Source organism: Sus scrofa, chromosome 7 (assembly GCF_000003025.6).
Source record: "Sus scrofa isolate TJ Tabasco breed Duroc chromosome 7, Sscrofa11.1, whole genome shotgun sequence".
Lineage (NCBI taxonomy): Eukaryota > Metazoa > Chordata > Mammalia > Artiodactyla > Suidae > Sus > Sus scrofa.
The window spans coordinates 6,744,795-6,816,883 of NC_010449.5; positions in this window are offsets into that span (position 1 = coordinate 6,744,795).

A 72,089-nucleotide genomic window follows, 5' to 3' on the forward strand; every position below is an offset into this window, starting at 1 on the left:
TTGCCACTGAATGGCACCCTTACAAATGGTTATACTATTAAGTTTCATTTATCTATATTTTGCCACAATTAAAAACATTTTTTACAGCAGGACCTCATTGCTTGTCTGTTCTAAATGTAACGAAATATATCCAGCCTCCTGGGGTTGCACATGATGGTAGAGAGGATGAGAAAAAGAATGTGTATACGTGTATACACGACTAGATCACAACGCTGTGCAACAGAAATTGACACAACACTGCCAATCAACCAAACTCTAATCAAAAAAATTTAAAAATAAAAGAAGAAAAAAGCATTTTACTTCCGTATTCCTCAAGCCCTAAATGAAACTCTAAGAAACATTTTTTAGTTTTTTGTTGTTGTTATGATTTATTTTATTTTATTATTATTAAAGGATAGTTGATTTACAGTGTTTCAGCAAGTTCTAGCGTACCTAAGAAATTTTTAAAATGTTGTAGGACTCCCAAAACCAAAGGAAAAACTGAGGGACTTCCAGTTGGGACCAGATGGCACACACTTTTTCTCCTTTCTTCTCCTAAGTATAACTGTAAACGCTGGAAATAACGTAGGAAGGAGTTGAAGGAAATTCTGAAAGATATCAAGAGGAAGGAGAGGTAATTAGGGCCCCCAAGACTGAAGCAGCAATATAAGACAGGCTGGCTTATACTCTCTCCCACTTCACCCAACAGAAGAAAATGATCCAGACCAGGTACTTCCAACCCCATCCTATCAGCAGATAGTAGTCTAGGCAGGACCCTAGCCACCCTTAGAAAGAAAGCCCTGCCAACAACCCTCCAGCAGTGTGGGAGAGCAAGATAGACCAGACCTTGACTGCATTCAGCATCGGGGTGGATGGGGGGGGTGCCCTTGCCTTCCCTGCCGCTTGAAACAGCCCTCCTCCCACTAAGAGACAACAGGTGGCTAAGTGGCACCTGCAGGGGGATCCTGCCACAACTAATTCCCAGACCAGGAAGTGTCGTAACATCTCATGCTGGAGACTGCCTTCCCCATCCAAAAGCACAAGGCGACCAGGCCTGGGGAAGCTCCTTCTGTCCCCTCAGACGTCACCAGAAGAGCTCAGGGGGTGCTCGGAGCAGAATCATGCAGACCAAAACAGCACATTTTTCAACTGCTGAAAGAAAAATCTGTCAGCTACAAATTGTATATCCAGTGATTATCCCCCAGGAATGAAGGCAAAACACATTCTCAAATGCAAGAAAATGAAAAGAATCTGTTGCCAGACCTCCCCTTAAATAATGGCTCGAGAAAGTCCTTTAAACAAAAAGGAAATCATAAAAGAAGTCACGGGGTATACAGAAGGAAAAGAAAAAGAAAAAAACAGAAAGAGCATCAAAAATGAGTATATACAGTGCATTCTCTGTTCCCTCGGGGGTTTAAAAATTATACATGATCATTAGAATAAAATTATCACACTATATTTTAACCTAAGACAATGATTATTTAAAAGTAGGGAAGGTTAAGGGACTGAAATGGAAGTAAGATACTGACAGGTGACTCAAAATGTTTAAATACTGACAAGAACCTCAAATGAATCACACATGTATGTTGCTATACACAGAGCAGCTACTATGAAAATAGCACAAGAGATATGTTCAAAAATGCTAATTAACTCAAGGTGGAATCCTAAAAAGTGTTTCTGTAGGATACAGGAAGGAAAGTAAAGAGGAATAGAGGAATGAGAAACAGAAGAAATAATGAGAAAACAAATACTAAAATGGCAGACTTACTCCTAATATATCCATAATTACCCTAAATGAAATGGTCTAACGATGCCAATTAAAAGGCAGGTATTGGCAAAGCTAACTTTAAAACAGAACCTTGGAGTGCCCATCATGGCGCAGTGGTTAACGAATCCGACTAGGAACCGTGAGGTTGCAGGTTCAATCTCTAGCCTTGGTCAGTGGGTTAAGGATCTGGTGTTGCTGTGAGCTATGGTGTAGGTCGCAGATGAGGCTCAGATCCAGTGTTGCTGTGGCTGTGGTGTAGGCCAGTGGCTACAGCTCCAATTTGACCCCTAGCCTGGGAACCTCCATGTGCCGTGGGAAGTGGCCCTAGAAAAGGCAAAAAGACAAATAAATAAATACATAAAATAAAATAGACCCTAATTGGAGTTCCCGTCGTGGCACAGTGGAAACAAATCCAATTAGGAACCATGAGGTTTCGGGTTCAATCCCTGGCTTGCTTGGTGGGTTAAGGATCCAGTGCTGCCATGAGCTGTGGTGTAGGTCGCAGACACGGCTCGGATCCCGCATTGCTGTGGCTGTGGTGTAGGCTGGCAGCTGTAGCTCTGATTAGACCTCTAGCCTGGGAACCTCCATATGCTGCAGGTTTGGCCCTAAAAAGCAAAAAGCAAAAAAAAAAAAAAAAAAAAAAAGAAACCAAAAACCTATTTATATACTATTTACAAAAAAAGTACTTCAAATTCAAAGAAATAAATTATTTTTTGCCTTTTTTTAATTTTCAGGCTATACTTGCAGCATATGGAGGTTCCCAGGCTAGGAGTCAAATTGGAGCTGCAGCGGCTGGTCCGCACCACAGTCACGGCAACACCAGATCTGAGCCATGTCTGTGACATACACCTCAGCTCATGGCAATGCCAGATACTTAACCCACTGAACGAGGCCAGGGATTGAACCTGTGTCCTCATGGATGCTAGTCAGATTCGTTTCTGCTGAGCCTTGATGGGAACGCCAATGACAGATAAATTCAAAGTTTAAAAATAGGAAAAAGATATACCATGCAGCTATTAGTTTTTAAGAAGCAGCACTAGCTACATTAATATCATAAAATATAGTTTGGTGCATAGAAAATATCAGAGAGGAACATCATATAATGTTTCATGATCAAACTGCTTGTGAAACATAACAATGTTCAATATGCAGTACAGCTTCAAAATACACGAAGTAAAAACCAATGGAGCTGAAAGGAGAAATTTTTAAATTTCCAATTATAATTCAGGATTTCAACATTCCCCTTTCATTTCATGATAACACCACTAGATGGAAAAATCATCAAGGATATAGAAGATCTGAGCAACACAACAAATAAAATCAAGTTGAAACACACACATGCACATGTGCAAGCAAAACAGTCTATCAAACGACAGCTCAGTATACATTTTTTTTTTTCAAGTGCCCACGGATTATTCACAAATATCATATCCTGGGCCAATAAAAGAAACTCATTAAATTGAAATCATACAGAGTATGCTCTGTGGCCATGATAAAATCAAACCAGAAATAACTAACATAAAAACAGAAGGAAATGTTTAAACTCTTAACAATTCAACACCCTTTTAAATAATCTGTGGATCAAAAATCTGTGGATCTGAAGTCTCAAAAAATTTTGAAGAGCATGAAAATGGAAAGGCAGTATATCAACATTTGTAAGATGCAGCTAAAGCAAAGCTGAGAGGGAAATCTGTAGCATCAAGCACTTTCCTCAGATCTGAGCAACACAAAGAAGAAAATCAATAATCTAGGATCCCATCTCAAGATCCTAAAAAGAGAGAAAAACAAACTTACAGCAAGCAGATAGAAGAAAATAATAGGGTTAAGAACGGAAATGAATGAAAGGGAAAACAGGAAAGCAATAAAAAAATCAATGTAAAAAAAGCTGGTTCTTCAGAAAAATCAATAAAATTAATACACTAGTAGCAAGACTGATAAAAGGAAAAAAAGAGGATACAATTAACCATTATGAGGAATGAAGTGAAATGTCATTGCCTACACAGCAGCTATGAAAAAGGAAACTCAAGAAATGCCTTAAATTACCTAATGTTCACACATTCAACAACACAGAAGAAATGGGCCAATTCCTCAAATACAAATCAACAACACTCACCCAGGATGAAATAGATAAGCTGATAGTTCTATGGTCATTACATTAATTAAATACATAGTTTTATTTTATTTTATTTATTTATTTATTTTTTGTTTTGTTTTTTTGCTATTTCTTGGGCTGCTCCCGTGGCATATGGAGGTTCCCAGGCTAGGGGTCGAATCGGAGCTGTAGCCACCAGCCCACGCCAGAGCCACAGCAACGCGGGATCCGAGCCGCGTCTGCAACCTACACCACAGCTCACAGCAACATCGGATTGTTAACCCACTGAGCAAGGGCAGGGACCGAACCCGCAACCTCTTGGTTCCTAGTCGGATTCGTTAACCACTGCGCCACAACGGGAACTCCTAAATACATTGTTTTAAAAAAACCATGTCCACAAAGTTTCCTTAGATAATTCTACCAAAATTTAGCTGAGAATTAACAGCAGTGTTACACAATCTCTTGTAGAACACAGAAGAGAAACACTTCCTAACTCATTTCATGAGGCCATTATAATAACCCTGACACCAAAACCAGACAAAAACCTAGAAAATAAAACTACAGATTAAGATCTCTCAGAAACTTGGAAAATAAAATTCTCAGTAAGATATTAGCAAATTGAATCCAACAATGTTGGCTATGGGAAGAATTACACAGCTTGAATATACAGCTACAGTAATCAGAGCTGTGTGGTTTGAGGGCAGACACATAAGTCAATGGAAGAGAATAGAGAAGCCAAGAATAAGTTCAGAAAAATAGGCATAACGGCTGAGTTTTAAGAAAGGTGCAAAATCAGCCTCTTGGACAAGTGGTGTTGGAGTAACTGAACATCTATAGCTCCCCAAAATAAATAAAATAAATTAATAAAATAAAAATTGACTGAACTTCTTTCCTTACATTTTAAAAAACTCAAAATGCATTTGCTTTTAGAAAAAAAAAATTAAAAATTAGGAGAAAATATTCAGGATCTAAGGATGGGCAAGGAGTTCTTAGACTTGACATCAAAGCTCAAACCATAAAAGGAGGTTGATAAATCGGACGTCATAAAAATTCAGAATCTTTGTTAAGATTCTGTTAAGAAGATAAAAAGGCAAGCTGCAGACTGAGAGAAAATATTTACAAAGTACATATCCAACAACTACCTGTTTGACTCAAAATTTTATGTTTCTAACATATTTCCTATTTCTCATTCCATAAAGATCATCTAATTAGATGGAGTGGATCATTCTGGATTAAAAGACTGTCGCTTTCTGCCAATTTTAATTTCAATTACTTCCACATTGAAAAAAGTCAATCACATGCTCATAAGAAAAAGAACTAAATCAGACCACTAAAGCCTTCAAAGCCAACCTCATGTTTAGAAAGAGCTAATGAACCCATTTACTTATGTGAGGTCTTACAATGTCATTTATTTTTTAATTCCCACTGGGGTTTTGTTGGCTGGATAAGGACAATACTGAACCAAAGGAAACGCTGCCTGCTAAGGACGTGCAGGAAGTGTCTATAGTGTCCCTTCTTTGGAGAAATGCCCATTCACTTTCCACTTGCATGAAGCATCTAAAATTGTCCAACTCACAGAATCAGAGAGTGAGTAGCAGCATGGTGGATGCTAGGGGCTGGGGGAGGGGGGAACGGTAGTTGCTAATCAATGAGCCTAAAGTCTCAATTATTTGAGATGAGTAAGTTCTAGGGATCTGCTTATAAGATCAACCCCTCCAATTAACAATACGGGATTGTACACTAAAAATTTCTTAAGCAGGCAGATTGAAGGCTGTGTAATCACAATACAATAAAATGTAGGGAATGGGCGAGCCCATGGGAAAACCAATATCAATTTTGTAAACCCGAGCTATTGTCATCTGGGCTGCTGTGTTGTCACACGTAAGGAACAAATTCTCCCCAGTCACCCACGGTTTCTTTCATCATAATTCACATGTTCATTAAAACAACAGGATAAAAGTCCATTCTACCCCTACAGTTCCTTATTTCCAGCTTATCTGGATTGTACATTTAGCTCTGGGGACTTCTGAGAATGTCCTGATGGAAGAGCGGGGCCAGAGAGAAGCCTATCCCGTCACTGGTCCACAGGAAGTCTTCCTTCCTAAACCACTGCTCCCAAAGCTTTTTGGAAATGTTCAACTTTTTTTTTTTAACCTGCTAGGTCAATTACAGTGTCTCACATTCCATCAAAAACTATATTATTCATTGTCTATATCCACTTTGGCAATATCATGTTGCAAGGACATCTGTCTGATATTGAGACACAGAGTACCTGCAGATTAAAGGAGAGAAATTAGCCAGGGCAAAACTGAATTATTTCCATAAATAGCACATTTTTAGGAGCAATTGCTGGATACACAAGGCACACCAGCCTTTATTAATGTATTTGCCACCATAGGTTAAGGAACACCCCCCCCAAACAAGAGGTGTGCGTGGAGGAAAGAGTAAGTATTTATTACCCCTGCCTAAAGACCGCGATTGGAAAAGTGTGTGTCCTGAAAAAGATTTTTGATTGTTTCAAGAAGAAAATGAAGTTCCTTTTTAAAAAACATGTCTTTGTTAGTGGCTCGGAAAATATGGATAAGTTGAGGGGGTTTGAAATGGTTTATGTCCACCGACAGAAAGAAGGACACCCCGGTTTGAAGGCTAACACAATCCAATCGCCTTTTTATGTTTCCTCGCTGCCCTGTTTAATAGCGCAGGTACAGAGGGAAAATTGACTGTGATGAATATACGAGACCAAATAAAATGCGGAGGGTGTAAAACGTCCTGAAAACACAAGCTGTAATCTGACGGTGTCGATCTAATCCACACACACTCTGTAATTAGAAACATATTGGAAAAGAGCAGCAAGCACGTCTTTGTATTTTTCCCTTAGACCTTTAATTTCATCATTCACACGTGACACATTCATTTTTATTACCGTTTCCACTTAAAAAAAATTTTGTAAGGTAGGGGACCCCCCCCCCCCATCACATTTTGAACCCTTCGATTTTCGCGCAGGCAAAGCAAAGATTCCAACCTGCTGGAAACGTTTTAAGCCCAACTCATCTCCCCGTCCCCCAGATCTTTTTGACACACCCTCCTCCCTCCTTTCTTAGCGTTAAACGGCTTCTCCACTTCCTTTCCATCGGTGGGAACACTTCCCGTATGGGTGTCAGGATCTCTCAGAGGGGTCAGGGGCTGCCCTGCAGAGGAAATGACAAGCTGTGAAACGTAAAGGAACAATGTCTTCCACATGTGCCTTTGCTCCTGGAGCAGCGCGAGGTTGTCAGCTAGCATCACTGTGGAAGCGAGCAGGACGCTGCATCGTCGTCCTGTCAAAACGCATTTACAATTAAGGAGCGGCGCGACTGTTTAAAGCTTCTTTCGGTTCCAGCAGTTATTTGGGGATGACTCAGAGATTGAAGCAGATCAAACCAGAAAACATGGTTGTAATTAATCCATACCGGTATAAGACGTCCACGGAATGAGGCAAAGTTTAAAACAATTATATATATATATATATATATATATATATATATATTTTTATAAACTGTTCACAATATTATCCTTGCTATACTTCCAATTAACAGCTGTGCAGAGGTTTTCCAGCTGAGCCCCAGTTTGGGGAGTTAATGTTGCAGCTATTGGAAGTCTTATTCAGTTTGTAAATAAAGTTACAAGGTGACAACTTCATTCATCTGTAAGAAGGAAGGGAGGAAGAAAGGAGAGAAAGAAGGAAGGAAGGATTTACCTTGGCCATTTAATGCTTTTTGAAGAAAAGTTTTAGATAATATTTAAAATATTTAAATTTTAAAATATTTCTATGGGAGTTCCCGTCGTGGCGCAGTGGTTAACGAATCCGACTAGGAACATGAGGTTGCGGGTTCGGTCCTGCCTTGCTCAGTGGGTTAACGATCCGGCGTTGCTGTGAGCTGTGGTGTAGGTTGCAGACGCGGCTCGATCCCGCGTTGCTGTGGCTCTGGCGTAGGCCAGTGCTGCAGCTCCGATTCAACGCTAGCTGGAACTCATATGCGAGGAGCCCAAGAAATAGCAGCAACAACAACAACAACAACAACAAAATAAATAAATAAAATAAAATAAAATAAAATATTTCTATGCTTTTAAATATTTGGATGCATTTCCATGATATATTAAATAAAAGCATTTAAAATTGCAGGTAATTAGTTTTTTAGGCAGATTAATCTTTTTGAAACGTAGTGTGGTTTCCTGAGGTTCAATTTTTTTTTTTTTTTTTTTGGTCTTTTAGGGCAGCACCTTTGACATATGGAAGTTTCCAGGCTAGGGGTCAAATCGGAACTTTAGCTGAGGGCCTACACCACAGCCACAGCAACACAGGATCCAAGCCACATCTGAGGCCTACACCACAAATCATGGCAACGCCGGATCCTTAACCCACTGAGCGAGGCCAGGGATTGAACCCGCATCCTCTTGGGTACTAGTCAGATTCATTTCCACTAAGCCATAACAGCTACTGCCTGAGGTTCAATTTTGCACTTAGATAACCAACTTAAATCACTTCTGCTGTTTGAAAATCAAGACCTCCAAGAGAATAAACATCATGTCTAAAACTTGTCTCCACATTTCCTCAAATGGTGATTCTGAAGTAGTCATTCCAAATTCTTAAAACCTTGGCTATATTTTGTAGAAGCCCTCATTCCCGAAAAGTTATGTGATGTTATTAGAACCGCACACAATAAGAAATGATTTGGGACAGTTTCTCCACAAACTCAAAAGCAAAGCAAAGTCACGTATACTGATAGATTCATAATGTTGCCATAGAAACAGGCAAACTGACTTACAAATTACTAAAGTCTATGTCACTAGGGTCTAGGATAACTGCTAGTGTCTGAAACTTGCTTTCCTCACCTTACCCATAAGGGAACGGTGACCTCAGAACTTCAGGAAGCATGAGGTTCCTGAAACACTCACACAGTAGGTCTCTTAATAGATGAACACACTGTGCTCTAGTGACCAGTTTGTCCGTGACTCCCTGTTCTGAGTTCTAGTATTTTGAGGCATCAGCTGCTCCATCTGTGCTTCTTCTCCTGCTGTTAATTAATTTGCTCCACATTCTGCCTCTATTTCCTGGCTTAGACTGGGCATAAGAGTACATGCTGGGTAGAGCCCTCTTCCCCTCACCCAGTGATGAAAATAGAACCGCACATGGATAGCTAATTGATTTTTGACAAAGGCATAAAAGCAATTCAGTGGCGAATGAACAGTCTTTTCAACAAATAGTGTTGGAACAACTGAGCATTCATGTAGGAAAACCAAAAACCACAACCTTAACTTTGTACCTTATTCAAAAAGCAGTTTAAAGCCAAAGGGATCATAGATTATAAATTTTAAAAACTTTCAGGAGAAAACATGAGAAAAATCTTGTGACCAAGTGTTAGGAAAGGAGCTCACAGATAAGATCGAAAGTATAATCCATTTTAAAAATTGATGCCTTGGCCTTAAACAAAATTCAAAGCTCTATGAAAGGCCTTAAACAAAATTCAAAGGCTCTAAGAAAAGAAAAAGTCAAACTACAGACAAGGAGAAAGCATTTACAAACTACATATCCAACAAAGGGTTTGAATCCAGAATGTATAAAGAACTGTCAACACTTAACCATTAAACAAAAATCAATCCAATTTAAAAATAGGCAAAAGAGTATCAATGGATGGCAAGTATGTATGTATGATGATGTTCGATAAGATTAGCTGTTCAAGAAATGCGACTTGAAATCATGATTTTGGATTTAATTTGAATATAAATTAGAATGACTTTTTAAAAAACTGGCAATACTAAGTGTTGATGAGAATGCAGAGCAAGCAAAATACTCATGTATTCCCAGAGGAAAAGCAAAATGATGCAGCCGCTCTGTAAAAGAGGCAATTTCTTATAATGTTAATTATACAGAGCCACACAACCCAGCAATTCTACTCCTAAGGGTATGTTCTAGAGAAATAAATACTAAGTCACACAATCACTTGTATACGAATATTTACAGCCACTTTATTCATAAGCACAAAAATCCAAACAATCCATGTGACCTTTAATGAGCGATCAGAGAAAAAAGCTATGGTACATCCATGGAATGGAATATTATTCAGCCATGAGTGGGAATGAACTGTTAGTACATGCAACAACTTGGTGGAGTCTCAAAGGCATTTATGTTAACTAAAAAAAGGCAGTGTCAACAAAAGATGACACACTGTATGACAGCTTTGAAAAAGCAGAACTATAACAATAGTAAAGTGATCAGTGGGTACCAAGGCTTAGGGATGGGGTCTGGGAGGAGGAGGTGAGGGTGTACCTACAACAAGCAGCACAGAGGAGGTCGGTCTGGGTGATGGTATGATTCTTCTTCCTGGTCGTGGTGGTGTCACATAAATCTATGTAAGTGTTAATTACAAAGAACTGAATTCTCGAAAAATGTTAAGTTTACCGTATGTTAGTTTTAAAAATAAAACTAGGAGTTCCCGTCATGGCTCAGTGGTTAATGAACCTGACTAGTATCCATGAGGCTGCAGGTTTGATCCCTGGCCTCGCTCAGTGGGTTAAGGATCTGGCATTGTCATGAGCTGTGGTGCAGGGCACAGATGAGGCTCGGATCCTGCTTTGCTGTGGCTGTGGTGTAGGCTGGCAGCTGTAGCTTTGATTCAACCCCTAGCCTAGGAAACTCCATATGCCACAGGTGTGGCCCCCAAAAGACAAAAAAAATTAAACTGTTTGCTTGACTTATTTCCAAAGAAAGGAGCTGTAAGCTCAGATGGCACTTAGGGCCTTCCTCTTTTATTCAATCAGCAAATATTCACTGCGAATCCAGGATGTGCCAAATATTGCTGTAGACACTGAGCACATCAATAAGCAAGACAAAGACACCACCTTCATGGCGTTTGCATTCTAGACACACTTCTTCACGGTAAGTTTCTAGGACTTAGCCAAGGAAGTGGGGGCACTGAGGTGAGGGCAGAGCTGATGAAGCACCACCAGGCTCCATCTCTTGAGATAAAGAAAGAGCATAACTGTCTCAAGGTCCCTAATAAGAGGGTACCATCCACATCAAGGCTATAACGTATATGATAATTAGGCCACCTCTTGCCCTTTTTCTCCTCTTTAGACATTAAAATTAGGGAGAACTCCAGAATTTCTGCTTTGTAAAAGAGAGCTCTTTAAGGTAACACATTATAATCAGGCCTCATTAAATCATGAAATCACTTGAACACATTATCTTATTTGATTCTTCCCACAAACCTGAAAGTAGAAAATTCAACTATTACTCTTTTTATTTGATACACATGATGAAAGTATCCCAAACTATTACACAGAGAGTGGATAAACAAGGTCCTACTGTACAGCACAGGGAATGATACACAAATCCTATGACTAAACAATAGTGGAAAAAAATAAAAAAAACATATATATGAATGTGTGTGTGTGTGTAACTGAATCACTTTACTGTACAGCAGAAATGAACACAACACCGAAAATCCACTACACTTCAATTAAAATTAAATAAATTATTTTTTAAAAGAAAACATCTCACAGAGGTTTTTAGACGTTTCAAATTTTAAGTAGTAAACCTGTGATTCACACCAATGTTCTGACTTCAACACCGTATTGCTTTCTGCTCTACCACAGTGCAAAGGCCAAATGAAAATAATCCCTTTGTATTTCTCAGCTTTGCTAATCCATGGTTGCCTAAGGAGTACACTAACCCACACTTATTTAGGAAGCTCTAGTGAAAAAGAGGCCGTAGCTTCATCCAGCATCTGCACTCCCAAAGAAGAGCACTTTCAAGGATGGATGAGTGGCCCAGGGGCAAAGAAATATGGCGTGCTTGGAGCACCCACTCTGGATGCTGAAGCAGGAGATTGTTGGGTACCAGTTATGTTATTTCAAAGGTCCTTTGAGTTGGGCTTCCTGGGTCCATGGTGCCATCTTTCTAGGCACCCAGAGAACATCCATCTGCCCCCTGTATCACTGACCCATCTGCAAACAATAAAACTTGGTTCCAATTTTTAAAAATGATGTTAGATCAAGAATAAGTGCCAGAACCATCTCGTGCCTTCTCAGAGTACGTGCTTGTTTACACTTGGGTGGTGTAGCCTTTTCAGAAGTTCTCGGGGCCTTATTGCTGCATCCTGAATTTTCCTGGAGCCAAACCCTAAGCAACTATGAAAACACTAGTTTATCTTGAGAGGAGCCAGAAGGGAAAGTGTTTAATAAGATGAAGACACTTAAAAGGAACCTCCAAATATGGCGTCATTGTTCCTCAGTAACTATTCTTTGTCCTAAAGAGTCCAAGGATTTTTTTCTTGAAAGTTTGACAGTATTGCTTATTTTTAAGCATTTTCTTACATAAAAAAATTCAAACAGAGAAAGTAAAATACTGCATGATATCGCTTACATGTGGAATCTAAAAAAAAAAAAAAATTGGTAAATAAAACAAAGAAGCAGGCTCACAGATATAGAGAACAGACTAGAGGCCACTAGTGGGGAGAGGGCAGGGGGAAGGGACGTATAAAGATGGGGGGTTAAGAGGTACAAACTATTACGTATAACATAAGCTGCAAGGATATCTTGCACTACACAGGGAATAGAGCCAATATTTTATCATCACTCTAAATGGAGTATAACCTCTGAAAATTGGGAATCCCTGTACTGCACCCTTGTAACCCCCACAACCTTGTCCATCTACTACACTTCAATAAAATATAAATAAATAAAGTCAAAGTTTTGGCCAAAACAAAAAATAACGTCAGAGTAGTGTGGCAATAGAGTATTTTACTGAGTGACCACCCCCTTCTCTTGGTGAGACTTTAAAAGTGTGGTCGCGGTGATGGCACACTTGCTGGTCTTCTCCTGCCTTCTGCAGATCGCTCCTCTGTCACGCATCCTCTGCTCTCATCTGCCCCTTAAGGGAAGGTTATCCTACAGTTTTTTCACGCTTCTTTTCCTTGGTAAACTCATCCATTCCCATAGCTTTGGCCCCAGTCCCATGAGCAGGACACCCATATGTCCCTCCTGAGCTTTAAATGTATACTTTTCAATTCCCACTGGTCACCATCTTCTTAATTCCCCCAACATTTTAAATTCACCTGGACCAAACCCAACTGGTCAGCTTTTGCCTGAAAGCTGACTTCATCTCTGAACACGACAATGCTACTTTCTTGGATACCTAAGATAGAAATACTCTTGACTATAATTTTCTCAGTTTTCTGTATGACACAAATATTCACCTAGCAAATCCTGCTCACTCGAACTGAAGTTTAAGGCCATTGCCCTAAAGTACTCCTTGCCCCAAACCATCCTCACGTGTATGCTACAATCCAACAGTTCCATATATACTTTGTACCATTCCAACCTCTTAACTTTCCTCGTGGCTTTTCTTTTGTCCCAAAGAAATGCGAAACAAACACACATTTCCCCAGAACCTACCAAGACAAGACTCAAATGGAGTTGTACAAAAAAGAAGTTCAGGCAAATGTCAACTGCCCTGGAAAGCCTACTCATTTGTTTCCAGAAGCCCACCAGCATGTCTCGCCTGAGCTCATGATCTTCTCACCTATCTTTTCCCACTGGGGCCTCAATAGCACCTTGAACAATGGAATCGTAGGATGTAGAAGACAGTGTGTGTGTATACAGGACGCCTCCTTTTCTCAAGGGATGGTGTGTTCCATAATACCTGGTATACTTCCCTGTCTTGCAGAATTTCCATGGAAAAGGTTCTTGGAGCAGGTTGGTGAGTTTTCCCAAGCATTGCCTTCTTCCTGGGAATCCCACCAGGAAATGACAAGAATAGGGAACAAACCTGATTGACAGACAATCCCCTTTTCCCATCTTTTTCATCTCACCTAAGAACTAAATTTTTGTTACTTAGCCAATTGCACCTGCAGCATTTCTCCAGGTTTAAAATGTCTCAGGGGGCCTGATGGTCCTGCTTGAAAACAGAATGCTGGCAGGCCTCCCATCAGCTATCCAACATGTGTGCCTACTCTTATCTTAGTGGTGGCGGAGGCTTGGCCTCATCAAAGCCCTGGAGGTTGAGGATTGTATGTTATTGAGGTTCCTGACGGCACAGCATTTAGCCGCGTGTCTTATTGATGGTGATTACACAATAAAACACTCCTGAATTGAACTGTGCATCACAAAACACACATAGACCTTGCCAGAGACCATTGTTCATGCAGGGTAGGCACACACAAAACAAAGCTGTCAAGCAGAACAAAGATTTCCCTGGTCTGTCCTCTAAAAACTAAAATAGCCGAAAGATTGTAATAACCAAAAGTTCTATCACAGGTCTTTTTTCCCCAGCCTTTCATTTTTCCTAAATAATTTCTGGCCTCAGGCATCTACCTATTTGCAAGGCTGACCACCACTTAAAACAACAACCATAGGATTAAATTCAGAATCCTCTTTGTGTGTGTGTGTGTGTGAGAGTGAGAGAGAGAGAGAGAGAGCATACACATACACACACACATGCACACGTGTGACAGTAAGTGAACATTAAAGTCACTTTTTCGTGGTTCGGAGGTGATGGAGGATTCGGGCAGATTACATACGGAGCCTATCAACACAGGACAGCTTGTGGAAGATCATAAACATATTTTTCAGATAGAAACTTTGTAGCTATGAACACACCACGTGTTCGCCCCTTCCCAAAGCATCCCTCCTTTAATTGTAAATAGCCAGAAAGCCATCAAGCCAGAGTTTAATAAACTTTTAATTTGAAATGAATTACCACATGTCGTGTTTGTTTACCCATTATTAAATCTCTTAGCAACACATCAGTGGCAGGAACAGCATACTGTATCACAGCCCTGATATATTAGAAAATGAACCCATGGGAATAGTAACTGCTCACACAATGTCTAGGAAACCTCCACGAGAAATAAATAAATACATGCGATATAGCAGAGACATGCATTCCAAGAGATTTTTAGGTTTGGGTTTTGTATACATCTCTTTGGAATACAGGCAGAAGTTCCCTGCATAGACTTTAAATGTGGGGCTCGAGTTGGTCACTGAGCTCAGAGCAGAGCAAATGTTAATCAGCCTTTTCCAAAGCATTTTCCTAATGCATAAAAGATTCTTCCTCTCATGGCATAGAGTGTTCTCATATTGAATATGGCAGTATTCATATTTCTCGGAGTGTCACCAGCCCTGCTTTAAGAGAACTGGGGTAGCCTTCCAAAAGCCAAGTTCAGAGCACAGTGTAATAGGTGCGGTAAATATGGCCACAGTACCTGGAGGAAATACTAGAAAGCAAAAATGATCTGGTGAAAAATGGCCTAAGAGTAATTACTTCTAATCTTTTGCTCAGTATCTTAAAACTAGGTTAAAATGTCAGTATCACTGAAATATTATTACTGTTAAACTAGAACCTGCTTTCTTGAAAGTTAAAAATTCTAACATAAGATTTTTAGCTCCATACTTAATACAAGAGAAAGAAAGAAAGGAAGAAAGAAAGAAAGAAAGAAAGAAAGAAAGAAAGAAAGAAAGAAAGAAAGAAAGAAAGAAAGGAAGGAAGGAAGGAAGGAAGGAAGGAAGGAAGGAAGAAAGAGAGAAAGAAAAAGAAAGAAAGAAAGAAAAAGGAAGGAAGGAAGGAAAGAAGGAAAGAAAGATTAAGGAAAGAGGAGCTCCCATCATGGCACAGTGGTTAGAGAATCCGACTAGGAACCATGAGGTTGGGGGTTCGATTCCTGGCCTTGCTCAGTGGGTTAAGGATCCGGCTTTGCTGTGAGTTGTGGTGTAGGTTGCAGACTCAGCTCGGATCCCAAGTTGCTGTGGCTCTGGTATAGGCCGGTGGCTATAGCTCTGATTATACCCCTAGCCTGGGAACCTCCATGGGCCGTGGGAGCGGCCCAAGAAATGGCAAAAAGACAAAAAAAAAAGAAGAAAAAAAAGAAGGAGGGAGAGAGAGAAAGAAAGAGGGAGGGAGGAAGGAAGGACTGAGGGAATGAGGAAGAAACCTACATTACATATGCATATTTTTTAGGGTCCCACATAGTGGCTTTAGAGTTGACTGGGTATTTGAACTCTGTATTTGAACAAAAAATTAACTACAATGTCTTCCATCTTTTTTATCTAATGAAATCATAATCATTTAGTCTCTATTTCTTGAGTTATTCAATCCATCCTAGGAAGATCCTGACCATCAACCACCAGAAAAGCTGTGGACTTTTCCTTCCCGTTCCACATCTCAGCTTCCCAGGCGACACAGATTATATGTCAACTTGACTTTATTTTCGCAGAATGAGGGCACCCCAGACCCTCCTGTTGGAAGACCAGAGGATCCGATTCCACATTCAAACAAGAGGCGAGTAAAAGTCATTCTCTTGCCAACAGAACCGAGTAAGACTTAACCGCAGTGTCCACGAGTGTCCCCGCCAGAGTTGCCCCACGACGCATTTTGGAAAAGGCTAAATCTGTGCTTTGCTTGTCTGTTTACCATCTCTGCGCCTTTATGGCACCTTCCACTCTATCCTAGACTGTCAGTGCCTGAGACCCCCCCATCTCTCCAGCTTCCCCTTCTCCACACTAAGCAAACTGACAACAGCACATCCCTTGTTATCCATGTAGGAGTGCATTTAAAATAAAAAAAATCAAAGCCTTAAACCTAATTCCAACATCAAATGCTTACAGTCAGCTCAAAGTTGGGGACAGCAAGTTCTCCTCCTTATTCTCCAAAACCCAGGCCATGATGGCAGTCACTTTCTATCTTGTCAGGCCACAGGTCAAACAATTCAAGTTCTCGGGTGTGAGAAACAATACATTTTAATCAAGTAGCTTGACAGTGTTGGTATTTATTACCTAGCTTCCATAGACACCCCATTTCTAATTTAGGGTCACGGATATTTTTTTAGAGACGGTTGACATAATTCAACATGTGTGAATTCTGTGTATAAAATTTCAACATAACATAACACCAAGGACTCTATAAAACGACATTTAGTTCTCTGGAGGAAGCAGTGTCTCCGTAATCATTAGCTGGTGATAGGGTTTACTCGTGGGGAGATGGGAAGGACGTGAAAACAAACCCGGGCTTGTGCGGGAATTGCCTATCAGGGAAGGAAGTCGGGTTCTAGAAATTGACTCTAGCAATCAGTGGAGCTTTACTTGGCCCAGCGAGGCTTACCCCCAATGATCTGGAAATTTCCAAGGGATTTAGAATACAACACTGATCACTGGAAAATGAGTAGGAAACTCTGTGCTGTCCAGCTGATAAGACAAAGAAGACAGATGTCCCCTAAGAAGTCAAGAAGTGCGGGCCTTGTTTGGTTATAGTTGAGATCGAGCATCCTTCTGAAACACTGCTGTTTTCCTGAGCTGGGCACTCATCCCAGTCCTTAGTTTCAGCTGGATTCTACGTCTTTGTGCCTCTCTAGTGGACATACTCTCCTTTCCAGCTTCCATCTCTCTCCTGAGCTTCACATGCATTCATTTTTCCAAAGATCTCCTGACCCTTCCTACTTGGAAGTAACATGAGAATCTCAGACTCAGTAGGTCCAAAATCAAGCTCACAATCTATCTTCTAATCTTGTCCCTACCCCTGTATTTCCTATTAGCTGCTGGTTGCTATCCATATCTACTCATGCTAAAAAAAGTTAGGAATCATCTTTAATTCTCGCTCTGGAAATGGAAACTTTTGTACACTGAACATTTCAAAAAATATTTGCTCATTTAGTTCTGGGTTAAACCAGTCTTTGAAAACAAACTCTTACAAAATAAACTACCTTTTAGAATTTTTCCTGAAAACAGTTCCCTCTCCTTGTCACTTCTTAATGACCTCTCTTCTTGCATAAACGAAAGATTAAAATTTAGAACTAAGAATCCAAAAAGTTACAATTGTTCCCCCTAAACAAAAAAAATATTTTTCGAGCAATAAGTTGTGGAGAAAGACTTTTGTTTCGATGAATTAATTTTCTATTTTATTATGTAATTATAATTATAAAATTATTATGAAATCTAATATTCTTATCAATGATTATGCGTGCTTCAAATAGCATGGTATAGGAAAAAACACCTTACTCCTACTTCTTTCCCAGTTTTATGTCATACAACACAACTTGAGATATTGGTACTAGAACACAGATAAGAGAAGTGAACTAACCTTGAGAAGAGTGTGAAGAAGATTTAGTTTCATCACCCCTTCTTGTTGCACACATGCTTTTCTCTGTTTCTTTCTCTGAAAGGCCGGCTGTGTTTTCCACACTGGATTCTGCTTTCCCTGCCTCAGCCGTTAAACAAACTGGAAATTCAGGGGGAAGCTGACTATGCCTTGCATGGTTTTTTGGATCATCCCATGGTGGAGGCAGTTTAATTACCTATTAAGAGACAGATCTGTTACCTAAACTGTTGCAAATGTTCCATACACGGTTAGTTATTTCTCTAGAACAACAATAGCAGTTTGCAAAATCCAAAAGGTGGATGAGGAATTCAATTTTTCCAAAACTTCTATTTGTTTTTTGTTTGGTTGCATTACAAACAATACATTCTTTTTGGTAGTAACAGGTTTGCGTAAAATGCCGTCACCCTATATGTTTGTTAGCTTCTCTGTTTCCTCTTATAAGTAATGTTTTCTTCCAAATAACAGGGTGTGCCTAATATTCATGCTGGGATGAAATTAGCAAATATTCATTTACGAGCAAGTATTTACTATCTCCAAGAAACAGTATTTTAAGTTCAAAAATAAATGACAAGATTGTAGAATCTGGTGGTGCATATATAGGTGATCACTATGCAATTCTGCTGACTTTTTTCTGTGTTTAGAACATTAATAATTAAGCTTTTTCATTTTACTTTATTATTTGTTGTAAGGCTGCACCTATAGCACATGGAAGTTCCCAGGCTAGGGGGTGAATCAGAGCTGCAGCTGCTGGCCTACACCACAGCCACAGCAATGCAGGATCCTTAACCCACAGAGCAAGGCCAGGGATTCAAACCCGAGTTCTCATGGATACTAGTCAGTTTCGTTACCGCTAAGCTACCACGGGAACTCCTAAAATGCTAATGATAAAGGTCTCGGTGGAAATAACCAATGACAGAGGAAATGAAGTATTCTGAACAGTGAGGAATTGATAGAAAGGTTTTCTAGGAGGGAGTTTCCACTGTGGCTCAGCGGTAACAAACCCGACTCATGTCCAAGAGGAGGCGAATTCCATCCCTGGCCTCACTCAGTGGGTTAAGGATCCGGCGTGGCCGTGAGCAGTGGTGCAGGTTGAAGGTGTGGTTCGGATCTGGGGTTGCTGTGGCTGTGATGTAAGCCGGCAGGTGCAGCTCCAATTGGACCCCTAGCCTGGGAACTTCCATATGCCTCAGGTGAGGTCCTAAAAAGAACAACAAGAAAAATAGAAAGAAAAGGTTTTCTAGGAAAAAGTTAAAGCCCATCTTGCTTGCATAATTTTCTCCTACATTCTTTCACAGATGCTCTGGGGCAAATCAGAGCAGTTCTCCTTTCTCTTCCTCAAAGCTCATGGTTATCAGCCTGAGTCCCACCCCTAAATACACCAAGGTGGAACTCAGGAGGTCACAGCCGAGCCAGACTGCCTGGCTCCCTGACGGTGGCAATTTCCTTCCTCCAACAGACCCTAGACAGAAATGACCCGGTTCTATCAGACTTACTTTCTCTCTCGTTTCTCTTCCCAATCCCAAGTTATCCTTTTCCCAAGAAGCCCCAAAAGACAGATTCAAAGTGTCCTGGTTCAGAAGTGTTTGCATTTGGGAAACTCACATCAGAAAAATGCACAGAGTTTAGAATGTCACATAGAGGAAAAGAGAGTATCAGGGTAAGAATTTTTCATTTTTATCCTCATGAAACAGAAGCACCTGCATTCAGCTCACTCTATCTTATAATCAGAAAATCATGCATCTTGAATATCTATACTATTCTCGTAAGTGACTCACTCTCCCCCTGCCCCCCACCCACCAACCCCCATCAAATATACACAGGACGAATTTTTCTGTTATTGTCTTTCCAATAAGAAAGCGAATGGACAATTATGTCTATTCATAATTGATAATGGCCAGAAAGCTTTACAGATAAACTTTCACAAAGCTTTTTTTTTTAAATAGAGTCAGATAAAACAAGAGAAAAAAAAAGTTAACCTATTCAAATCCAGTAAATTTTAGTGCGATCAAGTTATTTTAATGCTGTTTGCCAAATAACTACTTTTCTTAACGCTGTACATTTTAAATATTACTCTTTTTTTTGTCTTTTGTCTTTTTAGGGCCACATCCGTGGCTTGTGGAGGTTCCCAGGCGAGGGGTTGAATGGGAGCTGTACCTCTTGGCCTACACCACAGCCACAGCAATGCGGGATCCAAGCCGCGTCTGTGACCTACACCCCAGCTCATGGCAATGCCAGATCCTTAACCCACTGAGTGAGGCCAGGGACTGAACCTGCGTCCTCATGGATACTAGTCAGGTTCATCAACTATTGAGCCACGATGGGAACTGCTAAACATCACTTCTTGATTTTTATCTCTAGTATAAACTATATATCTCTTTGTTATCAATGCCTATACTACCTAAATTATCTTTTACAAAACAAAGTTAATATTGATTTTCCATGCCGTAATTTATAGAACCCTGAATGTTAGGCAACAATGAAAATTTTAGTGAAAAGCTATAAATGCCTTTTATATTACCTAGTGAACTTATATCAAAATTTATTTTCTTTTATGGCTGTATTTTTACTTTCACTTCATTTTGATCTCTCTGTACAGTATTCAAGTTGCCAATTTGTTAAATATTTTGTTGAGAGTTTTCTACCGTTTTCTTCAAAATTTGGGTGATTTTCCAATAACTCCTTTGGATTTATTTATAATAGTCTTCCTTTTTACACTTATTTATGTCAATGTTCCTAATCCTTAAAAGATTTTAAAAACTTCTGATCTTGAGGTCCACCTCAAAATAGATGCATCAAAAATCAAAATATCTGAGAAGTGACTCAAGATGTAGCTTTTTTTTTTTTTTTCTGCTATATCTGTGGCATGTGGAAGTTTCCAGGCCTGGGATTGAACCTGAGCCACAGCTGTGACTTAAGTTGCTACAGTGACAATGCCAGATCCTTAACCCACTGAGCCACAAGGGAACTCCCCAAGCTGTAATATTTTTAAAGCTTCTCCACAACATTCTAATGTACAGCCAGATTTACTTTAGTATTTCCCACGATTTCCAAAATGAATAAAAAGGCACATATTCATCAGAGTGGTTTTCTTAATAGCATACTTGCCACAAGATATTTCAACAAAATATTATAAATGATATTTATAAAAGTCAGTCAATTAAACTTAAAATAAATAGAAAACAGAGATAATATCACATAAGAAAGATAAGTAGTTACTGATTTTTAGGTTAAAACTATCCGGGTTTCCTGGGGAGTTCCCCTTGTGGCTCAGCAAGTTATGAACCCAACTAGTGTCCAGGAGGACTCAGGTCAATCCCTGGCCTCACTTAGCGTTTTAAGGATCCAGCATTGCCATGAGCTGTGGTGTAGGTCACAGATGCGGCTTAGATCCTGCATGGTTGTGGCTGTGGGGTAGGCTGGCAGCTGCAGCTCCAATTCAACCCCTAGCCTGGAAACTTCCGTACACTGCAGGTGTAGCTGTAAAAAGCAAAAAGCAAAAAAAAAAAAAAAAAAAAAAAAAAAACTAGGGATTTCCTGAAAATGTCCATGTTTTGTGGTTCCCTCAGTTAGAGGGGTGGGTAGGTAGATTGAAAAAAAACAAACATGTAGGTAAGAAAGGAAATAAATCATAGTATTTTATGACACAAGCACCCTGGAAAAACATCATAAATAGGTAGAACAAATTTAAATAGGTAGGACAAAAATAAATAGATTAAAAATGTGTTGGAGCTCCCGTCATGGCTCAGTGGTTAACGAATCCGACTAGGAATCATGAGGTTGCAGGTTCGATCCCTGGCCTTGCTTAGTGGGTTAAGGATCCAGCGTTGCCATAAGCTGTGGTGTAGTTCGAAGACACGGCTGGGAGCCCTCGTGGCTGTGGCTGTGGTGTAGGCCGGCAGCTACAGCTCCAATTTGACCCCTAGCCTGGGAACCTCCATATGCTGAGAGAGTGGCCCTAGAAAAGGCAAAAAGACCAACAACAACAAAAAAGTGTTGAAATGCTTTATATGTAATATATGCTGTCATTTTCTTTTGGTGGATTCTCTATGGCATTGCCCTAAAATGAATTTATACAACAGCATTTCTGTCAAAAGACAGTTAGAAAACAGAATGCCAAACCAGTACAAATAAATGGTGTGTGCAAGTGTTTGTGTGTCTGTTTTGGTTTTTACAGAAACCAGGCAGCATATGTTGAAGTCATGCATATGGCAAAGAGAGCTTTACGATGGCCACTCCCATCCTATGGAAATGTGGGTCAGTGGTTATTTTTTGCTGGTCTCATCAAATAAATGTCAAGTGTCCAAAAGGCAGAGACCACATCTTATCTATTTTGTCTCCTGGAATAAGCAATGCCAAATACACAATAGAAGTTCAATAAGAACTTTCAATAAAGAAATGCATTCCATGTAGTTGAGACCTGGCTGCTCCAGCAGCAACAGATTATAAACTGAAAAATCAGGAGACGTGGGCGGCTGTCCTGACTCATAACATAGAAAGTCAGATTAAAGCATCCTTAAGATTTCTGCTCACTCTAGAATTTATTCCTTATGGGTAGATATAAATTTAACCTGCATTACGCAAAATCAGTGGGAAGGTCATTACTCTTGCGGGCTGATGATATTTACTAGGTTTTTCGAGAGCATGAAAGAAAGGTGAAGGGCAGAAAGAAGGAGCTTTAGAAAAAATTTCAAATCTTTTTCCACTCATAAAGTCCTAGCGCAAACCTGAAAATAGAGATTGCACAGCCAGTGGTCCAAGTCCGAGGAAATCCAATCTTCTATTTTCCTAAAGCTGTTGAGTTTCTGGTCATAACGTCCTTGGAGAAGTGGGCACTTGAATTTTCCCTCCACTACATCCAAATTGTTATCCAACAAAGGGAAGACTGCCCAGCCTACCACCTGGTGGAGGCCAGCATATTTCCCACGAAGGAGAAAGAGTTCAAACAAGAAAGCCATGCCTGGTTTCACATCTTTCTTAGGCGGGAGTACCTAGGAAAGACATTAAGCAAAGGGGAGGTTGGAATACATATATTTCGAAACACATCCTATTCAGTGACTCTTATAGTTAATTTAGAGTTAAGTAAAGAACTGGTTTGTACTTCCAGTCTTTGCCTTTAAAAACTCAGCATCGAATGCCCTTCCATAAATAACCTTTCCAGCCCAAGGTCATTAAGCAACCGTACCACCATGAAAATATGACCCTGGAAAACATGACAAACTTGACCCTGCCTGGCCAATATTCTGCCCTTTATGAGATTTAGGAGTCAAACTTGCATTATGTTAACTAACGTGGTATACTATATTTGCAGTCCTTTTTGCTTGAGTTGGTCCCTCTATTATATAACTATTTCCATCTTTTGTCCAAGTCATTGTTTTACGTGCACATCGTTCATCTTTGTATCATTCATGCATCCAGCCAAAGTGCTTGACACAGACAAAACTCTTTTCTTTAAAAAAAAAAAAAAAAAAAAATGGTGGAACAAACTCCCACCCTCCAGAGAAACTAATCCTGGCTATAATCATTTGAACCATGGTTACAGGTCTACCCCTTCCAAGAAAAATAGTGTCCCATCTAATTCTGTGACTATGCTGTTCATTTCAGTTGACAATATAATGCACATCTCTGTATGAGCAATGGGTCAGTGTTAAATAAATAGCGTGAGGTATAAAGACAGATGGAATAACCAGATTGACCAAGCCCTTGCTCATACACCCAGACTAGAGATGGAGCCTATTCTTCAGCCATAAATAAACAACGACCACAACAACAAACTTTAGGAAACTACAAGCCATGAATAATCTTTTTTTAAAAAAAAGAAAAATCGAGTCTAGTTTTTTTTAATTCTGTATGAATAACTATAAAAGAACTTGCCCAAGACTATTTTATAACAATATATATAACCTATAGTGTGTAGGCGCGTTTTCTATGATGTATGTAAATATTCCAAGACTTAGTTTACGTTGAAAATAAAGCAGAAGCATCTGTTGAAAAATGCCATAACCCTGTGGCAGCTGTTATTAAACCATTAACAGGATCAGGTTTCATTTAAACCAGATTTACCATTTTCTACAACAGCCCATGGGAAAGCTAAAAACATTAGGCACAAATTACTGACAAAAGAGATTCTTAATCAAGGCATACTTTTCATTTGGCTAGTTGGCTACGAGTAATCCTTCTGATAAGAGAATAAAAGCTAAGTGAGGATGAGAAGGAGAAGCGGAGTCAGAAACCTGTGTCAGACCATCGCTTAAAAATAAGACTGAACTGAAATGACTACGGTAATTTCATCTAGTTTTATCCCTGCATTGTGTCAGTGTTAAATAAATGGTATCAGACATAAAGACAAATGGAATAACCAGATTGACCAAAGCATTGTTCACATACCCAGACAAGAGACGGAGCCTATTCTTCAGCCGTAAACAACAAACACTCAAAATGTCTTTCTTCTACTAACCTGGTCTTCCTCAGTTCAAAATCAATCAAGTAAGGAGTTGACCAGTACTGCCCCAATTCTATCATTAATTTTCCTGTAGTCCTGAGGAATTCATTTCTCTTTTTGTATCTAAGTTTCCCTGCATTCAAATTTCCTTGTCGATAAGAAATAAGAATGTAAGATGCTTCCTCGTAGAGTTGAGGCAATTATCAGTTTGGATAACACATCGAAAAATGTTCATAAAATGTGAAATGTACCTAAACACTCTTATTATTATTAATCTTAAAACGTGATCCCAACTCTTTCTATGACTTTGATGATAGTTGATGTTAAGAACGGAGGAAAGAACCTTTTAAGATGGAAGCCTCATCCATAAACACACCAGCATCTCGTTGTGCCTGAGAAATAGTTCAAGCTTACCCAACATAACTTAGTAACACCAGCAGCACCCGGTCACGTGTAACAATGTAAATAAAAAGCCAATCTCCAGCACAAAAGGAACTCGGGACTTCAACCTATTTGACAAGACAGGTGTCACATGCAATTATTCTGACATTCCCCTTCCCCCCAAAATAAGTATTTAAACAGGACAAAACCTAGTCACTGGTATTGAATGAAAAAGAGGGTAAGAGCGATATGTCATCTAATAAAGGACTTCATCTGACAACTGTTGTTTCATTTGTTTACTGCCTTTTCCCTTGCTGTGTGTTATAAGAAGAGACCCTTTGCCCTGTAATGTGTAGCGTGGGACACACTCTTTTCCTCTCTGGCCTGAAAGGATCACTAAGTTTCATTGTACTTCATTGTACCAAGGGTCCTTTCCACAAGCCTGAGGATTTCCTCAGCCATCATGGGATGTGCTGTTTCTGTATTTTTCTGCAGTTTTGTAATCTCATGTTTATAATAAGGTAAATAGGTGGATCTGTCTCCCCAGGTCACGAAAGCCTTGGAAGTTGTGAAACTGACAGCACTAATGATTTGAACCTGGCCAGAGCCCAGAGTGCACCTTGAACCCACGTGCCGGAACTCGAACCTGGACTCAGCTCAGACTGGGACTTGACCCCATGGTTTTTAATTAAGTAGTTAATTCTTTTCCATTTTTATGATTTTTATTTGTTTCCATTATAGTTGATTTACAGCAGTCTGTCCATTTCTACTGTAGAGCAGAATGACCCAGTCACACATATATATGTACACTCTTTTTCTCACATTATTCTCCATCATGTTCCATCACAAGTGGCTGGATATAGTTCCCTGTGCTACACAGCAGGATCTCCTCACCCACTGTCTGGACTTATGAAGTTCAGGTTTTTTGGTGCCACAGCGCAGAAGGAATTCAGAGAGAAGCAAAATGATAGGCAAGAAATAGATGGATTAAGATAAGATGCTCGTGAGAGATGCAAGCAGGCAGGCGAGGAGGCTCTGCCCTGAGGATTAGGTGGCCTGCAGTTTTATCATCCAAGGGAAATGGGGGTGGGAAAAGACTGCCTCTTCCTCTTTCTTCAAGTAATAGCTCCTCTGTGGTATCTAGTAAGAGTATTTGAACCTATAAGGTCCAACTAGGACGGCCATGGTGCTTATTCAAATCAGCAGAAGGGTGGTCCTTAAACACCCTTGGTCTGACCCTGAATACAGGTGTCAGCCCATCCCCCATCCAATGACGTGAGGCATATCCCACGCCTCCACGAGTCAAGCAAGTCTGCCTCATTCTGACAGCCTTCCTGAGCGATTACCAACCCACACTGATCTCCCAAAGCTCCCCAGGGCCCCCCCCTCCATCCGTGGTCCCCACTGAGACCCCCCACAACCACCTGTGCAACTATCCTTCTCCATCCCTATCAGTTGGAGGTCAGAATTTCCTCAGAGAACTTTTATTTTCCGAGTACCATGAAGGGCATTCTTTTTGAAGGAAGTGACACAGGAGAGTTGAAGTTCATTGCCTATTTTAAGAGTCATGCATTTGATCTTCCAAATTATAGAAGATGCACGTGAAAGGAGGGTGAAGGATAAGCAGAAAAGAAACAAAAAACATTTTGAAAGCTGAGGGTTGCACGAAGGACTGGAAGAGAAAGCAAAATTCTTTCCACTTGGACACCAAATACTTTTAAATTGAAGCAACTCAGGAAGGATTAGGTTAATCTTACAAAATGATGAAAATGTGGATTGATGGAGAATTTTTCAATTTTTCTGGATTTTCTGAAATTCTTGGAATGAAGATTGTTTTCATACTCAGAAAAAAAATAAGTTGATAAAGTCATTTCAAAAGCAGTAGGCTTTCAAAGTTCTGCTTCTCCTGATGACAGAGATGGTCATAAATGATCATAATTCTTACTGGAACAAAGAAAATACTCCAGTTTCATTACAAAATTAAATTATGTATACTTCTAAACCTCTTGGGAAGCTGAGGACATAAAGAAATTTAGTGGAAACTAAATCTTAGAAAAGATATGAGTTAGGACTCGAGGCAGCTTTTTAATTTTTATTTATTTATTTTTCTGGCCATGCCCATCGCACGCAGAAGTTCCCAGGCCGGGGATCAAACCCACGCCAGAGCCCCAGCAGTGAGAGTGCCAGATCCTTAACCCACTGAGCCACAAGGGAACTCAGGACTCGTGGCAGCTTTAATCTCAAAGGACAAGTTAAGAAGCATATCTGTCATTGGGGGAGAGACTTTGCAGGTTAAAGAAGAAGTTAGCTGAATATGTGGACTCTTATGGCATATATTGACTACACAGGAGCCCTTACTCCTTGCAAATGCTCAACCTGAGGGCTCTTATCGAGCAGCAAATGAGCAGTTGGGTCTGGGCTGAAAGTCTGAAAGAGACTTTCCATGGCACAGAAACCTCAAGGCAGGGCTGGAGACTGGTGTAGAGCCTCAGGGTTGCATGGTACTTGGGTACCAAGCCCCACTGGAAGGACGGCTCTTTTAAACTTTGGAAACCAGGATGAGTTAATACTAACTAAAGCCACAAGGTAACCCTTACTTAACTCTAATCAGAGACCTCAATGCCTCACCCCAGATGCCTGACAGAGACTAACATGGGCGGGGGGAGATAAACATTTTCTACTTCAGTCTTTTTGATTCACTTATACACAGTGTCTGATGTATGATGCGCAATGATGAGTAGCCACGGAGGCAAGGAAATGTGATGCCCAGATGAAAGAGTCAATGGAAATTGACCCGCAGATGACACAAACATTAGACTTAACCAAGATTTTAGACATTTTTTTTTTTGTCTTTTCAGGGCTGCACCTGAGGCATATGGAGGTTCCCAGGCTAGGGGTCGAATCAGAGCTACACCTGTCAGCCTACGCCACAGCCACAGCCACGTGGGTAATGAACCTGACTAGTATCTGTGGGGACTCAGGTTCGATCCCTGGCCTCACGCAGCAGGTTAAAGCCTCTGGCATTGCTGTGAGCTGTGGTGTAGGTCACAGACCTTGCAAGGATCCCACGTTGCTGTGGCTGTGGTGCAGGCTGGTGGCTGCAGCTCCGATTCAGCTACAGTGAGAATTCCTCTAAGAGTTTTGAAGTCTGTAAAATGCTAACACTAACGATAATAACGAAAGAGTTCTAGATATACAGCGACCTCAGAAAAGGGCCTCGTTTACGATTTTATTGATGAGTACAGTGTCTCATTAAAATACTGATGTTTGTCAGACACAAAATTTAAGAAGCAGTGTTATATTCAGTCCCTTGCTCAGTTAGAAATCATTTCTATAACAGATGAGATAGTTCAGTCTCTATTTAACCCCTACACTGATAGGAGTAGTTATAACTCATGAGGTCCATCAACCCCATGTGAGCAGTTCTAATCATTAGAAAGCTTTGCTCCCCCCACTCAGTAGGGCTGGTGTCCGCAAGTCTGTCCATCAGATAGTTCCAGCCCTTCACCTTCTAAGCATATGGCAGGATTGCACTTTCACGTTTCACTGTGGTTGGGGGGCCCATCTGACTAACTCTGGCCAGTGATCTGGGAGTGGATATTACGTGTGTCATGTCAGGGCCAGGGCATTTATTATTCCAGAACTCTCTTTCTTCCTCCTTTGCAGCAATGACAAGGGACACTCCAGATGGTGATCTTTCTGCCAGTCTTTGACTTAGAATGAGAATGGGTGAAACAGAGCCCCTTGCTGTCCTGAAGTAGACGTGTATCTTGGGTGAGAAATTAGCTTCTCTTCTCTTAAGCCATGGAAATATTGGGGGGCGGGGTTACCATAAAATAAGCAAGATAATACTGACTGACTGGCCCTTGCTCTGTATCGACTCAAGTCCAGTCTTAAATAGTCTACAAACATGATTATTATGCCGAGATAGCTTCAGAGTTCGAAGTCACTAGATAGAAAGTCAAGGACCTGGTGGTTCTTTACAAGTCATAATAAAGCCAATTGTAGAGGAACCTGCAAACACTCACTTCATTGACACTTGGGTACATAAGCAACATACCCAAGAATGCTCGAGCTGTTCATGGTAAGTCGACAGTGGTGGTGTTTGGACATCTCTGGGGTTGGAATTCTTATAAATGCATCTTAGGGAGTTCCCATCATGGCTCAGTGGGTTAAGAATCCTACCAGTACCCATGAGGATGTGGGTTCAATCCCTGGCCTCGCTCCATGGGTTAAAGGATCCAGCATCGCCGCAAGCTGAGGCACAGATCACGGATGCAGCTGGGATCCCGAGTTGCTGTGGTTGTGACATATGCTGGCTGCTGCAGCTCCGACCCCTAGCCTGGGAACTTCCGGAAGCCGTGGGTGAGGCCCTAAACAGCAAAACACCAAACCAGACCAAACCGAAACAAAACAAAAGGCATCTTAAATGATTCTGACTTTGTATACAGGTTACCTCAGTCTTAATTATTCAATCCTGCCCTGCTTAATTGCTTCTCTAACTTAAAAGGGAAGCTGTATATCCTACTGATTGAAAGCACAGGTTTTCGCATCAGGCATATATAAGGTCAAATACCAGTTTCCTGCTTAAGTAAGTAACTGACCATCTCTGGATCCTGGGTTCACCATTTATACAGGGTCAGTGGTGGCAGTGGAGGGGACGGTTGATGGAGAGGGGAGGACGGGGGGGGGGGGGGAATGAAGGGAAGGTGGCAGCTAGGGAGAGTGAGAGATGCATAAAATGATGTCTCCCAGGACTAATGTTCTGTAGGGCAGACGCATAGTCAAGGAAATAAGTAAATATACTTAATTCGAATTAGAAAACAGCACAAGTGTTCTTTTTGGGGCAAACAACTCCGGACAGACGAAGGGGAATTGGTGCCACAGCAGAGTGTAATCGAAGCTATCCGGTGAGAATTTCATTGCACCATTATTTTCTTTTCCATTCCCTCAGCCAAGATAAATAAATAGACAAATTAGCTCTAATCCCCAGTCTTTCTGCTGTGGGATAGAAGAAAGTAATTATTCTTGGAAACTTATCTTGGCCTAGGGATCAAGGACAGAGGATGGTAAGAGCTCTAACTATCATAGCAGAAAAATCTCACACCTCCACCACTGGAAAATCATTGCTCTCCTATGCAGATGCAGTACTTCCAGGTTCCCTGTTTTAGAAATTATTTGCTTTGGTTCCTTAATCTTAACAGTATAATATCAACAGTTAACATCCATTGAAAGCTTACTAAATGAAAAGTACTTTTGAAATCACATTATCCTTACAAACTCAATTGTCACAATAATTCTACAAAGTAGATTCTACTATTAACTCAATTTGGCACATGAAACCATTGAGGCAAAGATAGCTCGCCCAAGGTCCCACAGAAAATAGGTGCAGAAGTTAGAACTGGGGGAGTTCCTGTGGTGGCTCAGTGGAAACGAACCTGGCTAGGATCCATGAGGATGTGGGTTTAAGCCCTGGCCTTGCTCAGACGGTTAAGGATCCGGTGTTGCTGTGAGCTGTGGTGTAGGTTGCAGATGCAGCTCAGATCTTCAGATCTGGTGTTGCTGTGGCTGTGGTATAAGCTGGCAACTGCAGCTCCGATTTCACCCATAGGCTGGGAATGTCCATATGCTGTGGGTGTGGCCCTAAAAAGGAAAAAAAAAAAAAAGAAAGAAAGAAAGAAAAAGAAAAGAAGTTAAAGTTGGGATTTGATTCCGACAATGTGCTCCAGAGCCATTCATGCTATGCTTCCTGAACCCAGGAGGTGAACGTCAGACTGCCTGCCTTGGATTCCTGGTGAAAAGACTCAGGCCCATCTCTCTGCACTCTATTTACTGTTCTCCGTGATTCCTACAGACTGAGGAGCTGAGGCTCTTCCTCCACAAGTTTCTCTGTATTCAGCCTGATCTCCCCTTAAGTGCTCATGCTGAGTTCAGGCATCAAAAGTAGACACAGAGCATGCCAAGAAAAAGCATGTTTCCTCCAACGAAACTCCATCATCCAACATCTTAAAAACTTCATCTTCAGGCTCCTTAGAGAATGAGTCTTTCTGAGGGCTAGATTTATCAGATAGCTTACAAATGAGTAATTCTGAACAAAAATCTTCCTGAAATGAGAGCACAAGTCTATAATCCCTCAAGCCTACCATCCCTGAACCCAGTTCTCTGATCTCCCCAAACCTGGTTTCTGCAAGAATTATCCAAAGGTGCTTCTCAAAAATTCGGATTTCTAAGCCATGTGCTCATCCTTGGATCCGTAAGCCTGGTGGGAGGCTTGGGAATTTGAGTTGTGACGATCGTGTCAAGGTAATGGTGTATCACATGGTACTTGAGACCACACTTGGAGAATCACAGTCCAATATGGACACAAAGACAAGACCGCTTTGTGTGTCCTTGATCATGTGTCTAATTGACTTCCACAGCTTAGGGCAACCACATTCCTGTCGAAAATCAAACTGATTCATACCTGAATAATTACTGGCTAAAATATATGACCTTTCCACCATTTTCCATCAAACATGACTGAAATCAAGAGGAAATATATGGCATGTCATCTCATTATATCCCAATTCCATTACCTGACCTCAACCTCAATATGTCATAACTCATCTCTTCACATGCTACTCAAATGTTCAACTAAGAATATTTCACTCTAGGGAGCTGGCAAAATCTAATTGAATATTTTAATTTAGAAAATTCAGTTCTGGGATTTCTCCCCTGCCCCCACCTTTTTTTTTCTTTTTTTTCCTTGACTGCGAAAAACAAAAAGTTGAATTTTCTTTTCAGTTTCTCCTTGTTAGGCAAAAGATAGATTTTTTTTCCCCTCCATTGTCCCTGAGAGTTGAAGACATTGGGGAAAAATTGGGCACAGCCCATTACTTTCACACACCCCAGTGACTGAGCCTCAATGCACATAAAGATGGCATTTCTGAACATCTGCAGCATGATTAGATCAAAGACCAACAAATTAACCGCAAATGGTTTTATAAGGAACAGGCAAATACATCATTTGGAAAGGATAAAACTTTTGGCAATAATTGCTAATCAACACTTTCCCTGTGGGAAACTGACATGGTACCAAAGACATCGGCTAAGAATATCAATGCCTGTGCAGCATTCTGTATTTTACAAAGCTCTTACATGCACGTGGTAACATTTGATCTGCGTGTCAATGTAGTCCATGTTAGCCCATTTTACAGGTGATTGAAAAAAAGATGCAGAAAATCAGTGATTGACTCATGTTTTCCTGGCTACAATTGGACTATGTCAAAAGCCATATTCAACTTTACGGCTTCCCTCCACTCATTCATTCATTCAATCATTCATTCACATACGTTTATGAAATGCCAATTTGCACGTAAGCATCATTTTTGGCACTGAGGATAAAAACAAGTGAATAAGATCCTACTGTAGAGCACAGGGAACTATATCCAACCTCCTGGGGTCGACCATGATGGGAAATAATATAAAAAAAGAGTGTAGATGTAAAAAACTAAAAGATCTATGAAAAAAAAAATAAGTGACTAAGATAAACAAGCTCCTTTTCTTTTCTTTTTTTGTCTTTTTAGAGCCACACCCACAGCATACAGAGGTTCACAGGCTAGGGGTCCAATGGGAGCTGTAGCTGCTGGCCTACACCACAGTCACAGCAAGGCCAGATCCAAGCCACATCTGCGACCTACACCACAGCTCACGGCAACACCGGATCCTTAACCCACTGAGCGAGGCCAGGGATCGAACCTCCAACCTCATGGTTCCTAGTCAGATGTGCTTCTGCTGCGCCATGACAGGAACTGCAACAAGCTCCTTTTCTTGAGCTGTAATCTGGTAGAGGAGGGGATAAGCAAAAACAAATAAGATAAAATCCAGAGTGAGAAATGCTCTAATGTGTCATTACCAGACATGGAAATAATAAAAATACGTTAGAAATGTACTAGCAAATGACCAGAAGAGGAGCTACTCTGTTAAGAAAATCTTGTCTAGAGAAAGATCGCCTCGCGTGGGACCAGCAGTGTCAAGGTTTAGGGAGGCAAACCCCCCACACGCCAGGCAGGAAACCACAACTAATTCTGAGGCCTTGGTACAAGATGGAGCTTGGTCTGTTCAGGGAATGGAGAGTGAGGCTGGAATGACATACACAGGCAGAAAAAGTCACAAGAAGTAAGTTTAGAAGGGGGGATAAGGAAGCCAGATCACCTAAGTGTGGAGGCTCAGATAAGGAGTTTGAATTTTATTCTGTATATGATGCGTAGCCTCTAGGAGAGCTTTAGCAGAGGCTTGACATGCTCTAATTTGCAGTTTACTAGATTGACTTTTATTGGTCCTTGAGTTGAGTGATTTTCTTTGTTTGTTGGTTTGATCATAAATCCTTTTCCTGCCACCCCTATAAGCTTTGAAAGTGCCATCGGTTCAAAGTCATTGACTATTGCTTGGTACATGTATGAGGCAGATGGCTAGGAAATGATAGCCAGCCCTGTTCTTTGCAATGAACAGGCCACATGACCTTGCAGAAATGCTCCGCCGTATTCGGGCCTTTGTGACTTCACTTGGTGTTCATAGGAGAATTAGTGCCTTAAAAGTCATTGTAAAGCATTTTGTATAGATGTTGAAATATTAAAACATATTCCCTCTGAATGTGAGTGAGTTCAAATATAGAAGCAAGTTCCTCCTCTTTAGAGAATTCAAAATGATTTGATTGTTGAATTGCATGCAAAGTGAACAAGAACTACTATTTTGTAACTAGGGCATTCTTAACCCTGAATAAATCAGATGTGAACAGATGTAGAGACAGACACAAAGGACAAAGACGGATTTACGCCACTTCCAAAGCATTTCCAAGAAGATAAGGAATGGGAATCTGCCTACACCACCAATATTTGGAAAAAGCTAAAAAATTTTTTTCAATGCTAAAGCAGTTAATAGTTGTCTGTTTGAAGTCTGCAATGGGACTCTTTCGAATAGTTAGATTTTTTTTTCATTTGAAAAATATTTATTAAGACCACCATCTTTCCAGGTGCCAGAGACTCATACAACAGTGAACAGAATCATCCCAAGTCCCTACTCCCAAGAAGTTTAGATTCTGGTGCTGCCAAATATACTTAAGATTAAGTGACCACCTGCCGATATTATGTAGTATAGCAGCCTCCTTCCCAAGTGAGGCTGGTAAAAAAGTGATTTGATTATTGACCTGCATGCAAAAGGAATAAGAATTACTCTTCAGTAACTAGGGCATTCAACGCTGAATAAATCAGATGTGAACAGATGTAGAAAATAGACACAAAGGAAGCAATGGAAAAGAGCAAGGGATTAGAAATAGCAACGTGTGGTAAAAATACAAAAAAAAAAAAGGTAGAAATTGATGATGAGTAATTTACAGATTTGAAAACCAGCATATCCATTCTTGCTGCTTCCTTTAAGGTAGGTTGGGAACCTTGGTGTTGGGACTGTAGGATCATTTACACCTGGTTTGAGTCTCAACTTCAAACGTCTGGTCAAATGCTCATCTTGAAAACCTCAGTTTCTCTCGTCTGCAAAATGGATTTAACAGTGCATTGCACTGTGCGAGGTCTGCACTGAGAGTATGTATTAAACACAAAACAATGAGGAGCTCCTGTTGTGGCTCAGTGGTAACAAACCCAACTAGTAGCCATGAGGATGTGGGTCTGATCCCTGGGCGTGCTCAGAGGGTTAAGAATCCAGCATTGCTGTGAGCTGTGGTGTGGGTCACAGACGTGGCTCGGATCCCGAGTTGCTGTGGCTGTGGTGGCTGTGGCATTGGCCTGCAGCTGCAGCTGCAGCTCCGATTTGACCCCAGGCCTGGGAACATCCATATGCTGCAAGGGTGGCCCTAAAAAGCAAAATAAATAAATCAGTAATAAACACAAAGTGATGAAACTGGCACACTTGCAAGTTCTCAAAACCCACTATACTTCCTCTCTGCCAGAGCATATGAGACAGTGAAACAAGACTTTTTACACTGATGGCACTGAAATCCCTCACATTCCCCTGTAACAAGGAGTAGAGGCCAAAGAGCATCAAATAAATTTAATGAAAAAGTGAGTTTTCTAAAAGGAGAGAAGTCAAGAATGCTTTAGCTAATATTCTTTGAAAGGATGTTTTGGAGAGCTGAAGAAATCTAACAGAGAGACAAAAGCAGAGAATATTCTGCATGGAGGGTTATTATTATAATGAAAAGAATCCTTACAACTACCAGAAAGCTCCTACATGCAACTCACGATGCTAGGCAATATATTCATCCCATTATTTCATGTTCACACAATCTCTATGAATTAGGTATTAGATTCCCATTTACCAATGAAGGAGTTGAGGCTGGGGAGATTAGGTAATTTTCCTAGGGTGCTGAATGGTAAGTAGAAGAACCAAACCATTGAAAGCAGCATGTCCAGTAACCACCAACACCACTCAGGAAAAGATCTTTGCAATTAAGAGTCTCAGGAGTCCGAGGGAGTCTTTGACCAGCACAAGTGGCTATTTCAAGAGCTGATTAAAAAGGATCTTCCTCCACTGATATAATGGAAAACGTTCTAAAGCCACGTGATACAATATACTCCAGGGCTATTCATTATTAATGGTAATAATTGGTCATACAAGCAGTCATGGAGTTCCCATCATGGCACAGCAAAAATGCATCCAAATAGGAACCATGAAGTTGTGGGTTGGATCCCTGGCCTCACTCAGTGGGCTAAGGATCTGGCATTGTCGTGAGCTGTGATGTAGGTCACAGATGCGGCTCGGAGCTGATGTTGCTGTGGCTGTGGTGTAGGCTGGCAGCTACGGCTACAATTTGACCCCTCATCTGGGAACCTCCATGCACCTCTGCGGGTACAGCCCTAAAAAGCAAAAAAACAAAAAATAAAATTAACTAAAATAATAAAAGCCGTCATGCTCAGGCTCTAGTCTTCCCAAGACCACTCCTTCCTATGAGTTATGACAATCATTTTGATGCTTTGATATTAAATGTCACACAGAAAAGAACCTCTTGCAAAATGTTGGGTTCATCATATTTTAAGAATTAATACTTCAGGTCATTTTAATCAGTTTGTGATATATGCAGTTTTCAGAAAGCACTTCAGGGAAGAACACTGTGGTCATGACTAATAATGACAAGAATATGAACTATATTCTTCATATACGTATTGGAATCAGAACATTACTGAAGTGCTTTACCGTCTTAAGTATTTAGGAAGCTTTAAATAAAAAATAAATTTGCCTATTTCACTGAAATTGAGCATCCTTTTGTCGAGCATAAAACTTCAAACTTATTAATTTCACAGCTATATTTTAAAATGAGTGCCACTACCAGCTAGATGACTGCATGATAAGTGTCTTAAAATTTCAGGAAGAGGCACTAAATTTTTCACAGTATTTGTGTTTCATTCTGAGGGTAATAAAAATATGCCACCCCTTTAATAATGAATAATAGATTCTCAGTTTGATTTACAAGCATGGATTAAATGTCATATTTGAAAAGTTGCTATTTTATTCATATTGGATTTCCCTCCAGTAAAACAAAAATGGTACCTATCTACCACTGTAATAATGATATCTTGCCCCACTGATGTATAAATATTAACTGGTTGATATACTCGTTAAAGTTCTACAGATCCATGAAACAGTCTGATAACACAGTGAGTGTAAGCCAGGTTTTCTCTGGAGTTTCTGAGGGTCTAGATGTGCCATCAATCAGCCCCAAACTTGCTACAGATAATGTGGCTACACCGCAGAAATAGGGGAGCCAGACCTTAATTCTGTGATGCCAGATTTACATACTGAATTCTAGAAGGTTCAAGTAAATTGTGGCTGCTTATTTCCCACTGGATAAAAGGACAATTCATTGCCACCTGTTCTTCATGAGCCCCTATGGTAGTTTTTTAGGACTGCCTTAGCAAAGTGCCTCAGACTAGGTGGCTTAAACAGGAGAAATTTATTTTCTCACTGTTCTGGAAGCTGGAAGTCCAAGATCAAGGTGTTGGTGGGGCTGGTTTTTCTGAGTCTTCTTTCCTTGGTTGGTCTCCCTATGTCCTCATGTGTCTCATGTCCTCATGGCCTTCCCTCTGTGTGTCTCTGTGTTTTAATCTTCTCTTCTTACAAGGAGAGAAAGCATCTTGGATTAGGGCTCATCCCAAAGACCTCATTTAACTTAATTACTCCGTTAAAGACCAATATCTCCAAAGACAGTCCCATTCTGAGATACTAGCATTTAGGACCTTAGCATATGAATTTTGGGGGAACACAGCTCAGTCCATAACAGCTGCCTATCTCTCCACTCCCCTCTCCCACATCTTCCTTTGTACACACACAATAGCACAGCTAAAGGGCAAGGCACTGCACACAGGGCTCAAATGCCTTTTGGGTGAACCCATTCTGCATTTAGAAATAGAATGATTCTTCTTCCTTAAGCACACAAGGTTAATTTTGCAGAAGCTACCCAAGCAATTTAAGGAGAGGGCTCTGACTTTATTTCTCTAACTCTGGATATAGTTCTTGATCACAGAAGGGACTCAATAAGTTCTTCAACTATCTATTGCTGCACAACAAGCGACGCCAAACTTGGTGGCCTGAAACAGCAACACTTTTCTCCATCTCCCAATGATGTAAATAAGAGAATCCAACGTGACTCAGCAAAGTTACTCATCTACTCCACTCGGCATCAGCTGGGGCCACTTGGTACCACTTTTCTATGACCTGTATTTTTTCCTAAGCTTGAAGTGATTATATATTTATTTATTAAATGCACTTCTTCTTTGTGTAGTTATGATAAATAAAAGGAAGGAAAGTGTGAATGTAGTTAATATGGTTCCAGAACAGGAAGACATGCTTGCTGAGAACTAGACTTTTACATAGAGTTTCTAATTCTCTGATTTTTTTTTTTTCCCCCATGGAAGGAGTTCCTGCGTCAGAGGTCAAACTGGGGCCAGGGCAGTGACCTGAGCCACAGCAGTGATAACACCAGATCTGTAAACTGCTGAACCAAAGGCAACTCCAATTCTATGATTTTCTTAAAAAAGAGCTTATGGTTATCTATAGTCAGAAAGGCCAATACAGCTATTTTCACTTTGAAATATCACAAATCATCTGGAGAAATTTTTGCTTAGTCTTTAAAATAATCAAATTGACAGCTAACATAACATCAACCAATGCATTTGGGGAGGTCTCCATGCATGTCTAAGTACTCTGGAAATTTCCAGAAGGCATACCAGGGGGGTTTTATCTCCCTTTCCACTGGAGAATGAGCTTGGTTGAGTTTGCTCATGCCTAAAGAAAGTGAGGTTATGAGCCCACTGCTTTCTTTCTTTTTTATTTTTTTAATTTTTTTTTGTCTTTATAGGGCCACACCTACAGCATATGGAGGTTCCCAGGCTAGGGGTCAAATCAGAGCTGCAGCTGCCGGGCTACACCACAGCCACAGCAACACCAAATCCTTATCCCACTGAGTGAGGTCGGGGATCAAACCTGTGTCCTCATGGATACTAAGTCAAGTTTTTTACCACTGAGCCAAAACGGGAACTCCTCACTTCTCTCTTTTTTTTAATGATTTTTATTTTTTCCATTTTAGTTGGTTTACAGTGTTCTGTCAATGTCTACCATTCCATCACAAATGACTAGACATAGTTCCCTATGCTATACAGCAGGGTCTTATTGCTTACCTGACTTCTCTCTTTAGAAAATATTTACCTAAAATATTGTTTCTGTAGGTTAAAGAGGGATGAGAAGACCAAATAAAATTGAAGTTGTAACATCATAAAATATCGATATTTATTTTCTTATTCATTATATATGGGGATAGGCTCCCCATTTATAATTAACATTAAAATAATATTTTTCTCTGAAATGACTTTTCTTCTCAGTCAGATTTATTTCTATTTTAGAAACTACCGATACTAAATTTGTTTTTTAAGATTATCTTAACATTTCCTTGTAGTAATCATTACTGGCAAACGGCATTTACATGAAACCTGTTGCACCTCTATAACTAGAGTTTCACATTTTCTTTTCTTATAGAAGTAGCTATTGAACACCTATTACATACAAGCACCATATGGCCCAGAAGATACACCAAAAAATATGGTATGACCTCTGCCCTCAAACACCTAAAATCTCATTAGCGTGAATTAATGTATATAGACACTAGCAAAAGTGACCGAGTTTGGAAGTTGAAGGACAAGTAGGAGTTAACACTGGGGACAAATGCCCGACAGCACAGCAGAACTTGGGGGATTTAGGGAACTTGGGTACAGCTCAAGCTATAAGGGTGGCTGGGTGGTTGGGTCCATGGAGGGAGGCTGGCTCTGTTTGATGAGCATGAAGGAGACTGAGGCTACCATTTTGAATCCATCAAAGACTAATTTATCCCAAGTGCAATGAAGAATCAACAAATGGTTTTAAAAGGGACGTGATGAAAAGATGGAAAGATTGTTTTAGTTAATGATCGTGATGGGGACACTGTGATCCACTGGGGTTAGTGGAAAGCCTTTTATGGAGTTAGAAAGCAAGCAGTGATTATCCAAAGTCATAAGGCAAAGGTTTTATTCCCAACATTGTCCTAATAAGCTATACGACATTGGGTAACTGGCATTCCTTTTCGAAAATTCAGTTTCTCATCTGCAAAATAGAAATATCAATGTCTACCTCATTTATTTATTTTGAGGTTACATGTCAATATTGGTGAAGGCAGTAAACTCTACTTCCATCTAAACATACTTTACTGGTTTTAGAAAGAACAAGCTTAAGATATAAAGGTATAAATATTGTTCATAATTGCTCCTTTGCCCTTTCAAACAATAGAATCATGGACATGCTAAAAAGAGAAGAAATGACAGCCTACTTTAGTTAACCGAAACTTCATTTTAGGTATTTATTTCAGTTTTATTTATTACTTGTTCTTAGAACTGGCTTATTCTTAATTTTAAAATATTTATTCCTTGCCCTGCCAGTGGTAACGTAGTGAGATCAGTGAGATAATGGAGTTCCCGCTGTGGCATAGTGGGTTAAGGAGCTGGCATTGCCACAGCTGTGGTGAAGGTCACAACTGCCACTCAGATTTGATCCCCGGGCAGAGAACTTCCATATGCCGCAGGTGTGGCCAAAAAATAAAAGCAATTTTTAATTTTTTTTTTAAATTCAAAAGACCAATGAGAGATAAGGCTACTTGTGATGACCATTTTATGGTTGAGATAACCAGGGCACAGGGAGATGAGCTAACAACTCTAAACCACTTTGCTGAGTAGGTTTTGAAACTAGAATTCAAATCAAGATGAAGGGCACCCCCCTTAACCACCATCACACCATGTCTGGAAGAACATTTATTCTTCATATTTCAATATATAAGAAAACTTTCTACAATAGCATTGTAGAAAAAGCATTGTAAAATCTTTCCACAAAGATTTCATCAGTAATTAAAATCTGAGGAAAAAGCCTCAGCACAAGTGAGTAAAGAGTAGGTATCCTCCTGAATTAAAAGATGGATAAAGCCCTGCTCGCTGTTATTGCATCATCTGGAAGCCTGTGTCATCATATTCTGTCTTCTGACACTCCTTTTCCTGTAACTTCTTTGCTGTGGAGTGTGCTTGAAAGCACATCCTCTCCAATGAAATTGTCATATGTTTGATGACAATTTGTCTTCCTTAAGGAATCCTCAAGATTGCCACAATTTGGTGCTAAGACACATAATCTTTTACCTTTAAATGATATTCATAAAATGTCATTATTCACACTGACATGTGATTAAAACAAACACAAACAGGGAGTTCCCGTTGTGGTGCAGCGGAAACAAATCTGACTAGGAACCATGAGGTTGGAGGTTCGATCCCTGGCCTTGCTCAGTGGGTTAAGGACCTGGTGTTGCCATGAGCTGTGTTATAGGCCAGCAGCTGAAGCTTCGATTCAACCCCTAGCCTGGGAACCTCCATGTGCCGATGGTGCGGCCCTAGAAAGAAAAAAAAACAAAAATGAAAACAAAACACAGATGCACTTATTGAATAAAATGGGGTTAAGTACCATCAAAATCAAGTGATTTTTTTTCCCCCCTTTGGTGACACAAACACTCAATCTAAGACATGATTTTATTTTCTCTGTGGTGTAGGGTAATGTGAAAAATGAAATATGTAAGCCTCAATTGAAGGAAACCATGGCCTTAATGGAATCATGATAGAAATTGTTCCAGAATGTGACATTCTTCCAGAAATAATAACCCTGTGATGTCAGCAAATTCGGAGTCCGCCTGGGTTACCTGCTCCATACCGAGGGCCTGGTCATGTCTGTTAGCTGTGCCTGGGGCTTAGTCCAACAGGAGCACACGACCTTCAGAAATCTTTTAATTCATTAATCAATGTTCTTTGCCTGAATTCTGCTGTTTTTGCTTCTTTAACCTATTACTTATGTCTTCTTTGAAGTTGTCAGTTGTACCAGTGCAAATGAGAATTGTAAGCAAAGCACTACAATTCTATTTAACAATAAACAAAATGTTCTTTCAGCCAGATACCATTACCAAAGTTCAAGAACAATATTTTTAACTGTCACCAAGACAATCCTTTCGGGTGACAAGACAATATTTTTAACTGTCACCCATTTGGGTGACAATCATTGAAATTCTCACCATGTGACTTCACATTTTTAAAAAGTGCTGTAACACATTTTCTCTTTCAATTTTCTATGCACTGCTAAAAACTCCGTATTTGTTTATCTACATGTATGTTTTAGAAAGCAAGTATAATCAGAGAAAGCAAAATCTTTCATCAAATTTCCAAAGGACCTATCCAAAGTTCTTATAATAATATTTTCCTAATTTAATGTTCTCCTCCAGTACTGTTTTCTCTACCTTTTTATTTCTCTAAGTATAAACAAGACAGATTCCTACACATGTATGAACAACTGGTTTCCAAACTTGGTGTACATGTCTTGTGAAAGTAGAACTGCTCTAGCCCCAACTCTTGATTTAACTTTGAGTTTTTACTGAGTTAATTAGTTGGAGAAAAAATAATTTAATTATACAAATTACATGATCATTTATTCTTTCTTTTTCTATTCAAATGCTCTTAATTATCCAATATTTTATTAAAATGGAATAGAAAAGGGATACTTTTATTTATTTAATATTTAATACTTACTTCATATTCCTTGGCAAAATTATAAAACATTTCAAATATACAAGTTTCCAAAGAACAAGCGAATGCCTCTAAAAGCCTTTTGTCTGTATCTCATTAGAATTTCCCTGTATTCATAGAACATAACCTGAAAACAAAATATGCCTTTGATTTCTGATTCTGGCATGGTGGTAGACTATGACAATCTGAACATTTAATTAGTGTATCATCCTGCCAGAATCAAAAGTCAAGAGGTATATTTGGGGGCATATGATTTCCCGAAGACCCTAGCCTTATTGCTTTTAATGAATATAATCAACAAAGGAGGCAATGCTGTCATTTGAAAAATTTCCAAGATGAATGTCAAGAGATACCTAAGTTCTAAATGTCTCTACCAAGGAATTCTTCAGTATCTTCAAGTAAGAGGCAACTACATTAGAGCCCATGATAATTTAACATAATTCTTACAGTAACTCAAAGAAGATGGTTGTTCTTTGCTCACTTCAGATGAGGATACAGAGGCTGAAACGTGTCAGTTACTTCATTGTATTTGACCGTTTCCATTTTACAGTACAAGAAATGGATATTAAGGTGTGGAAATGCATGGGACCAATCCACGTGGCAGTACCAGAAGCAATGTGGTGGATGTTTGGGATGATAGAACCTTAGGCTTACCAATGCACTCCTGCTTCCCTTAAGAGGCTTTTCAAACCCTATAAGCAAAGTTTCCACCTTAACCTTCAGGTGTTTACCTCCTGGCCCTGCCGGACGCCAAAGGCAAGCCACCTTTGGTGCTGTTAACATTGTATCCTCACTGGACGTTCCATTAACAATGTAACATTACAGATTATAATGCGGACATTTCCTCCCCTGACTTGAGGGTTCTCCTGTCACCAGGATTTGCCTTTTCATGTGGGTAACACCTTCTCTGTCCCTTCTGTCTGCACAGGAATGGATGATCACCTCTCCCCCTTGGAAGATGTCCTACACTCTCAAATCTCCCCTATTCATGGAGGAAGCGTAGAAATGAAATGCTCCCATCTTAGGCTTGTACTTTAAAAGTAATGATGATAGCATCTTAGATGCCCCCTGTCAATTACATATACAAGCACATTTGGGTGTTTGCGTGTTTTCCTATTAATGAAAAATTGCATTTCTTTCAACCTTGTTCTTTTAACTGCCAGTCTTCCACGAACTGCCAGCAGAGTGACTGGCAGGCAGAATAGTGTGGTTAGTGAAAAATTTGCTAGAACCCCGTGGAATGAACAGACCTTTGAGCCACAGCATTTTTATTCTGAAATCAAACAGTCTCAGATGACTTCCCTTTCCTGTCAAGTTCTGGAGGTTTTGGTGCTTTTCTTGTTTTTGTTTTTGTCCTGAATTTTTGTGCTTTTCTTATCTGCACTGAATGTAAAATAGCCTAGTAGGTTTCTCTGGGGAGACAGGATTTTGCCAGGTGATACCAAGGGATGGATATAATTCTGTGACATTTTGTCAGACTGTTAAAGAGTAAATTTTCCTTGGCTGTGGCAGGAGGTAATTATTTTGGTTTGTTTGCTTCTGACACAGGGGAGGAAAATTTGGGGTTGTTATTTCAACTATTCCAAGATACGTTTTGTTCTGTTTGGCAGGAAAAATGCATTTCCCTGTCAGAGGAATGACCAGCCTCTGCTTTTTCCTATGGACTTGATGCACTTTTCAACACTGTGAACATTTTTTTTTTTTTTTTGCAACATCAGTCTCTTAGCGGTTTTGCTGCCTGTCTCTGAAGATATTCTTGATGCACTTCTTTGTCCTCTAATCCCGCCTGACATTTAATCTGTAGCACTCTCCGTTCGGATCATTCGACAGCACACAGGGAATATTCTCAAAGCAAACATAGCGATAGATGTGGCTTCTGCATTCAGAGTCCACACCTCTATGGCAGAAGCCAGAGGTGGGCATCTAAATCAATAATAACCATAAGAAGATCATCTTATATTGCCTTTTGAGGTAAAACAGTTATTTCTGCAGATGGCTTTAGATACAAAGCCCTCTGAATGATGTATTTTGTAACCTGGCTCTAAGCTTTAAAATTGTAGGTACTTCATTTAAATGCACCAAACAACCACTATGGAAAACAGTATGGTGGTTCCTCAGAAGACTAAATATATAACTACCATTGGATCCACCAGCCCCACTCCTGGGCATATACCCCGACAAAACCATAATTCAAAAAGATACGTGCACTCCTGTATTCATTGCAGCGCTATTCACAATAGCCAAGACATGGAAACAACCTAAATGTCCACTGACAGATGAATGGATTAAGAAGATGTGGTATAGATATGGATTAAGAAGAGTGTGTATACACACACACACACACACACACACACACACACACACACACACACAATGGAGTACTACTTAGCCATACAAAGAATAAATAATGCCATTTGGACAACATCGATGAAACTAGAGATTCTCATACTAAGTCAGAAAAAGGGGGACAAATACCATAAGATATTACTTTATATGTGGAATCTAAAATATGGCACAAATGAACATATATACAGAACAGAAACAGATTCACCAACTGCCAAAGGGGAGTAGGGAGGGAATGGGATAGACAAGGAGTTTGGGATTGGAAGAGGCAAAAACTATTGATTTATTTATTTATTTTAATTTTTTATTGTAGTTGATTTACAATATTCTGTCAATTTCTGCTGTACAGCAAGAGGACCCAGCCATAAATACATATATAAAAGAATGTGTTTCTCATTTTATCCTCCATTATGTTCTATCGCAAGTGATTGGACACAGTTCCCTGTGCTATATAGCAGGATCTCATTGCTTATCCATTTGGTAGATGCAAACGACTGCATTTAGAATGCATAGGAAAAAAAGTATGAAAGACTATATACCTAAATCTTAAAAGAAGTTATCTCTGATTAATGGGATTAATGGGCTGTGTGAGCTTTTTTTGTTTTGTTTTGTTTTGGCTTTTTAGGACCATCCTTGTGGCATAGAGAAGTTTCTAGGCTAAGGACCAAATTGGAGCTATAGCCTATAGCACAGCCACAGCAAGATCAGATCAGATTCGAGCTGAGTCTGCAACCTATACCACAGCTCATGGCAATGCTGGATTCTTAACCCACTGAGCGAGGCCAGGACTCGAACCCGCATCCTCGTGGATACTAGTCAGGTTCGTAACCCACTGAGCCACTATGGGAACTCTCTGCACCTTTTTTAAAATTATTAACAAAAACATTAGCTTACACTACATTCCTGAAATTGCTCTGAGATAAATAATGAGAACCCAGACCTCAGCTCAGGTGCCGAACTACTCCTGCTACCCTCTTGTCACTTGTCCTCAAGGTCTGGCTCCCCCAGGGGGAAAGTGCTCTCCACACCCAGTGCTGACTAACACCCCTCACCTGTACCCCATTCTTCCTAATGAGGCTTTGGGGCTCGCCCATTCGAGAAAAAATTGTTAACGCAGCCTTGTTCTCAGGCAAAGGTTAATTTGAAAGTTATTTGAAATATAAACCTTTGTCATGTGTGTTAAAATGAAAGTCCACTGGATAAGAATTTATGGGCTTCAACATCAAAGAGACAGAAAAATTATAACAATAATATTCATTATGTATTGGCAGTATGTATTTCCACGAGAATCATCTCTGTCACTTCTTGTCATGCCTCCGGGAGGCAGAGATTTTATTTCCAGTTCACAGATGAGCCAACTGAGGCCTGGTTCCTCAGCAAATCTTGTCAGCCCTGTGATATGTACACTGAGTCTTACAATCTTTGTTTTATTTGTTCAGATTAATTATGTACCAGGGGGTCTACATCTGCTAACAGTCCATTCCCACGTCTCATGCCCCAGCCCACGCCAAGGGTTGTGGGACTCACCCAGCCCCTCGCTCTCTTCTCTCCGGGATGGGGTTCCCTGTCTTGGTCTGTCTGGTGTTGATGCCCCAGAGAAAGCTAAGCTTTGCCTCTCTGGTTCCAAAGGTCACTTGGTCTCAAAAGCTTGTCTTCTCATCCCTGGATCCAGGTCACCCTCTATCTCACCTCCCCTTCCCTCCTGCCCTCCCTCCCAAGCACCGTCTCCTCTAGAATCTTCAGCTTGGTCAATACAGTCCATATTTCCAGAACAATCCCTCCAACTTTTCTTCTCACCTAAAACTTGATTCTCACCTAAAATCAAGGTCCCTGGCTGCTTACACACAAACACACATATGGAACACAAAATATACACGTTACCAATCTCTTTAAACATACATCTTTTTTTGTGTGTGTGTCTTTTGTCTTTTTCAAGGCCACACCCGTGGCACATGGAGGTTGCCAGGCTAGGGGTCTAATCAGAGCTGTAGCAGCCAGCCTATACCACAGCCACAGCAATGCCAGATCCAAGCTGCATCTGTGACCTACACCACAGCTCACGGCAATGCCAGATCCTTAACCCACTGAGCGAGGCCAGGGATCAACCCACAACCTCATGGCTCCTAGTTGGATTCGTTTCCACTGCACCACGACGGGAACTCCTTGGAACATACATCCTGAAAAGGAAGAATTATACCAAGTGTCCGCAGTAATGCTCTTGCTAAATAAAGATGTATATTCCATTTTACACAGGACTGAGGGTGGCCACGTACACTCCATGACACCACAATTGAGTCCTACTGGATGTTTATTGGGTATTGGCTGAATAAATGAATGAAATCCTTTCTGTTTACTCCAAAGAGTTAAATCCCCAAAGCTACATGTCCAGAGGTAAAAACTCAGATAGGTAGGGAGAGTGGGGGATCTAAACGTGTTAGGTGTGCACAAAGACCAGCTTACCACATAAAGGCTCTCGTGGAAATACAGCCCCACGTTATAAAAGTTTCCTTCGTGCCTCGCTGGCTGTGTTCTGGTTCCCGGCTGTTCCATCTGGCACCATGGCAAGACTCGGCCTCCTGGTCGACCAAGCAGGGACACTTGGAGGAAATAAGAGCCCTGGGGAACCTTCTTCTTGAGACCCCGAATGCATTTCACCTGTATTCGTAGAGGCTGGGGTGACCGAGACTGCTCAACCAAAAGAAAAGATGAGTTTCAGGAATTTCCTCAGTGACACAGGAACTGGGTAAAACCACACAATTAGCCACAATGTGCTTCTCAGGGAGAGAAAAAAGTGGACAATTATTTTACTCAGCCTGTAATTGTCAGGTATTAGCCAGGATAACAGAGGCGGACACACGGTATATAATTAGGGGGTCAAAAGGCAAGCCTACCGATTATGCGAGGGAAAGTTTGGCCAGTTTTTAAGCATGGTATGCTAATGATCTGTGACATCAGAAACCAGTCATCTGTTTTAAAAAGGTAGAATTAACAGGAAGCCAACACTTCTAAAAACCACTTAGCGCGTCTCTTAAGACACCTGGGGTGAGTGAACGTGGGCAGTAAGTTTGAAAGGTGACAGCCCTTTACCTCTAATACCAGGCACAGACCATGCGCTGCATGGATGAGTGATGTGCTGAAAAGGTCAGAACAACACCTCACCTTATCGAATACTTGTATTCGATGTAAACAAGACGTTCCCTTGCCCCACGGGTTTCAAATGAGAGTCAAAAAATTAAAGGCAGGAGGGCACGTCCCTGTGCTTTCACCTAAAACTTGGCATCAATTGCATGTGCCTGAAGCACTAGGATGCAAGAATATGTTACAGGACATTTGAATTTTCCTTGCTTACTTTCAGCTGAGAGACGTTGGCCATTCATTTTCAGAAAATGCTGAAAAGTTGGTACAAATTGATAAGGTTTTTAATGGACTATGGTTTCAGATTACACAAAACTTAAACTGCGATAATTAATAACTCAAACGTCATCAAGTCATGTTTTCCACATGCACAAGTGCCTAATAGTCTTCAAAATAATTTGACTCCAAAGAATTCCCTATTACCTTGTGCTTTAAGCAAAATTAATGTCACTTTTGGAAGCAGGTGACTCTCCTGGCTACCGGAGTTAGTGGCACCACCAGTTAATCTGTAGTTAACAGTAAGCACTTTTTAATCCTGCCTAGACTTTATTTTGTGAGAGATAATATATATTTCCATATAGACAGTATGCTTCTGGAATCAAATCATAGCCAAACCAACAGTGAAAGTTGCTACACTTCTTTTGTTTTTTCAAACCAGTCACACTTAAAAACTCAACAGAATAACAATTATTTTTTAGTTTAATTAGAAAATCTTAATTAACAATAAAGATTTAACCTTAGCATTTTGGTTTCCAAAAATATTTTAAAAATTAACACCATGTGAATAAATAAGACAATCTCTTTAAACCTCAAGGCAGGATTACTGATGCAGGCAGAGAGCGTTCTTAAACACATTCTAAATTAAATGCCTCTATGAATTTTATACTGAAATATATTGTGATAGGTTTGCATGCCAAATGTGACATTTTGTATTTTAGATTCATCTTCTGTAGTAATTTTGGAAATGTCACACAAACAAAGATTTTTGTCATTTACCAATGGAATTACTATGCATGGCCGCTTAGCCATCTCTTTGCTGGCTCTCGTGGTTGTTTCAAGTCAGCAAGCCATAAAAAATCTTTATCTCTCTGAAACACAGCAATTTGGAAGATAATCGAATGGTGACTAGGGGGCAGAAATGCCAGTCTGAGGAATTATACCACAATCTCTCTTGCATTTACAACCTTCCTCAGAGCACGTGTCAGATGAGTAGGGAAAGGAGACAGAAGATTCATCAAATCTCAAGCCTTGTCTCATTTGCATGGTGGCAAGTCTGCCTCATTGTCTGGTGAGAACCCAGCCTGGTGCCGTGAACACCATTTTGGGGGATTTCAGTGGCTTCTTGACGGAGCGTTTTCTCCATTCTGTGTTAGCATAAAATTCTCCTCAAAATTAGTTATCAAGATCTGCTAGAACTGTTTCTCTAAAGGGTTCTACAGAAGGAAAAGTACAGCAGGAAAGTGAGTTGATGAAATTGATCTTCTATTGAACTTAAGAGGAAAAAATCTTAAGAGCCTCACCTTCCAGCGAGGCCAAGGCCAGGCTGGTCCCTCTGATTCGTGGGTTACTCCTGGAAGGGTACCATGCTTGGCTGTGCTGCATTCTTTACAAAGATTTAGGTCTGCAATTAATGCTTGACTTGGAGCTCTGCAGCAGGTATAGGAAAAGGGGAGATAAAAGAAGAGAAATTGACAATGGGGGGTGATGAAAAGGTCTGCCTTTGGTGCCACTATCCAGTCGGATGGTTCCCTTAAACATTTTGTCAGAATAACTGGGAGTTAGATAAACACCATGGTACAGATGCCGTCGTTGATTCAAGTTGAGAGGTGAGTCGTTTTTGAAATGAGACCCTGTAAATAGGACTCACTGTTTGAGCCTCGGAGCTCAATGATTAAAAGATGGCTCGTGTCGGAAACTACCAGAAGATCGAATTTTTGATAAAATGTGTTGCCACTTTATTTCCTACACCTGCCCCTTCAAGCTTATAAATTGTTAGAGAAATTATGGGGGAAATATTGAAATGATGAATAGCTGATATAACATAAACTTTTTCTTAACGCAATGGCCAGAGCTCAAGATCAATTTCTACTCTCAAAATATTCCCCAGGATTTTCCCGCCTGTTAACATTTACTGGCTTGATTTGAGGTTCTTCCGTATTGACTTGTTCTTTCCTTCCTTCTTTCTTTCCTTCCTCCCTCCCTCTACCCCTTCTTCCCTCCAACCCTTCCTTCCTCCCCTTCGTTCCTTCCTTCCATCCTCCCCTTCCTTCCGCCTTTCTTTCCCACAAGTCCTAACAGCCAGCATTCCCCTGCTTTTCCAAGTTCATTTGAATTAAGAAGGATCTTATATTTCCCTTCTCCTGACTTAAGCTTAATTCCATCAGCAGGGCCATCTGTGACAATGACCGTGCCCCCACCAGAAGAGGGGCCTTTTTGGATCTCACAGCTGATTTAGTTTCCTGGGATAGAAATGATTCCCCTTAATTTGGTTAAAGCTACATTGACACAAGAGTTCATTAGGACACCCATTTGCTGGCAATCCAATTTCAAATTAAATACACTTTGTTGTAAATTTTATTACTTTTAAACTACTGTATCTATTGTCTGTAATGGCTCTATTATAGAATTATGAAGGTAAACTGATTTCATTAGGAAACATCAAACATACTATGTTAACCACAGTGAGATGTTTTCCTCAGTTTCTTTATTGTTCCCTTGGCAAGAAATGTAAAACACTCATGAAATATCCTAAAAACTTACTCTAAATAATTAGATGTAGATGCTGAATTCATGATAAGCATCCTAAGGAGGAAAAAAAAAAAAAAAAAAAACCTTGGTTCTTGGTTGTAATTCCAGTTCTTTGTAATTAAAGGTTTTCTAAAAATACCTCTCTCAGTTAAAAAGGAATGTGATCCACATCAAAAGGTTAAAACATAACACCAGGTACCTAGAGATAAGTCTAGTGATTTCTGTCCCCTTGGAGCAGTCATCCCCTGATTAGGAGCCAGACTAGACACCAGCTCACTTTTGAATAAGGACCTGGGGCACAGTGTTCTTTTTTTCTCCTTGTATACAGAACTTATTAATTTTGTAATTATGTAAATATATGTGTATATTTGGGCACCACGTAAAATTTAATTTTATAAAAATCTCCCCATCAAAGTCACCCAGTAGTCCTCAATCCAGAAATAAACACTGTAAAATACTGAGGTCTATGCTTCCCAGCTGGGGAGCTAGACACCTTCTTTTCCCTTTACAAAATGAGGCTGACGCTATAAATATTTTGTAACCTGTATTTTTCACTTTGTGTATTATAGGTATTTTCTTTCCTTGTTTTCCTCTTCAGCTGCACTCACAGCATATGGAAGTTCCCAGACCAGGGATCGAATCCAAGCTGCAGCTGCGACCTATACCATAGCTGCAGCAATGCTGGATCCTTAACCCGCCGCACCAGGCTGGGGATCGAACCCGCACTGCCTCAAAGACAACAGTGGATCTTTAACCCGCTGTGCCACCATGGAAGGGAACTCCTATTAGAGGTATTTTCCATGAGATTAATTTTCTTCTAAGCAAAATTTTTAGCATGACTTAGCATTTAATTTTAAGCTTCTACCATAGTTTATTTAAATAGCCCCACGTTGTTGTATATTTGGGTTACTTCTATGAGTTAGCCTATAATTAACTCTCTCACATATAATGTGGTGTGGCCCTCCCTTGGCCATTTTCTTGGGTTAAAGTCTTATCACTAGAAATGTTGGGTGGAGGTTGGGAGGCAAGCTAGTCTATATCTTATTGAAAATTGAATATTCAATTGAATACTGAATATTCAATAATATCTTATGGAATGTTGAAAGGATAATCCTGCCTGCATGGACTATTTTCTCAGACAAATAGGGTTCACAGAGAGATGGCTCTAACTCCAGATGATATTTTCACTGCCAGGAGGGTAAGAAGGTAAGTAAAATGGCAATGAATGAATGAACTTTCTCAACCTCTGTGCTGTTGACGTTTCCAATCACGTGATTCCTTGTTGTGAGGGCTGCCCTCTGCACTACAGAGGGTTTAGCAAGGTCCCTGGCCTCTGCCCCCTAGATGCTATTCATAGCCATTTCCCTAGGTCCAATCATGACAACCAAAAAATGTCTCCGGTCATTGATAAATATCCCCTGGGAGGCGGGGGGGGGGATTGATTCCTGCTGTCAACCACTGATGTGCAGTGTTAACTGGTATTTATTTAGTGCTTAGGGTGTTCAAGGCACTCTTGGAAACCCATTATATCTATGATCTCATTGAACTCTTAAAATAATCCACCAAGCTATTATGACTCCTGCTTAACTAATGAAAAGCTGATGCTGAGGAAAGTTGCACATCTTGTTCAAGGTCATATAGTCAAAAAGGGGGATGTCTAAGATCCAGAGGGAGACCATCAAGGCTGAGAATCTCCTCTGAATCAACACCCACCTCTCCTGCATCTCCTGTTCTGGGCTAGATGTGCATCAACTGGCACATCCAAATCTTAGAAGCTCCTACACTGGACCCAGGATTTAGATATTATCTGAGATAGAGAAGCATGTACTACCACTATCATAAAGCCCATCCCCAAACCGTCATATATGAATGAAAGGGCACAGATAAATCCCAGGAGAAAGTAGAGACATGGTTCTCACAAACCTGAACCTTGGGGTGACTCAACCTAAGAGGTGCCTGTCCCCTATAAGTGGCCTATATTTAATCCATAGCGAAACAAATAAACATACACTAAGGTGACATACTTCTCAAATGTTTTGTTAGTCTTTAAACATGACATAGGAATGTGTTCACGAAGTCCTTCCTCTTCAAACTTCACATCCTGCAGGAAAGAAAAGAGAAATTTAAAAAATGAATTCAAAATTCCCTTGAAACCTCTACGTAAAAGTTGACTTTTCTAAGACCAGAGTACGCTGACTCTTAAAGGTTCCGCTTCCAAATAAGAACGTGGAATTACACCGCTAGGAGGCACCTCATTATGGAATCTGAGTTTTCTCATTCTACTTCGTTACTTTTTGGCCAAAAAGGTAAAAAAGTATAGTCAACAAGATGGAAGACACTAAAAGGGGAGGAATGCCTTGTGGATACCAACACAGCTTTCTCTGTCTCTTGCTATTTCTCCATTCGCTCTCTCTCTCACACCCAGAAACACACACATACACACTCACGCACGCATACCTACATGCTCCATAAATACACAGTCTAACAAAATGGAAATGGATAGATAGCTGGATGCGTAGGACGCTAGCGATGTTAATAATAGTGATGAATGTAGTTTGTCATTCAATCTGGGACGTCTGGGGCGTTAAGGGGAAATTTTAATTATTCCAGGACAACAGGCATAGCCCAGAACTATTCCATGCAAACTGCACTATATAGTAACCCCATTAAAAGTATTCCTGCTGACGATCTGAAAGGTTACGATGAGGCAAATACCAACATTATTTAGTGAAAGCGAATGATGGGGGAATGAGAGAGGAAACCCAGGATGGACACCCCAGCCCATCACTTCCGCGGTCGCTGCTGGGCATACAGATGAGGTCTGGAGCAATGCGGGAGGGAGGTGCACGCAGGTATGGATGACAGGAGGCTGGAATCATGAGTCCTTCGTAAGTAGGAAATCCAGAGATCGGGAGCTTGGGCTTATCAGACACAACTTAGAATAGATTTACAAGGAGATCCTGCTGAATAGCATTGAGAACTATGTCTAGATACTCATGTTGCAACAGAAGAAAGGGTGGGGGGAAAAATGTAATTGTAATGTATACATGTAAGGATAACCTGACCCCCTTGCTGTACAGTGGGAAAATAAAATAAATAAATAAATAAATAAATAAATAAATAAATAAGGAAATCCAGAGAAATGCTGGAAGTTCTTTGATTAAGTCTCAAGATCTGGCAGGAATTCTCCGTGGCTCTCCGTTCAGTCCCCTGCACTCTTGGTTCCCTCTTCTGGATCTTCCTTCCGTTTTTCAGGAAAGGTAGCACATGTTTGCAGCCAAGCAGTCTTCTCAGCCTGCCTCCTGCCAGCAGAAGTTTGGAGTCCAAATGCCTCCTTTTTTTTTTTTTTTTTTTTTTTTTTGTCCTTTCTCTGTTCCTTTCCAACAAAGCAGGTGATTTTTTTTCTGCGTATATAATTCCACTTAAGACTTTGTAAGCCTTCTGTGAATCTGCAATGGGGTGAGTATGATTCCCCAGCCTGGCACAGTGGGTTAAGGATCTGGCATTGCTGCAGCAGTGGTGCAGGTTACAGCTGCTGCTCAGATTTGACTCCTGGCCCAGGAACTTCCATATGCCATGGGTGCAGCCAAAAAATAAAATAAATAAAATAAAATAAAATAATTACCTGAGCAGGTAACACCTACAAAAAACTATTTAAGATTTTTGACTGAGGACGTGAACTGCTCTGTTACACCTTAAACACTCACTCTGGAATGCACTGGAGCAAAAAGAGAAGAGAGACAAGGAGGCCTGTTAGATTCTGTTGGAGTAGCTCATGCTTTGCTACCTGTTCCCTGGCAGGCATTCAACTCCCTTAGTAAGAGATGATTTGTTAATATTTACAGAGTTAATATTTACATCGTTCAGCAATAAAATAGTTTTAGATGTAAAAGCACTGTGTTTAGGCTAAAATATATTTCCTTTTTATAACCTGGGGCGGGTGTGGGGGGACTGAAAAGACCAAATATTTACAGATCTCTATTTTCATTAAGATTTTTAGAAAAACAGTATCTTCTGAGGTTATTTCAGGAGGATTCTAAACTGCCTATGCACCTGCTTCCCATCAGAACCCACACCCTTCTCCCTCCCCCCAGCCCCACCTTTTCTCATTCTTAAAATTCTTGCTTCTGCCTTCCTAATTCCCATCAGCCATCACCCAGTCTTTCACCAACTGATGTATTCATGACAAAAAGGATGATACTCCCAATCACTCAAAACGTTTCGAGGTAGCTCTGATCCTTACACACGCTCAAAGAAGTTGAAGGGCATTTTCACGGAGAAGGGAGAACGTGAAGGCCAGGAATGGAGCATGACCCACAAGAAAGCTGAAAAGCTACTTTAAAGTGGCAATGCATGTCTTCAATCCGTAAAACAAATTACAAGATGAGTTTTATCGGTCCTGGAGGATGAACATACAAGAAGGGACCACCGGCCTTCCACCGGAGCCTTTGTGCTCAGGAAGCTGAGGCCATCTCCGCCCCCCAAGCTGGATCATCATGAATACGTGATCCACCATGGAGCCAATTAGCATGATGGGGGGGGGGCTGTAGCCCAGCGGGGAGTTCAGGGATTCAGCACACGTGACCTATGAAATCCAATCAGATAGAAGTACCAGCTGTTTGAAAGAAAAGGAAAGGCATGGCGTGTGGATTCTAGCAGGCTCAAATCATACACTTATGGATTCATTCATTTACAGTTTCAGTACCTACCCACTTTTTGACAATACCCTAAGTGCTAAATAACATTGGAATGTGACCTCGAGGCAAAGAGATTACTACGGATGTGGAGGATATTTTCAAAAGGTCCTGGATGGCTCCAACATTGTGCTTTCGCTTGACTTAACTGCAGTAGGGCAATTATTCAAGAGCGCATCCGCCTACAAGAAAATAAATCCATGCTCTGTGCAGCTTTATGCCTCGGCTCTACAGCTCTGGCCTGAATTTATTTTCCTTTTCTTTTTTAACTTCACCCTAGATTCCATCTGCCTAATTCTAAGCTTTCACCGTTTATTTAATTAAAAAAAAAAAAAAACTTTCAAAATTGGCTAGATATTTTGGAAACCAAAGAATATTTAACAAACTACCTTTAGTTTGTCTTTCATTAATATATAATACATAGTTACATATGAATGAATAATTAGCTACATATATTAGTGTATAATAATAGTATAAGCTCCTTAATTGATGTATTTCTCCAGGTTACTAAAAGAGGTTTTCGTCCAATGGGTGTGTGTGTGTGTGTGTATGTCTTTTTTTTTTTTTTTTTTTTGTATTTTTAGGGCCACACCCACAGCATATGGAGGTTCCCAGGCTAGGGGTGGAATCAAGCTGTAGCCACTGGCCTATGCCACAGCCACAGCAATGCCAGATCCAAGCCACATCTGCAACCTACACCACAGCTTATGGCAGCCCTGGATCCTAAACCCACTGAGCGAGGCCAGGGATCCAACCTGCGTCCTCATGGACACTAGTCAGATTCGTTTCCATTGAGCCTCTATAGGATCTCCCCAACGGGTGTATTTGTGAAGGACCACCCGTTAACTTTTAGTGGCGTGCTCTCCTGTTTTCCTATAAAGCTTCACATTTCTTTTAACTTTCATGTGCATTTGAATAATCTAAACTGAAGGTTAAAACAAAGTTAACATGGAAAATGCACTGCAATACATTCCTTTGGTTCTGATTCATTATGTAATAATCGCATTGGATCTAGGAGTATAGAATCGTAGAACATGAAACATCCACATTTGTATTTTTCCAGGAATAAATTAATTCAACCTCGTTGACCATCCTCTTGGGACTCTGAGTGCATTAACATTTCAAACAATAATTCAAATTCTCCTACCTCATTCATCTTTGCTGAAAAGTCAGAAGTTTCACTTGGCAGAAATTTTGAGTTTATCAGATGTTCTGCTATTTTGCTTTATCTCAGTATGACTTTGTCTCAGCACGTAATGTTCTCTAGCAACTAGCTGAGATGAGTTCTATTGCTTCCCACTGCAGGCCTGGCTAGGTCAATTTGGTTCAAATTCCAGTCTGCTCTTATTAATTGTGTGACCTTAGATAATTGCTTCATATCTCTGAGCCTTTTATTTCCTTGTCTGTAAAGCACAAGTGATCATATTTATCTATCATAGAATGTGAGCAATAAGTCAGTTAAGACAGACGAGGTACTTAGGTAGGTCGTGACACTTAATAAATAATAAATACCTATGTCTAATTATACATCATTGCCGTTACTATCTGTTATGCTATGGAAATGGGCTCTTTGTAAATATATATTTATGTATATAAATAAATATACATATATAAAAGACTTTTTTATATACATCAGCCTTTTTTTTTTTTTTTTGGTTACTCTATCACATATTTTCCTTGTTTCCATCTGGTAAGATGAACACAGAGTTATGAATGAATGAAGCCTTTGCTGCCCACTGCAGTGCTCTCGGAACACGTCATCATGCTGGACCACGCATCCCTTGGGCTACTCCTGGCTGAGGAACAAGTACGCCCAGAGTTTGGCAGCATCTTCTGTGTGAAAAATAACAAAGTGTTAAGGAAATAGATCTTAATGGGGACTTCCTAGGAATCTACCAGTTTTAGATAAAGAAAAAGTGCCTGACTCTACAAAATTCATATTGACCAAAGCAACAGCTCTTTTCAGAAATCACTGTCAAGGTCACATCCATTCACCCAGCACTGTTGGGGTGTTTGACTCCCCAGAGCCAACTGTGTCATGTGCTTAGCATTACCGGGGCGCTCAGTTGAGTTTCCTTGAATTACCCCTCTTATTTTCTGCTTTCATATAAACCTCACCTGCACCTCTGAGGTGGGGACTGTCATGGTTCCCATTTGAGAACAAAACACTGAGTCATAGAGACGTCCACTTGCTCAGGGTCACAGTAGGAAACAGTATCACTGCGATTCAAACTCCAGTGCTCTCACCCACATGTCACACCCTTGACTTACTCTTCTATGTCACACGGCTCAACATCGTGTCTAAGAACTCCGCCTAGCGGACAGGCAGGTGAATCCAGAACCCAACCTTTAAAAACGAAAATAGCGCAAGAATAATCACTAGCCTTTATGGAGCACTTTCTATTATTCACAAACACTTTCAGATACTTTTTCACGTTTCTCTTTCACAACATTATGAATACGGAGATGAGAGTGTCCTTCCCATGGTTTTACAGCTGAGAACATCATCAGACTAAGATCACACAGTGGAACATGCTGGAGCAGGATGCCCAGATAAGTCTGTTAGGTGTGACTTAGTAAATTTTTTTCCTTAGGTTTTTATCACACGGCACAGAGCCCACTTGTCTGGCTTATGGTTTCAAAAACAATAGGCTAAATGTCTTTAACTGTTTTACCTAAAGCTATTATGACTGATTCTCACATGCTTTTCAACTTTCCTGGTTAATCCACATCTTTCTTCCATCTAGAAATACAAGGGCAGCCTCACAGAGACCAGGCTCCAGGAACCAAGCCTGGGTTGCCTCCGTTATCACTGCCTCTGGTAGCTACACGGAGGATGAGTAAGACAGAATAACCTCATACAAGGAGACAGACCACCCAAGAGCTAACATTCACAATTCATCTGCCAAGGCATGTCATTTAAAAATTCACTCATTCCTAAAATCGCAAGGCCAGTAATTAATATGCCTGATCCCACTATTTGTTTCATAAACGCATCAGGACATCAAGTAAAGAGAAATTTAAAGAGCAAAGAAAGTACCTTATCTCCAGTCAGCTGCTGCTGTGCTCTTGTTGACATACCCTTGACTTCTCTCTCTGCTCTATAATTCCCTGTATTTTCTTTTACCTACCCTGCCCCCGGGTGCTGATCTGACCTGGACAGTCCAAACCCTCTGGCAAGCTTTAAAATTCCTCTGCCTAAACGACATGAAGGTGACAGTATGAGATCTCCTCCTGTTTCTGCTCAACCCTCAGTGTATAGCTAGTCAATAACATTTTCCTCGAATGCTTTGTTCAATGGAAAAGAAGAACAGAAAAATTATGTTCCAATATCATCTGTCCCCATCACTGCCTCCCTAAATATGTTTCCAATATGACATGCTTTTCTCTCAATCAAGGAAAAGTAACTGTAATAAATAATCCATAATCTAACCTCACAGGCTTTCCTATGTCACCACCAGTTCCTGGTTGATTATGTTATAACCTGGTTTGAACTCATGCTCTTTCCTTTCTACTTTTGTAAGCTTTTATTGGATAACCAGCCAATTTCCTAGATGCTGAGATTCTCAGCAGAAAAGGTAAATTTCCCTATGTGGGAATGTATCATTTATGAAATTCTTATGGGTAAGCAAAGAGATAATTAAGTGCCAGAGTAGAGATTTCTTCTGAAAAGAACCTTCCAGATGACCAAGTCCAGCCCCCTAATTATGCAACTCTGGAAACCCAGATCCGGACAATTGAATGTTCTTCCCAAGTAGTAGGGAGCTAGTCTGAACTTGGGGGCCCAGAACCTTCTACCTCCTAAGGGTGGCTCTTCCTAGAAGGTGTTTCCTTTTCCAACTATAAAAAGTTGATTCCCACCAACGACAATGAGAACATTTCAACTGGGATCTTATTCTGCCACAAAAAATAACATTGAAACCACATAAAACTGAATTAATCCGAAAGAATTGAAAAATAAAAATCTCTCCATGAAATTAGAAGACAGCCAAGCACCGTTGAAATCATGCAGTTCATCCGAAGGGCGCTGTCGGCAGCAGAAAGGAAAGACAGCAATTCTTTTCTCTCTTTGAATTTCGGAAAAGGTAACCACACGTATTAATATTCCAAACTGTTACTTCATAGGGGCCATGCAGGGCCTTAACCCATGGACTGCCACGTTTTCAGTCTTTCCACTAAAGGAATATGTGGGAGGTGGTTCTTAGAGTCGTTTGCTCTGCCTGGAGGCTAATTACTCTATTTAGTTCATCCAAAGCCAAAAAAAAAAAATAAAATAAAATAAAGGTGGGGGCTTGTTTCAGGTTTGTTTATGTAATTTGGGACAGATTAAATTAATCAGAAATTGTGCTGGCTAAAACAGATTTGTTGGTTTCTAAGTCTACAGTGGAAAATTGCTTTTTAAAAAATAACTTAAATGGCATGCGGTTTAAATATATTTTAGTCAATTCTTTCAAATGCGAGACTTGAGTTGTCATGACTCCAATAAAATTAAAAAAAAAAAAAAGGACCAGGAGGAATGGGAAAAAAAAGAAATATAAACGATTTCTTCATATAGAAGAAATACCAACCAGAGAAGTTTCAAGGAAATGACCTCAAGAGGAAGCTGAGAAGAGCGTTCCATTCCTGAACGGAAGAAAATCATTCGAAATGAAAACTAAAGAGAAAGTGTATCTTTTAAAGAAGTGTTGTTTCTAAGCATCATAAAAAGTTTCTCCTCGGTTTCTCAGAAGCTGCTGGTTTCCGCTGAGCACCACTTGCTTTTCTCTAATTAAATCTGGTTTATGGGTCATATCCTTGATTCTGTCTTTGATTCATTGAATGACCTTGGGATAGTTTCTTGCAAATGCCTCAGTTTCTCCATTTACAAGGAGGGTAGTAACTCTTGACACCTTTACACCGCACCGAGGTACTTCACAGATTAATGAGTCATGAAAGCTTTGAGCTGCTCTGATCAAAGGCACTATATAACTACAAAGAATTGTTATTATTTACCAGTAGCTCCTTTTTTACTGTGCCACTAATGAGCATTGTGGTCAGAAAACTTATTAGAGATAAAAAAAAAAAAATAGGAGGTGAAAGTTAAGAAGACTATTTCTCACCATATTCAGATATAATTCTTGGTGCTATTTATTGGTGTTGTGCAGACACATTGAAAATGAGAGTTCCTGTTGGAGACGCCTTGGTAAATGTACCTGACATCCTGGGTTTAGAGGCTTGAGCATCCTGGCATTTTTCCTTGGGTTTGGGCAAAGTCTACATAGAATTCACATTTGAACCAGCTTGGTAGAATGGACACAGCATCAAAAATTCTCCTTAGGATTTTTCTCCTTTTTTTTTTTCCATTTGAATGATCCTTAAGCTATCTCACTGATAAAAATCCATCTCTCTCTCTCTCTCTCTTTCTCTCTCACAAACACATGCACACACACACACACACACACACACACACACACACACACACGAACACAAATTTCACCTTACTTTTCTTTGGAAATGAGGTAATCTAAATGTTCACTTAGGCACAGGCGTGGAGAACAGACTTGCGGTTGCCAGAGGCAGTGGAAAGGGAGTGCAAGGAACAGGGTGTTTGGAGTTGGTAGATGCGAGCTATTACATTTAGAGTGGATAAGCAACAGGCCCTGCTGCACATATAGTACAGGGAACTATATCCAATCTCTTGTGATAGACTATGATGGAGGATTCTATGAGAAAAAGAATGTGTATATATGCATGACTGCATCACTTTGCTATACAGCAAAAATTGACTCAACATTGTAAATCAATTATACCTTAATTAAAAAATTTTTAAATAAATTTTCCCATAGGGAGTTCCCTAGTGGCTAAGGATCTGGTGTTGCCACAGCTGTGGCCAGGTCACTGCTATGGCTCAAGTTTGATGCCTGGCTTTGAAATTTCTGCATGCTGTGGGTGTTCAGCCCCCAATTTTTTTCTCTTAGAGAAACTAAAGTAAAATCATTGGTTTTGGTTTGGCTGGAATTTTCAGTTCCACAAGTATAAATGTATTTTCCGTTCCTTCTCAAACTATGTTCCATTGTACCTTTCTGTATTCTAACACATTATACACTCAAAATGTGACATCAAAATAGCAAGCATGGTACATATTCAGTATGTGTTGGAAAGATTTTATCCTTTCCAAATTGATAGATGGCACAGAATCATTGTGGTGCAAATCAGATTTCAAATGATTGGAGGAAAGTTTCTAAATATTAGCAATAAAATAAGCAATTTTGCTGTACTTTGTTCCCCCTAAGAGTGCATGTCAAAATCTTCTTCTGGGAATATATTTAGAAGCACTTTGGGTCTCCGATAGGCAAGAAGGAGTCGAGCTTCTCAAAGCCTTGGCAGTCCACCCATCTCTGAGCAGCGCGCTCTCTCTGCCCCAGGCTTCTTTCCCATCCAAAGCTCTATCCTAAAATAAACGAAGCACTCAGCCACGAGAAGCACTTCAGCTGAAACATTTGTGAAACACGTACATTCTTCAGTACTCAGGGTAAATGAATTTTTCATGAGCTAAGACCTATGTAGAAAAGTTTTCATGAAAATTTAGTATTTTTAAAAGAAGGGTCCTGTGGACCCAATTGGGTTCCCTCAAAGTGCATATGTTGAAGCCTTCATTCCCAGTGTGTGCATGAAGTGGGGAGGGGGTGTTTGAGAGATGATTAGATTTGGGGGGGGGCGATGAGGGTGGGGGTCCCATGATGGGATCAGTGCCCTCCTAAGAAGACACACAAGAGAGCTTGCTCCCTCTCTGTCCCCGATGTGTGAGGATACAGGCAGGAGGCAGTGGTCCACGAGCCAGGAAGAGGGCTCTCCCCGGAAACCAACTGTGCAGGTGCCTTGATCTCAAACATCCAAAAGATACAACAGGACAAAATTCCTAACTTCCCGAAAGGAAGAGCATCGTAAAGAGATATGTCCTTTATTCAGGGCATACAAGGAAGGACCGGAGAAGAAACCCATGAAAAGTTGGGCTTCCTCAAGGAAATGATAGATATGACCAATTAAGGATTGTGGAGAAGAATTTCTTTTAATGTGGTATATGTTTGGGGAATGATAGTCCTTTTTTTTTTAAGATGTGGGAAACTGTGGAAGGTATGAATTTCCTGGTAGGTGGGGTGAAGATGTTAGATTTTTTAAATGCTTTGTGTTTTCAGAAATAAAGGAAAGAGTATTTCGTAATTCATTCTTTTTTTTTTTTTTTTTAGGGCCACACACATAGCCTATGGACATTCCCAGGTCAGGGGTCAAATCAGAGCTGCAGCGGCCAGTCACAGCCACAGCCACAGCTACAGCCACAGCGACGCAGAATTCGAGGCCAGGGATGGAACCCGCATCCTCATGGACTCTAGTCAGGTTCATTACCGCTGAGCCACAGTGGGAACTCCCTATAATTCCTTCTTTCTTTGACGTTGTTTTGCCGGTTTACCTGCAAGGAATACCATTGAGTCTTTCAGCTGTTGTAAACAAGTCTCAACTTTGTTTTTCTTGGTTGTATCAAATACAAGATGAAATACTTTCATAAAATATGTTGGTCCATATTCTCTACAGAATAACTTTAAGAATTTCAAAAGCACCTAATTAGCCTGGAATCTCACTCCCCACAAAATGTACGGTGCCAGATGAATGACAGAAAGTCAGAACACCGTGGACGGCCAAGAACAATATAGTGTGATGTTTAAGACTATTGAAGTTCGAATCCTGGCTCAGCAGCCTCCCTGTGCCTCAGGTTGCTCTTCCAGTAAAGGGGATTTTAATCCTGTCTTCTTAAGGCAGTTGTGAGGTTAAATTATGCAACGTTCTTAGAATAGCATCATTGGTATGCAATGAATATTAGCTATTATGTTATTAAAGAGCCTATTTGTCTGATTTCGATGCCCCCTTTCTTTTTCTTAGCTAAGCGCTCTGGCTAGAACTTTCGGTACCACGTTGAATAAAAGTGGTGAGAGTGGGCATCCTTGTCTTGTTTTAATCTTAGAGGACTAATCAGCTTTTCACCATTGAGTATGACATTAGTATGACTGTGAGTTTGTCTCCGCCCTTTTTTTTTTTTTTTTCCGTCTTTTCGTCTTTTTAAGGCTACACCCCGAGGCATATGGAGGTTCTCGGGCTAGGGGTCTAATGGAGCTAGAGCTCTTAGCCTACACCACAACCACAGCAATGCAGGATCCAAGTTGCATCTGCGACCTACACCACAGCTCGCAGCAATGCCGGATCCTTAACCCACTGAGCAAGGCCAGGGATCGAACCTGCAACTTCATGGATACTCGTCGGATTCGTTTCCGCTGGGCCACGACAGGAACTCCCCCAGATAGCCTTTATTATGTGGACATACGTTTCTGCTATACTGAATTTGCTGAGAAATTTAGGATAAGTGGAATAAAACAGATAGAAAAAGACAAATACTATATGGCATCATTTACAGGTGGAATCTTAAAAAAAAAAGTAAAACTCATAGAAACAGTAGAATGGTGGTTGCCAGGAGTTGAAAGTACAGGAAATGGGGAGATTCTGGCAAAAGGTTCAAATTTTCAGTTATAAGTTAAATAACTTCTGAAGATCTAATGTACAGCATGACAACTATAATTAATAATAATATATTTTACACTTGAAATGTGCTAATAGAGTTGATTTCAAACATTCTTACCCCAAAAAACAAAAACAAAAAGGTGTACCATAATTATGTTGTACACTTTAAATATATTGCAATTTTGTCAATAAACCTCAATAAACCTAGAAAAAAATTCTTTTCTCTGCTCTACAACACAAATATCTTAAAAATTGAAATGATATGCGTGAAATACCAAATCCTAACGTTCCACATATTGAACTGTATTCATATCATGAATAATATGAAGAATATGATTATATTATTAGTATAATATATTAATATATTATTATAATCATGTTATTATATATTATAATTATATTATAATTAATAATATTATAACATTTTAATATAATATATTAATAATAATAAAAAATCATGAAATATCCATGATAATTTTGCCCTTCCAGTTATCTGCAGCATTCATTCATTCATTCAAAAAGAATTTGATGAGGGTAAAATTTGTTTTCTGCCAGGGCCTATCTTGGTGTTAAAAATAAAATGATATGGCCTTTTCCATAAAGGAGGTCATGGAATAAAGCATAAGTATATTAACTTATTTATTGAGGTATTATTATAATTGTTTAATATTAAATATGAGAGTTTCTCTTGAAAACCATGTGGTATTCTCATATCTGTCTTATTCAGCACAGATTTTTCATTTGCTGGTGTAAAACTGAAGGCTGGGAGTTCCCCTTGTGGCACAGCAGAAACGAATCCGACTAGGAACCATGAGGTTGCAGGTTCGATCCCTGGCCTCGCTCAGTGGGTTGAGTGCGTTGCCATGAGCTGTGGTGTAGGCCACAGATGTGGCTCGGATCCCACGTTGCTGTGGCTGTGGTGTAGGCCGGCAGCTGTAGCTCTGATAGGACCCCTAGCCTGGGAACCTCTATATGCTGCAGGTGCGGCCCTAAAAAAAAAGACAAAAGACAAATAAATAAATTAATTAATTTAAAAAAATAAAATTAAAAAAAATAAAATTCAAGGCTGAGTTCCTGAAGGAGGTTGGGTTATATAAGAAACATATCAAAAAAAAAAAAAAAAGGAGTTCCCGTCGTGGCGCAGTGGTTAACGAATCCGACTAGGAACCATGAGGTTGCGGGTTCGGTCCCTGCCCTTGCTCAGTGGGTTCACGATCCGGCGTTGCCGTGAGCTGTGGTGTAGGTTGCAGACGCGGCTCGGATCCCGCGTTGCTGTGGCTCTGGCGTAGGCCAGTGGCCACAGCTCCGATTCAACCCCTAGCCTGGGAACCTCCATATGCCGCGGGAGCGGCCCAAGAAATAGCAACAACAACAACAACAAAAAAAAAAAAAAAAAAAAGAAACATATCTATAAGGGAATGGAAATATTCGTCCAAAGAAGAGGGAAGAATTATTAAATCAGTTGTCAATCTGATGTTGCCGTTTGGTTTCAAAACTGCACCCAATAAAATCATGTTCAGTGCGGCATTCTCAGTACGGCAAAATTGAAAAAAGTTAATATATAAAGAGTAGCATGCTTTGCTTTAAAACGAAGAAGAAATCCTTTCACCAGTATCTTTGTTTCAGAAATGTTGATTTGTTTTCCTATAGATAAGAAGATCTCTGCCTAAAACGCCAGCTGACAGCCAGTTGAGCTTTTGCTTTGAACTTGCAAAACACTGATTGTTGCTGGTGGTGGACCTTATATAAATGAAAGATAGAAGGGAATGACTGGATGTCAGGAACTGCTTACCACCGTTTTAAATGCAGGCATTTAGAAGAGGTTTTTAAAGGGCAATGGAGTGTGACAATCCACTGATACTCAGTTCTCCTACCTTCTCTGTTCCTACATAGAGTTCTAGGAGCACCTGTAAACCTGTACCCCAAACCATGACCATGCACTTTCTTTTTCCCTCCTTAGCCCAACTCCACGCAGAAGCAGGGTGGTTTCCTGTTTGAGCACATCGTTCTTTTAGGTTCTTTGACTTCCTTAAGAACACATTTACCACGCCCCTAAGAGGGAACTAAAGGAAACGTATCTGCCTGCAATCCGAAATAAAGAATATTTGACCTTGAGATCTGTATCCAGTAATAGAACCTCAGACTCTGACAATCTATTGGGACTGAGTTTTCAGTTCTAAGAAATCATGTTCATGCAGATTTCTGAAGAATGATCAGCCCATCCAACTCTCAATATATAATAAAATAGTATCCTTGGACCATAACCAACCCTCAGAAATATGTGCTTAGATCCTCCATTCTGCCTGATTGTAGAATAAATTGCTTCACTCGTTCATAGGTTGCTGTCATAGGTGAGGCCATATCTTTTTTCATGATATGAATTTCTTCAGTGGCCTCAATTGCTTAATTATCAACTTCAAGAGCTCCTACTCTCGGAAAGGAGGAAAGAAAGATGGAAATTATTGTATATTCTAATATTAGCTAAAAATATTACCAGTCACAGCAAACAGAAAAGATAGTATGTATAATAAGTCTCAGTGAAAAAAGTAACATTAGCATCATTTCTGTTTTGCAAATAAAACAAAAGTTTTTCACTTAGAGGCCTTTATGAAATGGAAACTGACAGCAAATACACAGTGATTGTGATAGCATTAGATTTCCATCAGAAAGATAACATCGTTAACAGGGTAGCCTGTCTCTCCTTGAATGCCAGTCAGCTTTGGCAAGAATGCCTCCGTCTGAACCCTTTCATTTCTTGAACATTCTGGGACATTCAAAATGTATGTCAAACAACTAATGAGGACGTAAAAGACAAATAAAGAAAATGGAGGTAAAATAATGAAAATGTTGAGTGCCATACATCACACAATAAATTTTTCTTGTAGAGACCTAAATGGGTTAAAATTGAAAAGAATTCCATGAGCCTTTCCATTTGTAAAATTACATTTCTACTCTTCAGAACCGCCTTCCACATGTATAATGTGGCATTTTCCCTGCCTACCTCAGAAAAGATACTGAATGTTATAGACACTTACAAACTGTAAAAACGATAGCATCGGAGTTCCCATCATGGTGCAGTGGTTAACGAATCTGACTAGGAACCATGAGGTTGCGGGTTCGATCCCTGGCCTTGCTCAGTGGGTTAAGGATCCGGCATGTGAGCTGTGGTGTAGGTTGCAGATGCGGCTCGGATCCCGCGTGGCTGTGGTTGTGGCTGTGGCTGTGGTATAGGCCGGTGGCTACAGCTCCGATTAGACCCCTATCCTAGGAACCTCTGTATGCCGCAGGAGAGGCCCTAGAAAAGGCAAAAAGACAAAAAAAAAAAAAAATGACAGCATCATTGTTTCTGTTGAATGAACATGTGGAAGATCACAATTGCTTTGTTTTTCATTATATATAATAATGTTTGCTCTCTATCTTTATAATGTTCATTATATATTAATACATTTATAGTTAATGTCATGTTTAAGGAGTGATAGATGAGCTACTGTATTGGTTCTGTAAAAAAAAAAAAATCGAAGTTTAGCTCATGTAAATGTCTCCAGTAATTTTTTAAAATTCATTTTCCTACCAAAGAGTTTCCTATACTAGCTACAGAGTAGAATGTAATTTCTGGCTTACAAAAAAATATGCTGGCTAATGGGTTAAAGTATCTTATGAAATCCATCTTTTATTTATAGAGATTTTATTATAGATTTTACATTTTCACACTGTCCTTCGTTTTCAAGAATCAGTGCATTCTTTCACGTCAGTTTCAGACTTGACTTTCACTCACACATGAAGTCAGATTTGATTCATGTCCATTGCCAAATACCAGGCAATTTTAAAGGATTTAGGAAAGTAGGGTTAACTGCCAGTAAATATAGGTAGGCTTTTCAGATTATTTCCCTGGAAGATGCTTAATTGAGGCTAACACGCCTATTCCACCACTACTCTAAATGCTGTATTTTATTATTAAAATCAACACAAAAACCTCAAATAACCTTCCCTATTGTAGGATAGGTCCAGCTGGGCTCTGAGACACACCTGCCAGCAGCGCCACACACACACACACACAAGCTCACACAATGCTTTTGCAAAGTAAGAAAGCCAATTTACCATCCCTTTGTTCTGTCTAGAGAGAAAAAAACAGGTCCCATAGTAGGCGTGCTTGGGGCCCGGAGGTGTCACAACGTTTACTAAGAGAGTTCTGTCACTATGCAGTTTTTTTCGGGTTCCCCCCACCAAGAAGCACATCAGCTGTCAGGATATGTCTGACGTTGTTTCACAGACTAATCTCTGTAAGAAATTCCCAGACCAGTCTCCACGGTAACTTCTTAAAAAGGTCCCTTTCATTTCTCTTTGCAATCTAGATTCTTGGGTGGCTACCACCACAACAAGGTCCTATAATGTTGGGACAAGAAGCAATCAATTCAGTCCCCGTATAAATGTATAGATAGATATGAATGTACAGGTAGAGATAAATCGTTTAAGAGGAAGGACTCACCCAGCAACACTCACCACAGCTGGGATCAGCCCCCATCGCCATTTAAACGCTTTGACTTTTTTTAAGTATCAGTTCACCATTGCAATAGCAATACAAATAAGAATAGGTAACAGTCTCAACAAATATATAAGTCATAAAAAAGGAAAATATTAACCACGAAACACTTGAACACATCTCATTCATCCCCACCACCACTGAAAGTTCAAACTATTCAGCCCTATTTTACATAGAGGTTCAAGTTCATATAAATATCAAGCCAAGGCTAAGCCATGCATTCCAATACCATAGCTGAAGCTTTTTCCAGCAGGTAATGTTGACTGGGGTATTCAGGGAACTTCCTGACACAAGGACAGTAAGAGCATAGTGAATATTGATCTGAGAAGGGGTCTTGGGATATTTTCTCGGGCCCTGCTGTTTATTTATTTTTTTTTTTTTTTTTTTTTTAATTTTATTTTCCCACTGTACAGCAAGGGGGTCAGGTTATCCTTACATGTATACATTACAATTACAGTTTTTCCCCCACCATTTCTTCTGTTGCAACATGAGTATCTAGACATAGTTCTCAATGCTATTCAGCGGGATCTCCTTGTAAATCTATTCTAAGTTGTGTCTGATAAGCCCAAGCTCCCGATCCCTCCCACTCCCTCCCCCTCCCATCAGGCAACCACAAGTCTCTTCTCCAAGTCCATGATTGATTTTCTTTTCTGAGGAGATGTTCATTTGTGCTGGATATTAGATTCCAGTTATAAGTGATGTCATATGGTATTTGTCTTTGTCTTTCTGGCTCATTTCACTCAGTATGAGATTCTCTAGTTCCATCCATGTTGCTGCAAATGGCATGATGTCATCCTTTTTTATGGCTGAGTAGTATTCCATCGTGTATATATACCACATCTTCCGAATCCAATCCTCTGTCGATGGACATTTGGATTGTTTCCATGTCCTGGCTATTGTGAATAGTGCTGCAATGAACATGCGGGTGCATGTGTCTCTTTTAAGTAGAGCTTTGTCCGGATAGATGCCCAAGAGTGGGATTGCAGGGTCATATGGAAGTTCTATGTATAGATTTCTAAGGTATCTCCAAACTGTTCTCCATAGTGGCTGTACCAGTTTACATTCCCACCAGCAGTGCAGGAGGGTTCCCTTTTCTCCACAGCCCCTCCAGCACTTGTTATTTGTGGATTTATTAATGATGGCCATTCTGACTGGTGTGAGGTGGTATCTCATGGTAGTTTTGATTTGCATTTCTCTTATAATCAGCGATGTTGAGCATTTTTTCATGTGTTTGTTGGCCATCTGTATATCTTCCTTGGAGAAATGTCTATTCAGGTCTTTTGCCCATTTTTCCATTGATTGATTGGTTTTTTTGCTGTTGAGTTGTATAAGTTGCTTGTATATTCTAGAGATTAAGCCCTTGTCAGTTGCATCATTTGAAACTATTTTCTCCCATTCTGTAAGTTGTCTTTTTGTTTTCTTTTGGGTTTCCTTTGCTGTGCAAAAGCTTTTCAGTTTGATGAGGTCCCATGGGTTTATTTTTGCTCTAATTTCTATTGCTTTGGGAGACTGACCTGAGAAAATATTCATGATGTTGATGTCAGAGAGTGTTTTGCCTATGTTTTCTTCTAGGAGTTTGATGGTGTCCTGTCGTATATTTAAGTCTTTCAGCCATTTGGAGTTTATTTTTGTGCATGGTGTGAGGGTGTGTTCTAGTTTCATTGCTTTGCATACAGCTGTCCAGGTTTCCCAGCAATGCTTGCTGAATAGACTTTCCTTTTCCCATTTGATGTTCTTGCCTCCCTTGTCAAAGATTAATTGACCATAGGTGTCAGGGTTAATTTCCAGATTCTCTATTCTGTTCCATTGGTCTGTCTGTCTGTTTTGATACCAGTACCACACTGTTTTGATGACTGTGGCTTTGTAGTATTTCTTGAAGTCTGGGAGAGTGATGCCTCCTGCTTGGTTTTTGTTTCTCAGGATTGCTTTGGCGATTCTCGGTCTTTTGTGGTTCCATATAAATGTTTGGATTGTTTGTTCTAGTTCTGTGAAAAATGTCATGGGTAATTTGATAGGGATTGCATTGAATCTGTAGATTGCTTTGGGTAGGATGGCCATTTTCACAATATTGATTTTTCCAATCCAGGAACATGGAATATCTTTCCATTTTTTTACATCTTCTTTGATTTCTTTGATTAAGGTTTTATAGTTCTCGGCATATAGGTCCTTTACCTCTTTGGTTAGGTGTATTCCGAGGTATTTGATTTTGTGAGGTACAATTTTAAAAGGTATCGTATTTTTGTATTCCTTTTCTAATGCTTCATTGCTGGTATACAGAAATGCAACTGACTTCTGAATGTTAATCTTATATCCTGCCACTTTGCTGAATTTATTAATCAGTTCAAGGAGTTTTGGGGTTGAGTCCTTAGGGTTTTCTAGGTATAGAATCATGTCATCTGCATACAGTGACAGTTTGATCTCTTCTCTTCCTATATGGATGCCTTTGATTTCTTTTGTTTGTCTAATTGCTGTGGCTAAGACTTCCAAAACGATGTTGAAGAGCAGTGGTGAGAGTGGGCATCCCTGTCTTGTTCCAGATTTGAGTGAGAAGGCTTTCAGTTTTTCCCCATTGAGGATTATATTTGCTGTGGGTTTATCATAAATGGCTTTGATTATATTCAGGAATGTTCCCTCTATACCCACTTTGGCGAGGGTCTTGATCATGAATGGATGTTGAACTTTGTCAAATGCTTTTTCTGCATCTATTGAGATGATCATATGATTTTTGACCTTTTTTTTGTTAATGTGGTGTATGATGTTGATTGATTTGCGTATGTTGAACCATCCTTGTGAACCTGGGATGAACCCAACCTGGTCATGGTGTATAATTTTTTTGATATGTTGTTGGATTCGGTTGGCTAAGATTTTGTTGAGAATTTTTGCATCTATATTCATCAATGATATTGGGCGATAGTTTTCTTTTTTGGTGGTATCTCTGCCTGGTTTTGGAATGAGGGTGATGGTGGCCTCATAGAATGTCTTTGGGAGTATTCCTTCTTCTTCAACCTTTTGAAAGAGTTTAAGGAGGATGGGCACCAATTCCTCTTTATATGTTTGATAGAATTCACCTGTGAAGCCATCTGGTCCTGGGCTTTTATTTGTAGGGAGTGATTTTATGACCTCTTCAATTTCATTTCTGGTGATTGGTCTGTTCAGTTGGTCTGTTTCTGCTTGATTCAGTTTTGGCAGGCTGTAAGATTCTAGAAAATTGTCCATTTCTTCCAGATTGTCAAACTTATTGCCATATAGTTGTTCATAGTATTCTCTTATGGTTTTTTGTATTTCTGCTGTATCCGTTGTGATTTCTCCTTTTTCATTTATAATTTTGGTGATTTGGGTTCTTTCTCTCCTCTTTTTAGTGAGTCTGGCCAGGGGTTTATCAATTTTGTTCACCTTTTCAAAGAACCAGCTCTTGGTTTTATTAATTTTCTCTATTGTTTTTTGAGTCTCTATTTTATTGATTTCTTCTTTGATCTTTACAATTTCCTTCCTTCTGCTGACTTTAGGACTTCTTTGTTCTTCTTTTTCTAATTCATTTAGGTGGAGGGTTAAGTTGTCAATTTGGGATCTTTCTTCTTTTTTGAGAAAGGCCTGTATTGCTATAAATTTCCCTCTGAGCACTGCTTTCGCAGCATCCCATAGATTTTGAGAGGTTGTGTCTTCATTATCATTTGTTTCAAGATAGTTTTTAATTTCCTTCTTGATTTCCTCATTGACCCATTGGTTTTTTAGTAGCATGTTGTTTAGTCTCCATGGAGTAGGTTTTTTCTCTTTCCTTTTCCCATGGTTGATTTCTAATTTCATGGCATTGTGGTCAGAGAAGATACTTGAGATAATTTCTATGCTCCTAAATTTATTGAGATTCGCTTTATGTCCCAATATGTGGTCGATTCTTGAGAATGTTCCATGAGCATTTGAGAAGAATGTGTATTCTGATTTTTTTGGATGTAGTGTCCTGAAGATATCAATTAAGTCTAACTTTTCTATTGTTTCCTTTAGGATCTCTGTTGCTTTATTGGTTTTCTGTCTAGAGGATCTGTCCATTGATGTGAGGGGGGTATTTAGGTCTCCTACTATGATTGTATTCTCATCAATATCTCCCTTTATGTCTGTTAATATTTGTTGTATGTATCTGGGTGCTCCTATGTTTGGGGCATATATGTTGATGATAG